Source organism: Triticum urartu, chromosome 2A (assembly GCF_056163025.1).
Source record: "Triticum urartu cultivar PI428250 chromosome 2A, HENAU_Tu73, whole genome shotgun sequence".
Classification (NCBI taxonomy): Eukaryota; Viridiplantae; Streptophyta; class Magnoliopsida; order Poales; family Poaceae; genus Triticum; species Triticum urartu.
The window spans coordinates 142,120,627-142,192,302 of record NC_141874.1 but is presented as its reverse complement, the minus strand read 5'-3'; the positions used below and the strand labels follow the sequence as shown (position 1 = coordinate 142,192,302).

The following is a 71,676-nucleotide window of genomic DNA, read 5'->3' as shown; positions in this document are numbered from 1 at the left end:
TGGAGGGGCTTTGGGTGGGCCAGGCTGGTCAGGAGCGGGCGTGGCAGTTGTCCGCATGTCCCTACCGGACACGCCCGGAAACGAGAGGATGCACCGACTCTCACGGCTAAAATCATACACTACACAACATCTCTCTGTAGGAGTAGGTCGATCTGTCGCTCTCTCTAACACACATGTTGTTAAACACACACACACACACACACACACACACACCTTGGTCCCGTTGCACCTTCTAACGTGACTTATTACACCTAGACGGAGGGAGTAGTAAGTATACGAGATACGGTGGCACACTGACTTAAGTCGAATACAAGTGCCCAAAATTTGTGTGCATGTTATAATAAGGATTCACTTAAAATAGTACGTGAGCGAACAGAGGGATCAATTGGACAGTGTTCCCGAGCAGTAGCGAGATGTGTGAGGTAAGAAACACCGCTGGCGCTTTTAATTTTTCTTATTAATTTGTTTGTTTCACCCTCTGGCTGGTGGGACCCAACGTACTACGTGAAGAGAGGTAAGGTGACTAAGGCTGCATTATTTCTGCACCACTATGGATAGTCTTACCACCAAAGCCACATGACAAGATTATGATTGAAATCCCAATGACTCCCACACACACACAAAAAAAAACACGGCATGCTTGTCACACGAATGCAGGAATGTATAAAAGGTTATTTCCCTCTCGTTGAACATAACGGGAGGGTTGTGTAGCTGGTTAGCCTGTTCGCTCATCAAACTTGAGGTCTCGGGTTCGATAACTACACTTGAGCATAATTTGTGCCAGGAGGATTCTTTGACTGGTCAAAATGTTTTCTAGGGTTTGCACGCTTCACACTCTCTCTCCAGTATATATATACACGATGGAGCCTCAGCGCTTGTAGTTGCTCTCTTCACACTCTCTCGCCCTCTCCTGCTGGAGCCTCAGTGCTTGTAGTTGCTCTCTTCACACTCTCTCGCCCTCTCCAGATCTAAACAAGACGTCGTTGGCCTCTCTCTCCCCTCACTGCTGCTCAAAGAGCCGGCAGGATCCGTCCGCCGGGAAGGGAAGGAGGCTTAACGCTGTCGCCGTCGGCGAGGGACTACCGGCACAGCTATTCACTTTCCACCTAGCGGCGGCGCGGGAGGGCCTCCAACCCCTTCTTCTTCGCCGCCGTCCCGTCGCCCACCGAACCACGCCCCAAGAACCTTAAGGTATAATTTACTTACTCCACATGCATTGCTCTAGCTGCATGTATACCATGAATCTAGGACATGGTTCAGAGAGGAACGGAGTGGGGGAAAGTTGTGGGAAAATTTGTATATAGCATGAATCTAGGACGTGGTTCAAAGAGGAAATGAAGGGGGAAAGTTGTATAGCATGAATCTAGGACGTGGTTCAAAGAGGAAAGGAATGGGGGAAAGTAGTGGGGAAAGTTGTATCACATAAATCTAGGATGTGGTTCAAAGAGGAAAGGAAGGGGCGAAAGTACTAGTTCAAAAAGGAAAGGAAGGGACAAGGCTGTAGAGTTTGAGCAGGACTAGATTTGTTGCGCTCACATAGGGAAAGGTGTCTAAAGATAACAAAACTGGGACCAACACAAATATGCTCCTTGGTTGTTTGTTCTTTGTTGCAACAGACTGTGCATGACCACAGTACATCGGTAGATGCACATGGTGTTGCTGCGTCCACTGTCCCGTGCAACTCATTAGCTGTTGTTAATCTAAGGCCCTGTTTGGTTAAAAACTCCCTAGTCCCTACCTGCTTGGTTCCAGGGACTAAACATGGACTAGAGGTTATTAAATGACATGCTAAAAGACCATGTTACCCCTAGTAATGAACTAATAGAGACAAGGTGTGATGCATGGCAGGGGAAACTGTTGGAAAAAGTCCCAAAAAGACTCCCTCGGGGTCTTCTTTCTTTAGTCCCAAATGCCCACTTTTAGTCCCTAAAAGTCCCTCTTGTTTGGTTTAGATGGGACTAACACGGAGTTTTTTAGTCCCTACACCAAAATGTCCCTGTAAACAAACACCCTCTAATAATGCCGCCGGAAAATTGATGCAATGCCACAGTTAAAAGCAAATTACATGTTTAACGAATTTTATTGTTAATATAATCTCTATGTTAATATTAATCAATGCCACAGTTTGAGAAATGCTACTGTCTTGCTTTCTTTCCCATTTAGATAAGGTAGATGCTTCTTTTTGTTGGCTTCTGTGTCATCCACCGTTATTGACCACTAATTGTTTCCTTTGCACCTCTGTGTAAACAGGGTTATCTACTTCACCTCGTTGCCATTGTGACCTTTTGTTGCACTGCACAAAACACTTTTGTTTTAAGAGTGTTTTGTGCAGTTCAACCAAAATGTCACACCGACAACGTTGCTTGATTGCTTGATCTTAGTGGAACTGCACAAGAGGAGATCTTACTTCCTATCCGTTTAAGGCGAATTTGGTTCAGTCTTCTTCTTGTGAGTTGTTTGAATTCCGCATCATGAGAGGTTAGTACTAGCCTTCTTTCACATGATTCTGCAGTGTGCTTTCATATGTTGTGCTACTTGTACGATAATGTTGCTTGATTTTAGTGAACTGCACAAAAGAAGACAAGACTTCCAATCTGTATGTGCACCGTAATATCCCATTGAGGTAAGATAAGGATATTTCACAACTTCTGGCCTGTATTTTTCCACATTCATCAGAAAATTAAGTTTAGTACTATACTTGTGCTCCCTAATTGACATGCCAAATCTTACATTGAAGGCGAAACTTGTCTGTTATTGAACCAAGTGATGAAGGGGAAGAACAAGCGGAAGAAAAACAAAAATCAACTCTAGGTGCTGTAATGAAGCACTGGAACTATGATGACACAAGTAATGATATAGTTTTGCATCTTAATTTATTGCTATGGCTGGAACGAGTAATTGTTTTGCCACTGATTTGATGCCACTCTTAATGTAATATGTAATTATCTCTACTTGTGCAAACATGGATCTTCTTTGAAGATACCATATATTTTAGTCGAACTGCACAAGAAGATGTTGGAAACATTAAACTAATCGAGGAGTATATAGTAAGCATGGCCACCACCGTAGATAGCAACAGATGGTTCCGGAGAAGTGCTTCATCTGTATGCTCTACACAATAAGCCTCCTGACAAAGGTTGGTACTCGCCCACTGATTTCGTCCATATGATTGAGCTTTGTCATCTCTATTGGTGTTGTGCTACTGTTTAGATACTGTCATGAAAAAGTGGTATTGTCCTTGAGAAGTGCTTCATCTGTGCTATTTTAAATATTTCCTTTCCTTTTTTTCGAGCAAACAGGGATGCTAGAATTTAGTAGTCCTCTTGTCTTTGCACAACAGGATCATCTTCCTCTGAAGAAGAATATGGAGTACGTGAAGTGACTAGTTCCGATTATGCCAGGATGAAGAAGCCCTGTCTATCTTCTCATCAGAAGGAGCAGTTGAAGGATGGTTATATTACTCCCCACAAGACCAAACTAACTTCAGCTCAGAAGGACTGACAAATCTCCATTTTTTGTTGTGATGCGCGAGTACAATGTTGTTCTAGGATTCATTCTAGTGAGTTCCATTTTTCTAAAAGTGTGCTCTACATGGACCATGTATGTGCCTGTTGAAACTATCAATTCATAGTACAGTTTTCTTTATACTAATCACTTTTTTGTATTTGTGCAAACATGGGTGCTCAGCTTGATTTCAATGGGAACTGCACAAAATGTTCATGAATACATCAAATCATTCATTTCCACCACAAGAAAGGAGGTGACGATAAGTTCAAGGCATTGCAACATATAAGGGCGAAATCATACAAGCTACGCACGAATTTGGTTAATTTTGGTGGAACTGCACAAAAAGAACAGCTGGTTTATTTAGCACGAGGTGCCATGTCAATGTCCGAACTGATGGCAAACCCTGCCCATTCCACAATCGTAGGCATTTGATATTTTGGAATGGGACAACCATGTCAAATTTTGCTCATTGATTTTAGCAATACATGCGTTTGATATTTTCGAATGGGACGCCCTTTGCTGTCAGCAGCGTCGATCAATTTTTTCTTTATTCTTTAGTTGTGAAGTAAATATTGCCTCTGACATGTGAGTCGCTGAGATGCATAATCATCGATTGTTTTGAATGTTCTCTATGAATTGCTAGGCCTGTGTGTTTGATTGCAATGTACAGAAACGCTAAAAAGCTGCTCAAACTCTTTGTACTCCTTCTGTTCCTTTTTACTTTGCACATTGTGAAAGTGCATACTTTTTTGTATAAGATTGGTCAAAGTAGAGATACTTTGACTGCAGACAAAACTTGTATGCAGACTAGAAAGGACCGAAGGGAGTACATGTGAAACTGCTGCAAACGAGGTGATCACCCAGGGAATAATGCTAGTACGTATTGTTTTGCATGTTCGTCCAATGCTAGTGATACAGGAATTCGAACTAATCGAAATAAATTCATTCATACACGGTCGGATTTCATATAAACATGTTGGATTTCATTACATTTCATACATTCTTCAACTAAAAAGGGGTGCACTGGAGGTATAATTCATTAACCGAAGCTACCCACCTGTGTCCCGCTGAGCCGAACAGAAGCTTCAGTGACTTAACTGCAGGTGCAGTTGCGTAACTGACATGTGGCCTGTTGGGCCCATGTGTCAGTCAGCTAACTGCACCAGCAGTTAAGTAGAAGTAGCGTTCTTCTCCAGCGCAGCTCTCTGACTCCATGTCGCCGCCAAGAAGCTAACCGGCCGTCAATGGTCAACCCGCCTAGCTTAGCTTCAACCAGAGGTTAGCAGCGGTGGCCTTACTTGGACCCGAGCGGCGGCGACCTACCATGTTCTACTCTTCCTCGTTTTCTGTGTGGCACGACCTCGTTGGCAGCAGGGATGTCCTCTGTCTCGTTGCCGGCGGGCGGTGCCTCAGCGGAGTGGTGGAAATCCTCCCCCACATTGCCGGAAGGGTGGGGCCTCGGCTGAGCCGGCGATGTCCTCTGCCTCGTTGTTGGCGGGGCGGGGCCTCGGCGGAGCCGGCGGTGTCCTTTGCCTCGTTGTTGGCGCCGCGGGGCCTCAGCGGAGCAGGGCCTCGTCGACGCCAGCGGAGCGGGGACTCGTCGGAGCCGGCGGTGTCCTCTGCCTTGTTGTTGGCACCGCGGGGCCTCGGCGGAGCAGGGCCTCATCAACGCCAGCGAAGCGGGGACTCGTCGGAGCCGGCATTGTCCTCTGCCTCATCCTCGGTCTTGCCAAACAGCGCCTCGCCTGCTTCATCGCCCTCTTTGCTAGCCTCTTTGTAGGCGGCCACAGCCTCCGCCACCTGCATGCGGTACCGCCAGCGCTCGAGGCGGCCCTTGCGGGCGAAGCGGTACGAGTCGAGCAGCGCCTCCTGCTCCGCCCACTCCGCGGCGATCTGCTCCTCCGCCTGCAGGTGCTCCTGGAGGAGATTGCGGTTGTAGGCGGCGTCGGCCTGCGCCTCCTGGAACTGCTCCTCATGCATCTGCCTCACCCTATCCATATATTGGGCATGGGCCTCGCCAATGGTCAAGGTGCAATGCACCGGCGAGGATGGCGCGGAGGGGGGGGTTGGCGCCGGATCGTCGACTACCGTGTTCTCCATTGGGACGTCGTCGTCCTCCGGCTTCCTGCCGGCCAGCCGGTCGGCAGCAATGGATGCCATCTCCTTGTGGTCCGTCGTCCGCCCATCCCGAAGAGCGCTGGAGCGTGAGGAAGCCATGGTGGGCAGTAGTGGTGTGGACAGGAGAAAGGGAACAGATGCGGATGATTGCAGCTATGGCCGACGCAGCAGTTTATATAGCAATGATGGGCGGGCGGAGGGACGGACGTGTGGCGCCAGAGTAGCCGCCTCGGCAACCGCGTATCATTAATGTGGGCGGCAGATGGACGGACGGACGACACTTGTGTCGTTTGAAGGCGGAGCAATCGCCTGCACCGGGAAGCGGGGCGGGCGGCACTAACTGTTTCGGGCGGAAAGTGCGCGCGGGCAAGGAGATGACTTTACTTGGAGAGGATGACAATGGGGACCCACCAGGTCCATAGCCTCACGTACGCAAGTGCCTCCTTATTATATATATATATAACTATAATTTATTTTGCTTCCTCCTGGTTTCCTGACATCATGGTCCCACACCATTGTCAACCTATGTAGTACTCCCTCCTTTCCGGTTTATAGGGCTTATCTCAAAATTTTAGTTTTTCCATTTTATAAGGCTCAATTTGGTTGTTCCCCATCACATGTTCAGACTTCAAGGTGCATTAAATCATTGCATGCAAGTATTAAGAGAAAACTGACCAATGCATGCACTTTATGCATGCATGCATTGCAATTAATGCATTCATAAACATAATTTTTTGAGGAAAACAAGAGCATTAGTTGGGTGCTTTTGCAAAGTACAAAAAATATTCCACCACTCATCATCTACCTTGGTTGGTGAGATTTTTGAATTGAGCCTTATAAACCGGAAAGGAGGGAGTAGTCAATAAACGAGAGAATTGCACAAGAAGCGGCCGACAGTTGGGACCAAGCAGCTCGAGCAGTATTTGTGTTTTTGAGGTGTGAGCACTACAGAGTTTTTCGATGTTTAGCCCAGATATTAGTTTTTCTCCTCTGAACAACAACGAAAACATCGCTGCAGGTATTAACTGGGCGGGTTGTGGCCCGTCTAGCCCAGGCCAGATATCCAGCCCAGATATTAATTTTTTTCAAGCTGAAAATGGCTAGCCCAGCTATACTTTTTTAGGAATACCCAGGCAAGGTCAAGTTGTTATTCTCCGCCCCGCTGGGCTGCAAATCTTTCCTAGGAGGGATGCATTAGGCTTAACAAGAAAATGGGCTTTAAGAAATAATAAATGGGATGTAATTATAAAAACTGGGCAGTAACTATAAAAAATGCACCAAACACGTGATTACTTTATAAAATATTATTTTTGGATATTGAAAATTTTAATTCATTAATTGTTGCGAGCGCAATGTTTCGTTGGATTTTTACGTAATATAAATTTATATTGAAATTGTATTTAATCTGACTAGAAATATCGGGATAAAAATATTTCGGATCCCATCAAAATGTGGGAAATTTTATTGAATTCTGTTTTGAACGGTTGGTTGAAATGGGATGTACTTTTAACAAACTGTAAATAGGCTATAGTAAATTCCATTAGAATTCAAAAATGGGCTACACATTCTTACAAATCTTAAATGGGCTATAAGTTCTCTGCCACACACTTCTGGCCTTACTAAGTTGACGCGTCCCCTAAAAAAACAGAGTTGACACATATGCAAGGCTTTGTCAACTTATAGTCAACACACGGTTCTAGCAGCAGTGGCCGTTGGATGTCCATCCAACGGATGCCGTGCTTCTTCTTCAATCTCGGATATTCTAGCTTCACCCGCCCAAAAAATGATTCCTCCCCTGACATCTGGGGCGCACCGTTTCGGAAGCTGACCTATGGGCCTACTAAGTTGACGTACCAAGGGCTTTGTCAACTTAGTAAATATAAACGATTCTAGCTGCAGTGACCGTACGATGTCCATCCAACGGCCTTCGTGCTTCTTCAACCTCTGGTCTTCTTGCTCCGGCCGCCCAAAGTAGCCGGCTGTGCTGCCGCGGAGGCCTCACCGCCCCCTACTACTCCCACCGCTGGCCATGCCATCCCTCCACTCATCCACACCTCATGTTATTCTGTGGCGACAGCAGCGCAGCCAAACCAGTGAACCCTCGTACTCCTCTCCGCGTGTGCATCCACTGCCGCGTCTTCCCTGGCTCCGCGTCATCCCCTTCCTAGGCCTCGCCGTCGTCCACCGCCCTGGTGCTCTCGGCGCGGCGTGGTCACATGGTCAAGGAACGACTTCCATCGAACGTGGACTGTACGTGGAGAGGCTGACAGCTGGATCCACGGCAGCTGCAAGGAAGTGCCTCCCTATTACGCGCAAAATAATTATTCCTCCACCTGACAGCGGGGACCCACCGGTCGGGCCACCGTATTTCGCGAAAAAAATGATTCGCCCCCTGACTGCTGGGACCCACGAGCTACATCTTCGCACGCAAGGAAGAGCATCCGGAAAAAAACAATTCGCCCCCCTGACTGCTGGGACCCACCAGCTACATCTTCGCACGCAAGGAAGTGCGTCCGAAAAAATGATTCGCCCCTCGACTGTTGGGACCCATCAGCTACACCTTCGCACGCAAGGAAGTGCGTCTGGGCAAAAAAACGATTCGCCCCCCTGACTGCTGGGACCCAGCAGCTACACCTTCGCACGCAATGAAGTGCGTCCGGGCAAAAAACAAAAAACAAAATGATTCACCCCCCTGACTGTTGGGACCCACCAGCTACATCTTCGCAGGCAAGGAAGTGCATGACAGTCGGGACCCACCTAGTCGAAGCATACGTAGCGTTGTCATTCTGGTTGCAAACGTGTACGTACATACTGGTCGATGTAGAGGCGCGCACGTGTCGTAGTAGAGGCGCGCACATAGCATGTACACGTACGTACAACGGCCAGGGTGCAAGAAAGAAAATACGGCCACGTATGTGTACATACGGGCAGGGTCTCGAACGCCTACTCGCGCATATGTACGGCCAGGGCTCGTTTACATGGCTGGGTCGGAACGGAGAAACATCATCGTCGTCGTGTTCATGGGGAGGCAACGGAATGCGTTGTGCTCATGGGGAGGCAGCGGAATGCGTCATGTTCATGGGGAGGCAACGTAATGCGCGTGTTCATCGGGAGGCAACGGAATGCATCGTGTTCATCGGGAGGCAACGGAACGCATGGGAGCCAACCGGCTGGGTCGGAACGGAATGCGTGCTCGTGTTCATCGGGAGGGCTTGGATGAAACATGCGATGGAAACGAGGCCTGGTGTACCGCAGAACGGAGGAAACAGACCTCGTACGGTCGAAACGGGGGTCCTGTTGATCAGGAGGGGTGTGGCGTACCGCAAAACGGAGGAAACGGACCTCCTACGGTCGAAACGGGGGTCCTGTTGATCGGGAGGGGTGTGGCGTACCACAAAACGGACAAAACAGACCTCCTACGGTCAAAACGGGGGTCATGTTCATCGGGAGGGGTGTGGCGTACCGCAAAACGAGACTCCACGGGATACTGTTCATCTCCACCGTTGACCTCCTCCAGCCTCCACGGGCTCCTGTTCATCCAGCCTCCACCGCACGCTACTCCACCGGCTACTGTTCAACCACCCCTCCACCGTCTACTGTTCATCCAGCCCTCCACACCACGGGGTCCTGTTCAACCACCCCTCCACCGTCTACTATTCATCCAGCCCTCCACACCACGGGGTCCTGTTCATCCAGAGGCAACACCACCGCTCACTGGTCATCCAACCCCCCCCCCCCCCCCCCGCAATGCTCACTGTTCATCCAATCGACCGGCTTCAGTTAGCAGCAGTAGCGAAGGAATCGCTCGATCGGGTTCAGTTAACAGCCATCGATCGATCGCTCGGGTTCAGTAACGCATAGCCTGCAGTGCAAACGCTCAGGTTCAGTTAGAGCCCAACGCCTCACTCGGGTTCAGTTAGAGCCAACGCCTCGCACACACGCGCGTACGTGTACGAGAGAAACGCGCATCGCTCGGCCCCCGACCTCCCACCGTAACCGGGAACTCCCCAAAATTTTCCTCGCCCTCGCTTCTACCACGGTTTTTTCCATCATGGACGGCCCAAAGAATGTCATGCAACTGCGTCTCCGGCCCGCCCAGGACGAAAAGCCCATTTTTGTCATGATTTTTTGTCATAGAAGTAGGAGCCCACCACATCTATGATGATACTGGGTTTTGTCACAATTATCGTCATAGAAGTGTCATATGTATGACATAATTTTTTTTCATTCGGCCCAAAATGTCACGGATGTGTCTTTTTTTGTAGTGCTAGTTCCTTTGTGAGGAGGTTTGAATTTTCATCTTCACGTAATTCTTAAACTGTCCTGTTTGATCTTTATGAAAATTCTTACACTATGGACTTAGAGTACTTTACCACTGCTTGCAAACTTCCACAATGGGGTAGTACTAGTGAACCTCGCAAATCTGAATTTAGAGATTTTCTTGGTAGTATAACTGTGGGGGAATCTAGAGATATAGCACAAGCCACCATAGGGAGCATTTACTTCCCTGATGTACATTATTTTGCTCTCTTCATAGGTAGATGCATTAACGGTAAAGATGAAGCATGTCACATGTGTATCCCTGACCTCAGTATTCTTAGGAGTGCTGTGTTAGGAGATAAATCTTATAATTTGGGAGCCATTGTTGCACGTAGTTTGCATCTTAATAGATTTAATAGAGATTTCTTTGGTGGAATTTATGCAACCCGCATAGCTAATTTTCTTGGTATAACCATACGTGAGGATGATATTGAGTTGCCTCCTGCTTATTTAGATTATGAGGCTATGGTTCGTCATCAGTTTGTTGGGAGGAACAATCAGTTCCTCCAGTATCGACTAATCTTTGACAGACGATGCACCTATCACGTCACTCTCCCTGCTTCTATTTTCTTTGACTTTCAGGCAGAAGGGAGATATTTTATAACCAGAGAGGAGGCGGAAGAGTATAAGAGGAGAGCTGAGATAGCTCGCCTCCAAGCTGCAGCCCACGATGCAATGACTGCTGCATCTCAGTACAACCCCAACTACAACTTTGGATATCCGCCAGGCCATCCGTGGCATTAGACCAACTTAGGCCAAAAGCCTAAGCTTGGGGGAGTACGTATTTCTCACCGACATTACATTCATGTTCACACACTCATTGCTAGATGTCGATGCTCATACTTTTTCATTGTATCATCCATGCTAGTTTATTTTCTCTTTTTATGCTTTCTTCTTGTGTGTTTGATAAACCTTAAGAAAAACCAAAAAAAATAGTTGTAGCTTTTAGCTAGTTTTAATTTCTATGCTTGTAGTAGTAATTAAAAAGAAAACCCCAAAAGATTTCCTTTTCTTCTTTTGCTTGTTGGGAGCTTTCCCGTGTAAATAGTTTTATTTCTTTTCTTTTCTTTGGGGGTCGATAGGAGAAGACCATAATTAAATTGCTGAAGTGGCTCTTATATGCATTATTGTTGATCTGACAAAAGAGCCCATACTTCCTTGTCTTCTCCTCTTTATTGAATACTTGCAGATTCCAGCTTAGTCCAATGCACGTGCACTATTATTATTATCTACATCGTTCGGTCATGCAAGTGAAAGGCAATAATGATGATTATATGATGAACTTATTGAGATGGGAGAAGCTGGTATGAACTCGACCTCTCTCGTTTTTGTAAATATGATTAGTTCATCGTTCCTGATTAGCCTATTATGAATAAACATGTTTGCAATGACAACTAGAGATCATAGTTTCTTATGCCATGCTTAATTAGCTAGGAGCTTATAATGGTTTACCTTGCATGCCAACATGCTATCAAAATGGTTGTGATGTGGTATGATAGGGTGGTATCCTCTTTTGAACGATTCGAGTGGCTTAACTTGGCACATGTTCACGCATGTAGTTGAAACAAAATCAACATAGCCTCTACGATATTTATGTTCATGGTGCATTATATCCTACTCATGCTTGCATTCGGTGTTGATTAATTTTAATGCATGTTCATGACTGTTGTCGCTCTCTAGCTGGTCGCTTCCCAGTCTTTTGCTAGCCTTCACCTGTACTAAGCAGGAATACTGCTTGTGCATCCAACTCCATAAACCCCAAAGTTATTCCATATGAGTCCACCATACCTACCTATATACGGTATCTACCTACCGTTCCAAGTAAATTTGTATGTGCCAAACTCTAAATCTTCAAATAAACATTCTGTTTTGTATGCTCAATAGCTCATGTATCAACTAGGGCTGTCCGTATCTTCCATGTTAGGCGGGTTATTCTCAAGAGGAGTGGACTCCGCTCCTCATTCACGAGAAAATGGTTGGTTACCGGGATGCCCAGTCCCATGCTTTATGCAAATCAAATCAAAATAATTACAAACAAAACTCCCCCTGGGACTCTTGTTAGTTGGAGGCACTCGTTGTTTCGAGCAAACCATGTATTGATGCTTGTTGGTGGAGGGGGAGTATAAACTTTACCATTCTGTTTGGGAACCGCCTATAATGTGTGTATTATGGAAGATATCACCATTTCTTGGTTGTTATGTTGACAATGAAAGTATACCGCTCAAAATATTATTCATCTCTATTTTAAAACCAAGCTCTGGCACCTCTATAAATCCCTACTTCCCTCTGCGAAGGGCCTATCTATTTACTTTCATGTTGAGTCATCATCCTCTTATTAAAAAGCACCAGTTGGAGAGCACCGCTGTCATTTGCATTCATTACTGTTAGTTTACATTGAGTATGACTTGACTGGATCTCTTTTGCCATGAATTACAATGTCTAGTCAGTCCTTGATATTTAAAGGTGCTCTGCATTTATGTTTTGCGGTCTCAGAAAGGGCTAGCGAGATACCATCTTATTATATCATATTATGATTGTTTTGAGAAAGCGTTGTCATCCAAGATTTATTATTATTGCTTGCTAGTTGATTATGTCATTGATATGAGTGAACATGAGACCTAAGCGTTATTGTGAATATGGTTAGTTTATAATCTTTGTTGAAAACTTGAATCCTGGCTTTACATATTTACAACAACAAGAACAAACAGAGTTTGTAAAAGTTTTTCTTTATCACTTTCAGTTTGTCAACTGAATTGCTTGAGGACAAGCAAAGGTTTAAGTTTGGGGGAGTTGATACATCTCCGCCGTATCTACTTTTCCAAACACTTTTGCCCTTGGTTTGGACTCTAACTTGCATGATTTGAATGGAACTAACCCGAACTGACGCTGTTTTCAGCAGAATTGCCATGGTGTTATTTATGTGCAGAATCAAAAGTTCTCGGAATGACCTGAAACTCCACGGAGCGTCTTTTTGGAAATAATAAAAAATGCTGGCAAAAGATCAAGGACAGGGGGGCACACCCTAGCCACGATGGTGGGGGCGCGCCTGCCCCCCTAGGCGCACCCCCTACCTCGTGGGCCCCCTGGAGCTCCTCCGACCTCGACTCCAACTCTATATATTCACTTTCGGGGAGAGAAAAAATAAGGGAGAAGGATTCATCGCGTTTTACGATATGGAGCCGCCGCCAAGCCCTAAAACCTCTCGGGAGGGCTGATCTGGAGTCCGTTCGGGGCTCCGGAGAGGGCAATCCATCGCCATCGTCATCATCAACCATCCTCCATCGCCAATTTCATGATGCTCACTGCCGTGCGTGAGTAATTCCATCGTAGGCTTGCTGGACGGTGATGGGTTTGATGAGATTTATCATGTAATCGAGTTAGTTTTGTTAGGGTTTGATCCCTAGTATCCACTATGTTCTGAGATTGATGTTGCTATGACTTTGCTATGCTTAATGCTTGTCATTAGGGCCCAGGTGCCATGATTTCAGATATGAACCTATTATGTTTTCATCCATATATGAGTGTTCTTGATCCTATCTTGCAAGTCTATAGTCACCTACTATGTGTTATGATCCGGAAACCCCGAAGTGAAAATAATCGGGACCACTCCCGACGATGACCGTAGTTTGAGGAGTTCATGTATTCACTGTGTGTTAATGCTTTGGTCCGGTACTCTATTAAAAGGAGGCCTTAATATCCCTTAGTTTCCATTAGGACCCCGCTGCCACGGGAGGGTAGGACAAAAGATGTCATGCAAGTTCTTTTCCATAAGCACGTATGACTATATTCGGAATACATGCCTACATTACATTGATGAATTGGAGCTAGTTCTATGTCACCCTAGGTTCTGACTGTTACATGATGAACCGCATCCGGCATAATTCTCTATCACCGATCCATTGCCTACGAGCTTTCCATATATTGTTCTTCGCTTATTTACTTTTCTGTTGCTATTTCTATCATCACTACAAAATACCAAAAACATTACTTTTGCTATCGTTACCTTTGCTACCGTTACCACTACTATCATATTACTTTGCTACTAAATACTTTGCTGCAGATATTAAGTTTGCAGGTGTGGTTGAATTGACAACTCAGCTGCTAATACTTGAGAATATTCTTTGGCTCCCCTTGTGTCGAATCAATAAATTTGGGTTGAATACTCTACCCTCGAAAACTGTTGCGATCCCCTATACTTGTGGGTTATCAGTACACATAGTTATGAACTTGGTTACACCGGTAAAATTCTCAGTTACGTTCAATGGTAAGAAACTGGAGGAGTTCAATCCATCACGTGGGATAAGACAGGGAGACCCAATACCCCCATACTTGTTCTTGTTAGCAGCTGAGGGCCTGTCGTGCCTTTTAAAATCGAGAAGTGAGTCATCCAATTTGGAGGGGCTGCAGGTGGCACCAACGTTACCACCAGTCAACCACCTCTTATTCGCTGATGACAACCTGCTGTTTTTCAAGGCAAATGGTATGGGGGCTAATGAGGTGAGCCAAGTCTTAAATATCTACTGCAACGCTACAGGTCAGAGAATCAATTATGCCAAATCCTCAATATATTTCAGCAAAGGGGTTCCGGAAAGTATGAGGAATGATATCAAGGCCATTCTAAATGTGCCCAATGAAACCCTAAATGAGAAATACCTTGGTATGCCATCGGACATTGGGAATAGTAAAAACGGAGCTTTCAAATACTTGAAAGACCGGTTATGGAGCAAAGTTCAAGGATTTATTGAGAAAACGATGTCATCAGCTGGGAAGGAGGTACTTGTTAAATTGGTGGCTCAAAAAGTACCGGTTTTTTCTTTATCACTTGCAGTTTATCAACTGAATTGCTTGAGGACAAGCAAAGGTTTAAGCTTGGGGGAGTTGATACGTCTCCGTCGTATCTACTTTTCCAAACACGTTTGCCCTTGTTTTGGACTCTAACTTGCATGATTTGAATGGAACTAACCTGGACTGACGCTGTTTTCAGCAGAATTGCCATGGTGTTATTTTTGTGTAGAAATAAAAGTTCTCGGAATGACCTAAAAATCAACGGAGATTATTTTTGGAATATATAAAAAATACTAGAAGAATAGTCCACGCCAGGGGGCCCACACCCTGTCCACGAGGGTGGGGGCGCGCCTACCCCCTCAGCGCGCCCCCTTGCCTTGTGGGCCCCCTGAGGCTCCACCGACCTCAACTCTAACTCCATATATTCGTGTTCGGAGAGAAAAAAATCATAGAGAAGGATTCATCGCGTTTTACGATACGGAACCGCCACCAAGCCCTAAACTCTCTCGGGAGGGCTGATCTGGAGTCCGTGCGGGGCTCCGGAGAGGGGAATCCGTCGCCATCATCATCATCAACCTTCCTCCATCACCAATTTCATGATGCTCACTACCGTGCGTGAGTAATTCCATTGTAGGCTTGCTGGACGGTGATGGGTTGGATGAGATTTATCATGTAACCGAGTTAGTTTGTTAGGGTTTGATCCCTAGTATCCACTATGTTTTGAGATTGATGTTGCTATGACTTTGCTATGCTTAATGCTTGTCACTAGGGCCCGAGTGCCATGATTTCAGATCTGAACCTATTATGTTTTCATGAATATATGTGAGTTCGTGATCCTATCTTGCAAGTCTATAGTCACCTATTATGTGTTATGATCCATTAACCCCGAAGTGACAATAATCGGGATACTTACCGGTGATGACCGTAGTTTGAGGAGTTAATGTATTCACTATGTGTTAATGCTTTGGTTCGGTACTCTATTTAAAGGAGGCCTTAATATCCCTTAGTTTCCAATAGGACCCCGCTGCCACGGGAGGGTAGGACAAAAGATGTCATGCAAGTTCTTTTCCATAAGCACATATGACTATATTCGGAATACATGCCTACATTACATTGATGAACTGGAGCTAGTTCTGTGTCACCCTATGTTATAATTGTTGCATGATCGATCGCATCCGACATAATTATCCATCACTGATCCATTGCCTATGAGCTTTTCCTATATTGTTCTTCGCTTATTTACTTTTCCGTTGCTACTGTTACAATCACCATAAAACCAAAAATATTACTTTTGCTACCGTTACCACTACTATCATATTACTTTGCTACTAAATACCTTGCTGCAGATATTAAGTTTCCAGGTGTGGTTGAATTGACAACTCAGCTGCTAATACTTGAGAATATTATTTGGCTCTCCTTGTGTCGAATCAATAAATTTGGGTTGAATACTCTACCCTCGAAAACTGTTGCGATCCCCTATACTTGTGGGTTATCAAGACTATTTTCTGGCGCCGTTGCCGGTGAGCATAGCTCTATTCTTTGAGTCACTTGGGATTTATATCTACTGATCACTATGAAGAACTTGAAAGATCAAAGAACCAAGATTTTTCCCTCAACTACGAGGGGAGGTAAGGAACTGCCATCTAGCTCTGCACTTGATTCACCTTTTGTTTTGAGTAAACTTGCGACACCTACTCCTGCTATTCATTCTGATATGTCGCATGTTATTGATGATGTCACTTCAGCTTTGCATGATACTTATGATGAAACTACTTCTACGCTTGATACTACTGTGCCACTAGGTGAATTTCTTGATGAACAACTTGCTTGGGCTAGAGATAATGAAATTATTGAAACTGATAATATTGATGAAAGTGATGATGAAGATTCTCCCCCTAGATATGAATTGCCTATTGTGCATGAGTGTTATGTTATGGATGAAGAAACTGCTAGAGACTTCTTAGCTTGCAATGATATATCTGATCTTAAGAAATTATTAGCTAAGCTTAAAGAAAATTCTTTGAATGCTAGAATGAAATATGACCCTGCTTTTGCTACTTCACCTATCTTTATTACTGATAAGGATTATGATTTCTCTGTCGATCCTGAGTTAATTACTTTGGTTGAATCTGTTCCTTTTTATGGCTATGAATCTGAAACTGTTGTGGCACATCTTACTAAATTAAATGATATAGCCACCCTGTTTACTCATGATGAGAAAACTCATCATTACTTTATCCTTAAGTTGTTTCCGTTCTCATTAAAGGGTGATGCTAAAACATGGTTTAATTCTCTTGATCCTGGTTGTGTGCGTAGTCCCCGGGATATGATTTATTACTTCTCTGCTAAATATTTCCCCACTCATAAGAAACAAGCTGCCTTAAGGGAAATATATAATTTTGTGCAAATTGAAGAAGAGAGCCTCCCACAAGCTTGGGGGAGGCTTCTCCGATTACTTAATGCTTTGTGTGATCATCCTCTTAAGAAAAATGAAATACTTGATATATTTTATAATGGATTAACCGATGCTTCCAAAGATCACCTGGATAGTTGTGCTGGTTGTGTTTTCAGGGAAAGAACTGTTGATCAAGCTGAATTACTATTGAATAATATGTTGACTAATGAAAATAATTGGACACTTCCTGAACCAACTCCTAAGCCAACTCCAAAGAAAAGGGGTATTCTATTTCTCAATCCTGAAGATATGCAAGAGGCAAAGAAATCTATGAAAGAAAAAGGTATTAAAGCTGAAGATGTTAAGAATTTACCACCTATTGAAGAAATACATGGTCTTGATAACCCGACACAGGTAGTAAAGGTAAATTCTCTCTATAGATTTGATAAATGTGAAATCCCATTTACTAAGTTTGCTAGCCAATGCTGGGATGAGTATGATGACTTTATGGTTAAACAAGAAAACTTCAATGCTTATGTTGGTACACAATTTAAATGCAATGCTGATATGTTTGAACACTTGAGTGATTATATGTCTAGAGTTAAAGGTGAACTTAAACTTATTAGTAAACATGCTTCTATGGTTACCACTCAAGTAGAACAAGTACTTAAAGCTCAGAATGATTTGCTCAATGAATTAAATAATAAGAAAAATGATAATGATGTTAGAGTTATGACTAGAAGGGGTAAAATGACTCAGGAACCTTTGTATCCTGAGGGCCATCCTAAGAGAATTGAGCAAGATTCTCAGAGAATTAATATTGATGCACCTAGTCATTCTAAGAGGAAGAAAAAGAAAAATGGTAGAACTTCGCATGCTTCTAGTGAACCTGTTGTTGGCACACCTGAGAACCCCAACTATATCTCTATTTCTGATGCCGAAACACAATCTGGTAATGAACATGAAACTAGTGATAATGTTAATGATGATGTTCATGTTGATGCTCAACCTAGCAATGACAATGATGTAGAGATTGAACCTGTTGTTGATCTTGATAACCCACAATCAAGGAATCAACGTTATGATAAGAGAGACTTTGTTGCTAGGAAGCATGGCAAAGAAAGAGAACCATGGGTTCAGAAACCCATGCCTTTTCCTCCTAAACCATCCAAGAAAAAGGATGACAAGGATTTTGAGCGCTTTGCTGAAATGATTAGACCTATCTTTTTGCGTATGCGTTTGACTGATATGCTTAAAATGAATCCTTATGCTAAGTATATGAAGGAAGTTGTTACTAATAAGAGAAAGATACCGGAAGCTGAAATTTCCACCATGCTGTGCTAATTATACTTTTAAGGGTGGAATACCAAAGAAACTTGGAGATCCAGGAGTACCAACTATACCATGCTCCATTAAAAGAAACTATGTTAAAACTACTTTATGTGATCTTGGAGCCGGTGTTAGTGTTATGCCTCTCTCTTTATATCGTAGACTTGATTTGAATAAGTTGACACCTACTTAAATATCTTTGCAAATGGCTGACAAATCAACTGCTATACCTGTCGGTTTTTGTGAGGATGTGCCTGTTATGGTTGCAAACGTTACTATTTTAACGGACTTTGTTATTCTTGATATTCCCGAGGACGATAGTATGTCTATTATTCTTGAAAGACCCTTTTTGAATACTATAGGGGCTGTTATTGATTGCAACAAAGGCAATGTCACTTTTAATGTTAATGGTAATGAGCATACCGTACGCTTTTCGAGGAAACAACCTCAAGTCCACAGTATCAATTCTATTGGAAAATTTTCAACAATCACTATTGAAGGTTTTGAATTTCCTCTTCCTACTGTCAAGAAGAAATATGATATTCTTTTTGTTGGGGATGTGCATATCCCCGTAGAGGTAACCTAGTGTTAGTCAAAATTTCTCTGGTTTCATGTTATTCGAAATGAGTTTGTTAACAAGACCTGATCAACCTTATTAGTGGATTCCTTTTGACGAGCATGAGATGGATGAAGTTAGAAATTACAACTCTCTGTACCCTCTTTTTACTTTCTGTTATTTATGTCAAATAATGCAAAAATAGTATTTATGTCCGTTTTTCTGAATTATCCATGCAATAAAAAATACCCCAAAAATAAAAGTTCTCCAAATGCTCTGAAAATTAAATATGATTTTTTCTAGAATATTTGAGAATATCTGGCACTGAGAACACATCAGGTGAAGCAGCCACGTGCCCACGAGGGTGGAGGGCATGCCCACCCCCTGGGCGCGCCCCCTGCCTCGTGGACCCCACATGGGTCCCCTCCACTTATCCTTGCACCCACACACTTCGTCTTGCTCCAGAAAAAATCACTAGCTAGCTCAAACTCGAGTTCTTGCTCATCTTGCTGTCATTTTCGATCTCCTTGCTCAAAGCTCCTCTCACAAAACTATTTTGGGGGATTGTTCTTTGGTATGTGACTCCTCCAATGGTCCAATTAGCTTTTATTATAGTGTTTTATTCATTGCAAATTTTTGCTGCTTAGGTGCCCTTGTTCTTGAGCTTGCATGTCAAATTTATGTGGTCAAAAGTAATTTTAATGCATGATATGGCCTCTAGACACTTGTAGGAGTAGTTGCTACTCCCTCCTTCCATGTATATAGGGCCTAATGCTTTTTTCAAGGCCGCCTTTGACTATTGACAAGATTAATAGTACATAACATGCATAATGTGAAAATTATATCATTGAAATCTTCTTTTACATACGAATTTGATGGTATGCTTTGTGTAAGTTGCATGTCATATATTATTGCTCTAACATTTGGTCAAAGTTAACCTCGAAAAACACATTAGGCCCTATATAGATGGAAGGAGGGAGTATCAATGTTGTTGAGTTTGGTTCACTTTTATTTTAAGTTATTAAAAATTTCAGAAATTTTTTTAGAGCAAGAAATATGTTTAGGAAAACTAGTAAGCGTGCACGTGCAACGCACATATCAAACATGAATTTTTTTAACAAAATATAAATAGATTTCTTGATTATTTTTTTTGAATTTCATACAAAGTGCATGATACCTAATTCTTGACTTATAAAAATAATTTGATTATCATTCTTCATTATGAACATTCTTGTTGAAACAAATATCGCACATCTTTGTGTTATTTATATAATCTCTTACCTAAATGCGTAGCGCCCAAATGAATATAATCTCCTGTAAATGAATTTCAGTATTTGAACAAAATTTCCAGGCGGGCTTTGGCCCATTGCAGTATGTGTCAAATGTACAACCATTTGAAATTTTGCTAATCATATTGTTATAGTATAATCTAATCAGAAATTAGAATCCCCTTGTTGGACAATGGATTATTTTAAAGGTTCGTCACCATTCTCCATACGCACATACAATTACTGTTCAGTAAAGAACCATTTATGTATCAACAAAAATAAAGAACTATTACTATGAGAAAATCAAATCTCGTTCACAGAAGTGAAGATGTTGGGCGAGAAAATCAAGTATCAACATTTTTATATTTGCCATCAATAACAATTATCCCCGCTATCTCCAGCCCATTGAGGATAATGTCATGCAAACCATGCCTTCGCTCTTTCCAACAAGAATTCCTGCTAAGCAAAGCAGAGAAGTGCAGAATAAGGAATTTTGTTTATAGAGCAATCCTCCAAATCCTAAAACACATAAAAGGCATGCATGCCACAATTTACATTTTCAGTGTAGGCACTGCAAAAAAATCATATCATGATTTCCCTACATACTTTCTTGGCGCATATATATGGAACCCCTAACCCAAACTTACCAAAGGAACTGTAGGTTCTTATCAATAAAATTCCATCATACTATCAGAACGGACAAATGAGGAATTTTTACTTAAGAGAACCTCACATCGACCATCCAACGTGTCCCACTTTTTTGAAAAATAGCAGATCTCCTTTGGTTCATAGGGTAGGAAAATTTTAGGAATAGGAAAGTCATAGGAAATGAGATGACATGTATCTCAAATCCTATGAGTAGGAATAGGAAAGGAGATGCCCTTTGATTCACATCATAGGATTTTTGTCATTGAGTCTAGGCTAATGTTTAACTCCGCCTATGTTGTCTCAACATAGCCGGTCCCAAGCCCGGGTAAAGGAGGAGGGTTGTGATAGGCTTGGCGAGCCAACGTAAAAACTCAGCCGCTCTTATGGAGATGTTTTATACGAGATAGAGTTGGGGTAGCACCAATTGAAGAGAAGCTTGTCCAACATCGTCTGAGATGGTTTGGGCATATTCAGCGCAGGCCTCCAGAAGCTTCAGTGCATAGAGGACAACTAAAGCATGCAGAGAATGTCAAGAGAGGGCGGGTAGACCGAATTTGACATGGGAGTGGAAGCTTGCTATCCATGTGCCCGAGCCATGAGTTGGTTGCGAGATCTTATGGTTTCACCTCTAGCCTACCCCAACTTGTTTGGGACTAAAGGCTTTGTTGTTGTTGTAGTCTAGGCTAATGTTTATTTTCCTATGAAATGTGGGGGATAGGAAGAATTCCTCCATAGGAATAGGATTCCTACAAACCAAAGGGCTCTAAAGGAATTTTTCCTATAGAAATCCTATCCTATGAAATTCCTACAAGATTCCTCTAAACCAAAGGAGGCCTAAACTCTGGATGCGAGGGGAGCACACAATACATGTTTCCCCCGCTGATTTTCCAACTGGCCAGTCAGCTGATGATACCAAACCAACTGCAATAGATCATAAACCTTGTTGGTTGATGCAACCAAACCAACTACAATACAACCTAAGCCAAGTCGGTTGATACACCATAAATCGACTGCAACTCCAAATAAGAAAATGTTCAGATGGAAAAAGACAACAATTAGCTTGAGATCAGCGGTCTTGCCTGCACCTTGTCAATCTCCTCCGGGACTTATTGATGCCTTTGAGAATTCTAAGCACTCCACGCGGAGGAAAGCAACATTCAGGCAAGTCTTCGTCACTACAACAGTGCATCCACCAAGTTAAAAAAACAGGTTCCCAACTCACCTCCACGGCAAACTCAAAGGAAATAATGGTTTTACACAGCTTTAAAGTAGGCTTTTATGAAAAGAAAAACGATGAACTACAACACAATTTACCAAATTAAGGTAACTGGGAGAAAGATATGACAAAATTCTTGAAATTCTCATAATATTTGTACTCTGAATGACAACAGAAAAAAGAAAAGAAGATCTGAATAACAGTAATTAGAAGGATAGAACAACATTTTCTTTAAATAGAATTAGCTAGTTGAGGCTGCAAGAACAACATATGAAGCTAGCATGGCTCTAGCAACTACCAAAGTACATTTTAGGCAAGCACGCCTGACCAGCTACAGACCATTTAATCGCTAGTGCTAAAAGAGATAACTCGGAAATGCAGACTTGCACATCCCCTTGCGTAATTGGCTATTTGTGTACGGCGTACCTCCCCATTGTCTGAATGGTCTTCTTCATGTTGCACGGGCCACCGCACTCGGGGCTCGCTGGTGCATTTGCCGTTAGCTGTTGATCCTCCTACACCACATCTCCAACCATTATAAAAAAGCAAATGATTCAAGTTCGACGAAAATATGAATTGGTTTGTTACAAATTATCTGAAAGCCACATGCACCAAATCATGAAGAAAATGCAAAGCGATTGAAAATGCAAAGACCCAATATCACACATCAGTTCAACATGAGAAGAAGTACACATGTAGAGTTCATATGGTGGACATGAGAATAACTATACACATAATTCAGTTTCTAAATTTTGAACTAAAACAGTAAATTGCAACGTATGAACGGAACGGGAATTCCAACCGGAGCCTTCAGAATTTAGAATGTGGCGCATGGGTGTAAGAAAAGCTACAACAATTGATATATCCAGCAGAAAGTATTGATTGACATCTTTCATGCTTTCTATTTTTTTCTTGTCCTATCCATGGGTGTAGGAAGAGCAGATTGGGCAAATCATAACATACAAGAATCCAATACCAATTGGCAGGCCAACATTCAGAGAAGCATGTACTAATTCTTTTTTTTTTTGCGAATAGAAGCATGTACCAATTTAGCTTGTAGAAATTCAGAGAAGCATGCATTGAAGAAGCTAGCTCACGAGAAAGCATACTGCTTGCTGGTGAGGGCCTCAACGTGGCGGCGATGGTGGCTGAGCAGAGGAGTGGCAGGCGGGGCCGCAGACCGCACTCACGTCCGTGGGTATTTCTTGTGCTTTAAGGCCATGTTTGCCTACATCAAGTTTACACACTCAGGGCAAAGAAGCATCAACCATTTATATCTTGAACCCGCACAAGAAAGATTAACATGCAAATTTCTGCCATATTTCTTTGTTGGGTTCTAAATCTGACAATGACAGACAACATAAGGTTAATAGGCTCACATATCCTTGATAGGGAAAAAGTGGTACCATACATGAATAGGCAATAAGTTAGAGAACACTAATAGCTTAAGAGTACAATCAAGGAACATGACTGACTTTCGTAGATATCCGTCCCAAGAAATCTTTTGTACCGTCAGATGGATATGGCTTGAAGCGCTCATTAAAGTTGGATGCAAGTGACTTGTGGAAAGAACAGAAACTATTATGGTGATTGCTGAGCTAAACTTAGCTAACTTAATTGACCACTATCTAAACTGCAAAATATAACAATGAAACTGACTACAATGCTAGTATAGTAAATCATGTTACATATTTCAGTAGAGAGGGAATAAATGGATCTTCAATAATCATGCTAGTTGGTAAGTATTCGAACTGATCAGAATTGCAAGTAACATTGAATTTGAAATCGCCGGGTCGTGGGCGGCGCGGCCACCAGAGCAAAGGAAAAAATAGAGGACATAATATCTATGTCTACGTATGGTTGATGGATATTGTACCATTGAGGGTCATCTGGCGTAGGCTCGACTTGTGTACAGAGAGCCTTGAGCAGATATGTGTCACACCAGGAAGTCGCAGATTTGGCCTCGGCTTTAGCAATGACATCCTACAGCTCCTCCTTATGCTGGATTAGAGATGCACGGTATCCTTGGACGAAATGCTGGAAACAGAGAAGCAAGAAGGATTGAGAACTATTGACCAAATAATCTTGACAAGAGATGTGGTCTACTGTGCAACATATAACAATCTAATTCTAAGAAAAAAGGAATTCGGTTTTACTGTCCATTTCATAGTAAAAGCACACAAACACTATCATGCTAGAAAATGCATCCAACAACATATCAAGAAGCACAACAAAATGTCAATCTTGTTGGGAATAATCAAAAAGAAGATGTCCTGTGAGGAAGAGCATCCACAGGTTCCTGTGTATAAGAATTTGTGGATAGAAGCGGAGAGTATTGATTGACGTCTTTTATATAGTAATCATGCACGTGCAACACACGTATCAACCAATGCACAAAAATACTAAAATATATATTTCATACTTAGGTTTCAAGCTAATATTAATATATACAATTAACTTTTCGAAGTAACTTATAAATATCTCATGTGCGAATATGTTGCTTGACACCAGGAATTACAAACCCAAAAGCCTAAAATATTTTCACTAATCATGTACTCCCTCCGTTCGAAAATAACTGACGCAGTTCAAATTTGAACTAAAACCAAATTTGAACTAAAACCATGTCAGTTATTTCCGAGTGGAGGTAATATGTGTGAGCCGTGCTACCTGACACAAATAGCACAGAACATACTACAGAAAAAAATATCAACCATATTGCGCTATTACTACATGTGAATAGTATAGTACATACTGATAAGTGGATCAGTGAAATAAAATGCATCGTCGCTAGTATTCTATCATGTAATTGTTGAGCATCGTTACTACTGACATTAGAAGAAAAGAAGGGGTAACATAGCAAAAACAGCTTTAAAGAAAAAGAACATGATACATGCCTTTCAAAGTTGTTGCATTAGCTTAAACTGCACATCTGGATCAAAAATAAGCTATGTATGGTATAGCTACCCAAGTAACACTTACAAGAATGAATCTCTTCTTTAGATCAATCATCAAAAGTTTCTAATTGCTAATACATTAGACAAACTGCTATTTCATAGAACTGAAAAGAACATGTGTCCACTGTTCACTAAAAGTTTCTTTGGCAAAGATCAGTTGACATGTCTAAAGTTCCAAGTGAGATATGAAAGGAATGCACATGAACAGATTTGGACAAGCACAAATTGCATACACCATTACTCAGATAATCTGGAAGCAAGAACTGACATCTGAAGTCCTGAATGATGTCCCATATCCGATGAAGTGTCTTCATGAAGACAATCTGCTTTGATTCCTCTTTTATGTACACATTGGATTACAACTGTAGCAACAAAAAGCATACTAATTTATCAGGTAATAGAATTAATGCTACTTCTTTGGCTGCAATCACAAAGACAAAATAAATCACCAAAAGACAGATTTTGGCTGATAAACAAATTCCCACCTAAATTAAAATGAGCCAGGAAGCGAACCTTCAAATATTTCAGTGCTTCCCTTCTCATCAGCGTTGTCCAACAGAAAATCATACAAATATTGTCATGACTCAAATTTTCAAAAGAGAAGGGTATATGCACGAACATTTTACCATGTCTAATCTCAAGGAAGTGGCTGCATCATTGTAGGCGATCAATGATAACTCACTGTGATGTTAATGTATGTTCTGCACATGGGCGGAGAACGGGCATCTGAACTGTTCGCAACATTTCTTGCATCATGAGCACAGTGAATAGCCGTCATTAGTCTAGCTGCATCATCTGGGTTACAGAGCTCATGTCATAGAAATGAATTGATCCACATAAGATAAGCAAGCTCTTGGACCTTAGTTATCCGACTCATTTGCATGCCCTTGGCATGCTTTGGCTCAAAATCACATATGAGTGTTGCAATAATGACGCCTCAGGTTGAACACCTGTACATCTATGCCCTCCGGTGGAAACAGGAAGGATGCAAAAAAGATTAGTTGAAATGAAGCTAGTAATTTCTTCTCCTTACAAATAGTCAACTTCATACAATGGTACCTCTGCATTCTTTTCAAGGACCAGCCTATTTGTGAACTTCAAATGAAGAGAGCTTGATTGCAAGACTGTTTCTGAAATTGAAACTGAAAGTGAATTTGATTCCAAGTAAATAGAGTTCAGGAAAAGTAATCGACTGTACTTGGTAAAGTGAAAGTTTGGCTATGGTAAATCCACCAAGGCAAGAAAATCAAATCAAGTTCGCCCTTTGAAAAATGTTGTACTGACATACATTATGACTATCTAAATATTGTACAGTGAGTCATGCATGAACAAAATCCCCTGAGCAGAACTGTAATGTAGCACTATAGAGCCCAAATGCATGAACAAAATCCAGTGTAAAGTTCAGCAATAGGAAATTATAGAAACTGAATCATGTAGGAAAGTTGCATATTCTTTGAATATCATGCTTAGCTTGGTCTGATGCTTGCAGTTTCAGGTATTCGAGATGGATAATTTTGTGGCCAAATCTGTCAAGATATGGGTGGGAAGAAAGATTTACTACTCGCAAGATATGGGCGGGTCCTCATTCCTCAATCCGTGTGTGCAATGTTTTCCTCGCCAGAGAAGAGGTGAAGAACGTGGTGTCAACCAGAGCCGCCAGAGCGCCCATGGTGGCTCTCCAGCAAATTCGTACAGGCACACAAAGTCCGCGATTCCCTATAGGCTGTATAGACAGGTTTATGCCAACAGTAGCTTTCACATAATTTTGCTGATGAAACTAATCAAACTAATCAGTCTGTCCAAAGAAACTTACTTGCATTAAGGCCGCCGGGAAGCAGAGAAGGACAGCTCCGGCGGCAGCGACACGCGGCGAAGGGAGGCGGCGAAGGGCCGGCAGGGCGGGCTCCCGGGGCGACGGGCGCCGCGGCGACCGGCGGCGGCTCCCGGGGCGATGGTCGCGGTGACCCGTGCCAAAGCCGGCGGGGCAGCTCCCGGGTGCGACGGGCGTGGCGACCGGCGGCGGCTGCGGGAGGCGGGAGGCGGCTCCGGGCGCGACGGGGCAGCTCGTGCGGCTAATGGCGGCCCGAGGTTGTGGGAGGCAGCGAAGGGCGCAGGAGGAGGAGGAGGGGCGAGAGAGGTCGTGCGATCGTGTGCGGGCAGCGGTTTTTTTTAATGGCGGGGCAGATTAGCAATCGATGGATTGTGGTGGCTTAAAGCGTGGTTGGTAGCGTTAAACATTTAAGGATTAAGGGCCATTAGATGTTGATGATGGATGGATGTGATTGTTTGGATCTACCCCTCTCTTTCTTTTATAGTGGTAGTAGATGTATCAAGGTGGTTCCTCAAGGAAGCAAGGGTCAAGGCCCGTAATACGCGAGCCGGACAATGAACTACTAAGAGATGCTCAAGTGCGGCCTTGTGAATGACCGTCAGAGGACTTCATGGTTCGGGCAGGGATTAAGGAGGAATTTGAAGCATATGTGCGTAATGCCGATCTTGAGAGCTTCGTGGCAGATAAGTGCCGTCAGTACCTCTATTTAACTGATTCATTTGTGAGAAGGTTTAAATTTACATCAGCACGCAATTCTCAAACTGTCCTATTTGATCTTTATGATAAATCTTATGCCATGGATTTAGAAGATTTTAATACTGCTTGTAAACTCCCACAGTGGGGTAATGTTTGTGAACCTCGCAAATCTGAATATAAAGACTTTGTTGCTAGTATAACTGTGGGGGAATCTAGGGAAATCACGCAAGCTACTATAGGGAGCATTCATTTTCCTGCAATACATTATTCTCCTCTCTTCATAGGTAGATGCATAAATGGTAAGGATGAGGCATGTCACATGTGTGTTCCTGATCTTAGTGTTCTCAAGGGAGCTGTATTAGGAGATAGACAATATAACTTGGGGGTCATTGTTGCACGTAGGTTGCACAATAATAGTATTGAGGGAAATTTCTTTGGTGGAATTTATGCAACCCGTTTAGCTGATTTTCTTGAGATACCCATACGTGGAGATGATATTGAGTTGCCTCCTACTTATTTAGATTATAATTCCATGGTTCGTCATCAGTTTGTTGAGAGGAACAATCAGTTCCTTCAGTACCGACTAATTGCTATCTCTTGAGCACTGCGTTGGTTTTCCTTTAAAGAGGAAAGGGTGATGCAGCAAAGTAGTGTAAGTATTTCCCTCAGTTTTTGAGAACCAATGTATCAATCCAGTAGGAGGCCACGCATGAGTCCCTCGCACCTACACAAACAAATAAAATCCTCGCAACCAATGCAATAAAGGGGTTGTCAATCCCTTCACGGTCACTTACGGAAGTGAGATCTGATAGATATGATAAGATAATATTTTTGGTATTTTATTGTTCCATGCTATTATATTATCAACCCGGAGTGACAATAGTCGGGACCACTCCCGGTGATGACCGTAGTTTGAGGAGTTCATGTATTTACTGTGTGTTAATGCTTTGTTCCGGTTCTCTATTAAAAGGAGGCCTTAATATCCCTTAGTTTCCAATAGGACCCCGCTACCACGGGAGGATAGGACAAAAGATGTCATGCAAGTTCTTTCCATAAGCACGTATGACTATTTACGGAATACATGCCTACATTACATTGATGAACTGGACCTAGTGTCGTATTGCCCTAGGTTATAACTGTCTCATGATGAATATCATCCAACAAGTCACTGATCCAATGCCTACAAATTTATCCTATATTGTTCTTGCTAAGTTACTACTGTTATCATCACTATTACACTTGCTACGAAATTACTGCTATCACTATTATCGTTACCGTTGCTGCTGCTACTATTATCAAGACTATCATACTACTTTACTAATGATCACTTTGCTGTAGATAATTAATCTCCAAGTGTGGTTGAATTGACAACTCAGTTGCTAATACCTTCAAATATTCTTTGACTCCCCTTGTGTCGAATCTATAAATTTGTGTTGAATACTCTACCCTCGAAAACTGTTGTGATCCCCTATACTTGTAGGTTATCAAGCTCTATGAGGCGGAGGAGGCGGATTACTGCCTCCGCACTGGGAAGACGTCGTGCACCAGCAAGCTGCTGGCGAGGGGCCGCCGGAGTACTGGCCCCAGGATGGATTATTAGTTTTAGTATCGTTCATTTTCAATTTTATGCATTGTACCTAGTAGTGTGCTAGGGGCGCCCCCACATATATATATAGGTGGAGGGAGGGAGGAGCAGCAAAGGGGTGCACCCCAAGTAGGTTGAATCCTACTTGGGGTCTTCCCCAATTCGGCCTCCCCCCTGCCATAATTGCCGGAAGGAAAAAGGGAAGTGGGAAGAAGAAAAGGAGGGCGGCAAACCCCCTCTTCTCCTTCTCTAATTTGGCCTCCTTTCATAAGGGGGGCGAGCCACCCCTTGTGGGCTGGTGTGCTCCCCTCCCATGGTCCATGTGGCCCATATGTTCTCCCCGGAGGTTTCGGTAACCCCTCCGGTACTCCGATAAATACCCGATACACTACGGAACACTTCCGGTGTCCGAATACTATCGTCCTATATATCAATCTTTACCTCTCGACCATTTAGGGACTCCTCGTCATGTCTGTGATCTCATCCGGGACTCCCAACAATATTCGGTCACCAAATCACTTAACTCATATAATATAATATCGTCATCAAACGTTAAGTGTGCGGTCCCTACGGGTTCGAGAACTATGTAGACATGACCGAGACACCTCTCGGTCAATAACCAATAGCGGAACCCTGATGCTCATATTGGCTCCTACATATTCTACGAAGATATTTATCGATTGAACTGTTATGACAACATATGTAATTCCCTTTGTCCATCGGTATGTTACTTTCCCGAGATTCGATCGTCGGTATCTTCATACCTAGTTTAATCTCGTTACCGGCAAGTCTCTTTACTCGTTCCATAATACATCACCTCATGACTAACTCATTAGTTGTTTGCTTGCAAGCTTATGATGTGTATTACCGAGAGGGCCGAGAGATACCTCTCCGATACTCGGAGTGACAAATCTTAATCTCGATCTATGCCAACTCAACAAACACCTTCGGAGATACCTGTAGAGCATATTTATAATCATCCAGTTACGTTGTGAAGTTTGATTAAGGCATTCCTTCGGTATCCGGGAGTTGCATAATCTCATAGTCGAAGGAATATATATTTGACATGAAGGAAGCAATAGCAATAAAAGTGAACGATCATTGTGCTAAGCTAACGGATGGGTCTTGTCCATCACATCGTTCTCCTAATGATGTGAGCCCGTTATCAAATGACAACTCGTGTCCACGGTCAGGAAACCTTAACCATATTTGATCAACGAGTTAGTCAAGTAGGGGCTCACTAGGGACACATTGTTTGTCTATGTATTCACACATGTATTTAGGTTTCCGATCAATACAATTCTAGCATGAATAATAAACATTTATCATGAATAAGGAAATATAAAATAACAACTTTATTATCTCTAGGGCATATTTCCTTCAGTCTCCCACTTGGACTAGAGTCAATAATCTAGATTAGATTGTAATGATTCTAACACCCATGGAGTCTTAGTGCTGATCTTGTTTTGCTCATGGAAGAGGCTTAGTCAATGGTCTGCTACATTCAGATCCATATGTATTTTGCAAATCTCTATGTCTCCCTGCTACCTCTTGAGCACTGCGTTGGATTTCCTTGAAGAGGAAAGGATGATGCAGCAAAGTAGTATAAGTATTTCCCTCAGTTTTTGAGAACCAAGGTATCAATCTAGTAGGAGGTCACGCGCGAAGTCCCTAGTACCTGCACAAAACAAATAACTCCTCGCAACCAATGCGATAAGGGGTTGTCAATCCCTTCACGTCACTTACGAGAGTGAGATCTGATAGATATGATAAGATAATATTTTTGGTATTTTTGTGATAAAGATGTAAAGTAAAATAAAAGCAAAGTAAAAAGCAAAGGAAATAACTAAGTGTTGGAAGATTAATATGATGAATATAGACCCGGGGGCCATAGGTTTCACTAGTGGCTTCTCTCAAGAGCATAAGTATTTTACGGTGGGTGAACGAATTACTGTTGAGCAATTGACAGAATTGAGCATAGTTATGAGAGTATCTAGGTATGATCATGTATATAGGCATCACGTCCAAGACAAGTAGACCGACTCCTGCCTGCATCTACTACTATTACTCCACTCATCGACCGCTATCCAGCATGCATCTAGAGTATTAAGTTCAAGAAAATAGAGTAACGCCTTAAGCAAGATGACATGATGTAGAGGGATAAATTCATGCAATATGATAAAAAAAACCATCTTGTTATCCGCGATGGCAACAATACAATACAATACATGCCTTGCTGCCCCTACTGTCACTGGGAAAGGACACCGCAAGATTGAACCCAAAGCTAAGCACTTCTCCCATTGCAAGAAAGATCAATCTAGTAGGCCAAACCAAACTGATAATTCGAAGAGACTTGCAAAGATAACCAATCATACATAAAAGAATTTAGAGAAGATTCAAATATTGTTCATAGATAATCTTGATCATAAACCCACAATTCATCGGTCTCAACAAACACACCGCAAAAAGAAGATTACATCGAATAGATCCCCACAAGAGAGGGGGAGAACTTTGTATTGAGATCTAAAAAGAGAGAGGAAGCCATCTAGCTAATAACTATGGACCCGAAGGTCTGAAGTAACTACTAACACTTCATCGGAGAGGCTATGGTGTTGATGTAGAAGCCCTCCGTGATCGATGCCCCCTCCGGCGGAGCTCCGGAAAAGGCCCCAAGATGGGATCTCACGGGTACAGAAGGTTGCGGCGGTGGAATTAGGGTTTTGGCTCCATATCTGGTAGTTTGGGGGTACGTAGGTATATATAGGACGAAGAAGTATGTCGGTGGAGCAACGTGGACCCCACGAGGGTGGAGGGAGCGCCTGGGGGGGAGTAGGCGCGCCACCTACCTCGTGCCCTCCTGGTTGCTTTCTTGACGTAGGGTCCAAGTCCTCTGGATCATGTTCGTTCCGAAAATCATGTTCCCGAAGGTTTCATTCCGTGATATTCTTTTTCTGCAGAACTCTGAAATAGGCAAAAAAACAGCAATTCGGGGCTGGGCCTCCGGTTAATAGGTTAGTCCCAAAAATAATATAAAAGTGTATAATAAAGCCCAATAATGTCCAAAACAGGATATAATATAGCACAGAACAATAAAAAATTATAGATACGTTGGAGACGTATCACTAATCTTCGACAGACGACGCACCTACCATGTCGCTCTCCCTGCTCCTGCTTTCTTTGACTTTCAGGCAAAAGGGAGATATGTTATAACGAGGGAGGAGGCGACCGAGTAAGAGAGGAGGGCGGAGGCAGCTCGCCTCCAAGCTGCAGCTCATCAGGCAATTGCTGTTGCATCTCAGTACGACCCCAGCTACAACTTTGATCCATGGGCATAGACCAACTTAGGTCAAAAGCCTAAGCTTGGGGGAGTACGTATCTCTCACCGACATTACATTCATGTTCACACACTCATGCCAGTTGTCGGTGCTCATACTTTTTCATTGTATCATCCATGCTAGTTTGTTTTCATTTTCTCGCTTTCTTCTTGTGTGTTTGAAAAACCTTAAGAAAAATCAAAAAAATAGTTGTAGCTTTTAGTTAGTTTACTTTCCATGCTTGTAGTAGTAATTAAGAGAAAACCCAAAAAGATTTCTCGTTCTTCTTTTGCTTGTTGGGAGCTTTCCCGTGTAAATAGTTTTGTTTTATTTCTTTCCTTTGGGGGTCGAGAGGATAAGACCATAATGAAAATGTTGAGTGGCTATTATATGCATTATTGTTGATCTAACAAAGAGCCCATATTACCTTGTCTTCTCTCTTGAATTGAATGCTTGTAGATTCCATCTTAGTCCAATGCATGTGCACTATTATTATTATCCAAACTATTTGGTCGTGTAACTGAAAGGCAATAATGATGATATATGATGAACTGATTGAGATGAGAAAAGCTGGTATGAACTCGACCGCTCTTGTTTTTGTAAATATGATTAGTTCATCGTTCCTGATTCAGCCTATTATAAAAGAAACATGTTTACAATGACAATTAGAGATCGTAGTTGCTTATGCCATGCTTAATTATCTAGGAGTTTATAATGGTTTACCTTGTGTGCCAACATGCTATTGAAATGGTTATGATGTGGTATGATAGGGGCTTATCCTCCTTTGAACGATTCGAGTGGCTTGACTTGGCACATGTTCACGCATGTAGTTGAAACAAAATCAACATAGCCTCTACAATATTTATGTTCATAGTGCATTGATACGTCTCCAGCATATCTATAATTTTTTATTGTTCCATGCTATTATATTATCAACCTTGGATGTTAATGCATTTATATGCTATTTTATATGATTTTTGGGACTAACCTATTAACCTAGAGCCTAGTGCCAGTTTCTGTTTTTCCTTGTTTTAGAGTATCGCAGAAAAGGAAAATCAAACGGAGTCCAATTGACCTGAAACTTCACGGAACTTATTTTTCGAACGGAAGCAATCCAGGAGACTTGGAGTTGAAGTCAAGGAAGCTTCGAGGTGGCCACGAGGCAGGGAGGCGCGCCTGCCCCCCTGGGCGCGCCCCCACCCTCGTGGGCCCCTCGTGGCTCCCCTGACCGACTTCTTTCGCCTATATATATCCATATACCCTAAAAACATCGGGGAACAGAATAGATCGGGAGTTCCACCGCCAGAAGCCTCTGTAGCCACCGAAAACCAATCTAGACCCATTCTGGCACCCTACCGGAGGGGGGAATCCCTCTCCGGTGGCCATCTTCATCATCCTGGTGCTCTCCATGACGAGGAGGGACTAGTTCTCCCTCGGGGTTGAAGGTATGTACCAGTAGCTATGTGTTTGATCTCTCTCTCTCTCTCGTGTTCTTGAGGTGGTACGATCTTGATGTATCACGAGCTTTGCTATTATAGTTGGATCTTATGATGTTTCTCCCCCTTTACTCTCTTGTGATGAATTGAGTTTTTCCTTTGAAGTTATCTTATCGGATTGAGTCTTTAAGGATTTGAGAACACTTGATGTATGTCTTGCACGTTCTTATCTGTGGTGACAATGGGATATCATGTGATCCACTTGATGTATGTTTTGGTGATCAACTTGCGAGTTCCGTGAACTTATGCATAGGGGTTGGCACATGTTTTTGTCTTGACTCTCCGGTAGAAACTTTGGGGCACTCTTTGAAGTTCTTTGTGTTAGTTGAATAGATGAATCTGAGATTGTGTGATGCATATCGTATAACCATACCCAGGGATACTTGAGGTGACATTGGAGTATCTAGGTGACATTAGGGTTTTGGTTTATTTGTGTCTTAAGGTGTTATTCTAGTACGAACTCTAGGATAGATTGAACGGAAATAATAGCTTCTTGTTATTTTACTACAAACTCTTGAATAGATCGATCAGAAAGAATAACTTTGAGGTGGTTTCGTACCCTACCATAATCTCTTCGTTTGTTCTCCGCTATTAGTGACTTTGGAGTGACTCTTTGTTGCATGTTGAGGGATAGTTATATGACCCAATTATGTTATTATTGTTGAGAGAACTTGCACTAGTGAAAGTATGAACCCTAGGCCTTGTTTCCTAGCATTGCAATACCGTTTACGCTCACTTTTATCATTAGTTACCTTGCTGTTTTTATAATTTCATATTACAAATACTGATATCTATCATTCATATTGCACTTGTATCACCATCTCTTCGCCGAACTAGTGTACCTATACAATTTACCATTGTATTGTGTGTGTTGGGGACACAAGAGACTCTTTGTTATTTGGTTGCAAGGTTGTTCGAGAGAGACTATCTTCATCTTACGCCTCCCACGGATTGATAAACCTTAGGTCATCCACTTGAGGGAAATTTGCTAATGTCCTACAAACCTCTGCACTTGGAGGCCCAACAACGTCTACAAGAAGAAGGTTGTGTAGTAGACATCAAGCTCTTTTCTGGCTCCGTTGCCGGGGAGGTTAGCACTGGAAGGTATTTTGGAACGGAGGGAGTAGTTGACATGTCGATGAGAAAACATTGTCATTTGAGGGGTGAACTCAATATCATCGATGCCTCTAATGAGCAATGAACTCTTCCACACATGCATGCACATAGGACTTATGCTTTTATGTAATCCATGGACTATATAATCTTGTGATGTAACTCTATGTCCTCTGGATATCTCTGTCCTTGTGCTACTAACCATGCAAGCATTGAAAGTGCATTTCCCGACGAAAAATCTATCTTCCAGGTGCTAATCCAAAGACAAAATACATTCGAACATTTCGTGACTCAAATCTCTACTACAACAATGACAAGGTAAAATATCAAATTTAGGGGAGTATGGTTCAATTGATGGACTGATGCGATCCAAAGTGCACACACTATAATAAGAGCTTAAATGATGAACTTGACTCACATAGGATCCAATGTCGTTACTTGACCAAGCGATCTTAGCACATTCATATATGGTGACTTGTTCACCATCAAACTGTTATGGTTTGGTTGTTTTGTGTTGTTATGGTCCGATTTTTGCTTGTTTTTTTCCTCGATATTCACAGCAGGGTTTGGCTCCGTCTTTTCTCTTTTCGAGTTCTTTCGTGTATTTCTTTGGATCTTTGATTAATGATGTTGGTAACTGGCAACTATTTCCCCCTCCATCCTGGAGATATACCCCACAAGATACAAGCCACCAATGATGCTTTGTTTTGTGCTGACGCATTTGAAATACTGGCTGTCCTAACAATTCAGGCTGTTATTGATTGAATAGTGATGTTTACAGGAACCGAGATTGGATCATAAGGTATACCCAGCAACACATGACAGCGAACGTAAGTGAAAGAGCAAATTTTTAGCTGTCGTAACACTTTAGAAGAAACTAATGTGCTTGCAAGGGGCATGAGCTCAGAAACGCCAACCAAAGATAACAAACTGAAAGAGAGAAACAAACAACTCAACATAACACACATCCTCGAGCGAGTTCCAGCCTGCCATAAAAGAGTTGTGCTAAAGCCCCCAGAAACTAACACCAAACGGCGTCAATGATTTAGAATTCGCACAAATACCAAACCACATCTATATAAAATCTCCGCATGATGTTTACAGGTCAGAGCATTTGAAAATGCGGGCAGCAACCAGCCACAAAAGAGGCACCAGCCGATACAAGGTATCATCAGGTTGAACATGCGAGAGAATGCAGATGATTTCAGAGATTCCTAAAGGAGTATGAGGTGCGAAACAGTATCAATGGGCGAACAGTCTAGTTTCCTACTTTGCTGGATTGCACACACTATGCGGTAACGGCTATTTGCTTGGGACCATTGAAGCGGCCAGGCCTCCCATTCGCATTCCCGTTCCCGTTATGGACGGGGCGTGGCTGATGGTGTCCGTTCCCATTCTGGCGGTAGTCATCTCCGTTCTGGCGGTAGCCGTCCCTGTTCTGGCGGAAGCCATCTCCGTTCTGGCGGTAGCCGTCCCTGTTCTGGCGGAAGCCATCTCCGATCTGACGGTAGCCGTCCCTGTTCTGGCGGTAGTCATCTCCATTCTGGCGGTAGCCGTTCCCGTCCTGACGGTAGTCATTCCTGTTCTGACGGGAGTCATTCTGGCGGTAGTCATTCCCCTGCGGTCCTCGACCATGGCCTGAGTACTCGTTCTGATTTCTGTTATCATTCCTCATGTTATTGCCATCACGGTAGTTGTTACCATTGTTAACAAAGCCCGCTCCCCGCCCTCTGAAGTTTTCACCATCACGGTAGTTATTGTTGTTCCCAAAGCTCGGCCCCTGACCCCTGAAGTTGTCGCCATCACGGTAGTTGCCATTGTTCACAAAGCCTGCTCCCTGTCCCCTGAAGTTGTCGCAATGGTAACCACCTCTGTCTGGCAGGACCCGACTGCCCCGAGCATTGCCATTGTACTCACTATGGGTGACTCCATTAACAACTGAAAGTTTTTTTGGGGGGAATTAAGAACTGAAAGTTATAATACAAGCATGCGCCTAGAAAGCAGCAAAAATGTGACTTGCAACGATGGAATTAAACTAAAACAAATATGCAAAGGACGCAGCATTTACAGTACACATGGATCAGTTATCAGCAGCATAACTTAATCGGAGATGGGGAGGAAAACAAATTGCAATTTAATTGGTTTCTAACCATCCAGCACTATCTTATACTCCCTCTGTTCGAAATTAAGTGTTGCTGATTTAGTACAAAGTTGTGCATTTTAATTTTTTGAGAGTAAGGACTTCTTTTTAGATGGAAAGCAAGGACACGCCAACGGTTGCATATGACATGTCCACCTGTGAAAGGTGGACTAAAACTATGGAAGAAATCATTCTATTTTAGTTGCATATATGATGAGCAGATATCATAATGCCGCTCACCTCGTTTTGGAGTTCGTTTCTCCTCGACGTAAGACACATACGAGCCAAAACGAACTTTAAATACCTAATAAAAGTCAGAACGAGTATTAGTTATAGAGCTCTTGCAACATCGTGCAGATACTTAAAATGCTGAAACGACGATGGACAAGTAGTAGGCCAAGTTACAATTAGCCCTCCACTATTTTAGAGAATGTAGCTAAATGTGCTCCAGCTAATTTAAAGTTGCATAAACTGAAACAGAATGCAGCAGCGTAGCTAAATTTAACTTGTGAAGTAATAACGTGAGCTGAGAAAATCAACTGGGAGAACAAACCTCGATTGCTGCATTCATTGATTTTTCAGACTCAAATTCAACAAAGCCAAAGCAGAACCGATCAATCTGCAATGCAAAACTAATGTTAGCAAGCATATGTTTCATGGAAACCAAACCTACATTCATACAATATTAACTAACCTGACGGTGTACAACTTGTATACCACGAGGCTTGATTGAACCAAACTTACTGAACTCAGCCTCAACCATTTCAATAGTTGCATTCCAAGGCAAGTTCTTCACAAAGATTGAATACCCTTGGTCTGCAGAACAAGATAGTGTTATAGTTCAGTCCAACAAAGCTATGTGCTTCAATTTTCTACAAAACAGATGGAGAAAGCACCAAGCACCAACCATCAGAAATATTTTGGTCATTTGGAGGCACAGTAACTGCTGCATGCGTAGTTTTTGCAGGAACAGACGAAGATTTCTCCACATTTTCAGCTCTCTTTGCTGTTGGATTTGGTCTAGGTTTGGGTTTGGGTTTGGGTTTGGTAATGGGTGCTGGCGGTATACTCTCATTTGTGGCCTTAACCTATAATGCAAGTCACAGAAGCCAGTAAGCGAGCATAGAACATCGAGTTAATTATTATTCCACATTCAAAACTCACTCAATTCTGGCAGTACAATTAGTGGGGGAAAGTGCAGGAAAACAAGAGGAAACTTACAATCGATGCATAAGTCTTCTTAATAACATCCTTCTGAGCTGAAGCAGGAGTAGGTGCTACCTCAGGTATCTTAATAGCATCATTCTTAATTTGAGAATTTTCATTTCCAAATGAATTTATGACTTTCTCCTTGCTAGAAATACTCTCTACAGATGGCTCCACGACTTCATCACTGATGGAAATATTCTCTGCCGATGGATTTATGACTTCAGCATCCACAGGAATCGTCTCTGCAGATGGATTTATGACTTCACCATTGGTGGAAATATTCCCTGCAGATGGAAGCTCTGGGTCCATGCTCTCGTTGACAGATGTTTCTGGTCAAATATTGAAATGTCAGCAAGCTATGAAACGATCAGTTCAAAGATGAAATTCCATTACCTGGTTCAGCTGGAAATGGAGCAATCTGAGTGTTTCCATCAACATGGTCAACTAAAGCTTCATTTGTCTCAGCCAATGGCATCTCCGGCACAGCTCGAAGCACATCATTCAAAACAAAATAGCCTCCATTTTCTTGTGGAGCAAGGAAGAATGACTGAACAAATCTATGCTTCACAGTATCAAGCATGGTAAGAGATCCAATAACCAAAATGAGCACACCACCACCGTGGGATGGCTGAGTATCTACATTATCCAACTGTATCAAACAGCCCTTCATATCTGTAGATAAGAAGTGTTGATTGATAGCCTGGTCAAGCACATGAAACAAGTCAGTTATAACAAATCAGGTCACTAGACATGGATAAACAAGTAACATGTATAAAGTGATATGACCATGTAGCTGATTATACAATACATATTAGACAAATTAAATAAGAGATGCTGGAAAAACTATACTTACTGCAGGCAAATGATATTACATGGATTATCCTTAATAATAGTAGTGGAGAAACATTACCTACAGAACATATTGGCATGCACGCCCTTTAGCTAATCAACCAACTTTCATCAATACGTGTGGCCTATAGATTTGATTAACTGCACAAATACCACCACTACCGCTACTACTACCTGCCGAATTTACAGTAAAAAAAGCACTCTGCGTAGGAGACCACATGAGAACATGGAAGTAGTATCCCGTTGTGAATTACCACGCCAAAGCACCCTGATGATCACAACATGCTAGCAAAATCTACCCTTAAACAAACTAGCTGTTATTTGTCCTCAAGCTATTCTTATTCTAAGTGGCAAATCGTAGAAGTGAAGTCCATCAATAGCATCGGCGAAAACAAGCTCTGGCATAAAATAAGTGAACGTGTGCCCTGAATTATAGTTTCCACCTAATCACGTTTAATCTATACACCTTATACATAATAGTAAGATCATAGAATACTACTGCTGTACTGCAGAGAACTTACGTATGTAGTGGTTATAGATGTCAATGGACCATCAGAATCTGGTCGACCAAGGATACTTTCATCATGATAGAACTTATGGACATGCTCTGGTGACGAACTCAAAACTCTGTAGTATTGTTGAGCAAACGCATTCCCAATCTGTCAGCAAGACCAATCATGTTTAGCAATACTGCTATTATTCTAGATTAATAATAAATAAGATGGAGAAAAACAGTACCACATCCGGATGAAAAGGACGTACGAAATTCCCGGTTGGTGTAGACATTGCTGCACAATATATGACACTGCTTAGTATCTAATGTTTTGAGACGAATGAATATTGTGTGACAATCGAGCAGCATAAAAAGTTTGTAGCTATTCAAAAACTATAGTTAATCAGAAAGGTTCACAGTAAATTGTAAACATTGTTGCAGTAAAACAAACTGTTGCCTCAAAAGAAAATACAGTGATTGGCTGAGCAACCATCTATAAGGTCCTACAGTTTCCAAACACCTAAACCATTGGCAAATAACTATCAACTCTGTATCACAGTGGTCTTTGTCCATCATGAATTAATGGCACAATTTACATAGCATGTATCACATATATCACTGTAGCCACAGACAATTGGTACAAATATAGCACAATGACAATAACTATCAGATTGAGAAATTTCGGATACAACAATTGGCATTTGAACTCATAATTGTCCCCCAAATTTCTCCCAATCATCACATAAAACAATAAAAATTTATTCAGCAGACTCGACCTAAGCTTATCAACATTAGAAAACCATCACAAAAGCTAGCTTTAATTGCTTTCTGCAAAGGAAAATTGACGTTCATATACAAAACCAACTCACAATAAGAAAATGATTGAAATTTCAGAATTGAAATGGTAAACTAGCTAACAAAATGAACAAACTATACATCAAACCACCCACTATACCAGCTGCACATAAGCCTATTGCATTGCAAAAATCATGTTCCACGAGGCAAAAGCAATACCAAATGTCTGCAGCACAGTGCCATGAAACACCCCCACCAAAATCTGAGAACTTACAAGACTCATAAGTTACCTATCTAATGACCACAGCAAAAATTGCATTCCATTAGCAGTGCTAGGCTGTTAATTCTCCAAACCAGTCAACAGACAACATTAGTTTAATAGTGACTGAGAATCTAGTCTGTCTAGATAAATGAAGGTGACAATTTCACACAACAAACACCATTACGTAAACCCCAGCCGGCAACCCATACAATACATCAAATTTTTTGTCAAAAGGAGGTCCTTTCCTTCACCAAAGCAAGTAAACAACATGAAAGCCTGTCCAAACTGCTACGAGACCAATTTATTAAAGAACCCACCCAGAATAATCCGTTGTTAATTCACAGAAACACAGTTTTAAACCCACCAAACCCGACCCCCGCATCGACCGACAAAACCCACAAAAGCCACGCCACGACGCCACGACAAGGACAAGCGTGCACCGAGCAAGCCAAGTTGATTGCAGGGAAAGCGTAAAATAAGAACTTGGAACAATGCCAATAACTATCAGATCCCAGATATAGCCAATGACAATAACTATCAGATTGAGAAAAATTGGATACAGCGTTTGGAACTTGAGCTCATGATTGTTTTCCCAATTTCTCCCAATCATCACACAAAACAATAACCATTTATTCAGCAGACTCAACCTGAGCATATCAACATTGGAAATAAATCAAATCATCAGAAAAGCCAGCTACAACCTCTTTAAGCAAAGAAAATCGACTACCGTTCAGAGTAGCATCCATATAGGAAAAAACAACTCACAACAGGAAAATGATTGAACTTTCAGAACTGAAACAGTAAACTAGATAACAAAATGAACAAACTACACGTCGAACCATCCACCAGACCTGATGCACGTAAGCCAATTGCAATGCAAACAAAGAATGTTCCACGAGGCAAAAGCAATACTAAATGTCTCTGCAGCTCGGTGCCATGATGGAGCACTCCCACCAAAATTCTGAAACCACAAAAGACACATAAGCTATCTATATCTAATGACCACAGCAAGAAAATACATTAGATGACATTTTCGCACACCGTGTCCTGATACTCCAAACCAGTCAACGGACAACATCAGTTTAATAGCGATTGAGAGTATGGACAAAAAAAGATGGCATTTTCACACAAAACATCATTACGTGAACCCCAGCCAGCCAGCAACCCACACAATACGTCAATTCTGTCGTCAAAGGGAGTCCCTTTCCTTCACCCAAGCGCACAAGCCACAAGAAAGCTTGTCCGTAGCCGCTCCGACACCAATTTACATCCAACAAACAACCCAGAACAGCCCGGTGCTAATCCCCATACGACGCGGTTTAAACCCGGAACCCGCCCAGACCGGCAGCATTACACCGCGCCAAACCCTACCCCCCGCGCAGACCGACGAGGCCCACGGGATCCCTCGAGCCGCGGCACGACGAGGAGGGAGGACGAGCGCGCACCGGGCGAGCCGAGAGCCGGCGGAACGGAACGGAAAAGCGTAAAACGGGAGAGATCGAGACGCGCGCGCGGGGAGAGGGAGAGGGGCGCTACCTTCCGGACGGAGCACGGGCCGCCGCCGCCGCGGACGGCCACGGGAGGGCGGGCGAACCCTAGCGGAGCGGCTGGGCGGCGCGGGTGGCGGGCGGGCGGGGCAGTTGGACTGGACTCGATCGAGGAGGCGGAGCGAGAGAGAGAGGAAAGGAAGGAGCAGGAGTCGGAGGGGGTTTATAACGGGAAGGGTTTTGGGGGGTGGGGGACGGGTCGCGAATGTTCCCGCTGCGTCTCACTGGCTTCTGGGCCCTCACTCGGCAGCTTGCGGTCGGACTCGGACCGGACCCGATCGCAGCACGCTCGGGCTGCGGCTGGGCTCCGTCGGTCCGACCCACGAGTCCGACCGACCTTTTGTTGCTCCGACCCCGATGTTGCTAGTCTTTGTTTTTTTCTTTTTCTTCTAGAAGAACCCTCCTATCCTGGCGGCGCGGCGGCGGCGGCGCTCCCCTCCCTCACTCTTGACGGCGGCGCGGCAGCCCTCCACCTGACCCTCCGCGTGCTCCGCAGTCGCTTCTCCACCACCAAGCCCGTACGTCCTCTTCTTCTCTCCTGGGTGGCCTACCTCGTGCTCTGGCCTGCATCCAAGCTCCTCCAATCCGCCGCCGCAGCCGTTAGCTTAGCGCCGCCGCCGACGCCTCACACCTCTCGCGCGCGTCGCTTACATCGCCGCCAACCCTGTTCTATCTCGTCGCGGCGTCGCGTCCCTGCTGACCTGCTGTCGCCACCCCGTCCGCAGCAGTGGACAACTGGACATCGGTGTTCGAGGTATGAGCTTTTATTAGTCATACAGCGATTCGTTCCAAAAATTAGTCACACACTGATATGAATGATTAAGCCCAAACTGATGAGCCTCCAAATTGTGTGCCGGTGGTCACCATTTTGGCTGGGGTCATAGGCCTCACTACCCTAACTTGCAAAATTAGTAGAAGCTTTGTACATTTGTGGATTAGCATGGTCTCATTTATTGATGTTATTTAGCAGGCTGTTCCTTGGGTCAGGATGAGCTTGCTATCCCAGAATGCGCCCTGGAAGCGCCGAATGGAGACAAGTGGAGTCGATGATGATGGCGATGAGGCACCCGTTGCTTTTGATGCAGAGGCTGGTAAGGAAACCCAAGACAGAGAGACACAGTAAGGATAGGAAGCAAAAGAGGGCTAAGGAGGATCACAATAAGGGTTTGAAGAAAAGGAAGGCCAAGGCGTTGGAAGCCAAGCAGAATCAAGAGGCGGAGGAGATGAGGCAGCTGGAGAGTTCACTGTTTGGGCCGATCTATGCGCCACTGGAGTTTGGCACTGAGCTTGGGGCTGCGGTGTCGGATCATGACAGGGATGGTCCTTTGTTCTTCATGGATTAGTCTGCCGGTAACGATGAGGATGACTTGCCTGTTTATGAGGAGGATTTCGGCAGTGAAGTTGATGAAGTTGAGAAAGGAGGCTGATGAGCGTGTGATCTCGGGCAGAGAGTATGAAGCTAGGTTGCGTGGTCACCATGCCAAGTTGAACCCCTTTACCGGCTGGGCAGATATGGACCGTAAAGCTCTTCGTCCTGGGATGTACGACGGTGAATCCGATGAGGACAGCGGAGTCGACAATATTCTTCGAAACGACGATGAGCTTGTTGTCAAGGGTACTGCTAAGCTTCTTCCTGGCATGTTGGACTTCTCAAGGCTTGTTGATGCTAATGCGCAGGAGCCATCCAGTGGTCCTATCAATTCCGTGCAGTTTCATAGGAATGGACAGCTGATGCTTGCTGCTGACCTGGATAAACATCTGAGATTTTTCCAGATTGACGGGAAAAGAAACCCCAAGATCCAGAGCATATATATGAATATATCGAGGATTGTCTGGTTCACAAGGCATCCTTTCTACCTGATGGCTCTGAAGTGATCATTTCAGGCAGGAGGAAATTCGTCTACTTATTTGATTTGGTGAAAGCTGCTGTTAGTAAGATTGGACCCTTGACCGGACGTGATTAGAAAAGCCTGGAAAACTTTGAGATATCAGTATATCACCTGATTCAGAAACCATTGCATTTACGAGGGGTACATTCTTTTGATATCTTCCAAAACAAAGCAGCTCATTGGGACCTTGAAGATGAACGGAAATGTGCATTCATTGGCTTTTGCGGATGGTGGGAATCAGTTACTAAGCAGTGGCGGGGATGGCCATGTTTACCACTGGAATCTTAGAACGAGGAAATGTATGCACTAGGCTACCGACTAGGGCTCCCTGACAGGCCTTTCTCTCTGCACCTCGCAGGACAGCTCCTATTTCGCCACGGGCTCCAGCAGCGGCATCGTGAACGTGTACAGCAGGGACGAGTTCCTCGGCGGGAAGGGGAAGCCGCTGAAGACAATCCAGAACCTCACGACCGAGATCGGTCAAATGAAGTTCAACCACGACGCCCAGGTCCTGGTGATAAGCTCAGGGAAGGAGCGGAACGGGATGAGGCTCGTGCACGTCCCGTCTCTCACCGTGTTCCAGAACTGGCTAGGGCCTCGGTTCGGCCTCCAGTACCCCCGGTGCCTGGACTTCAGCCCGGGCAGCGGGTTCCTCTCTGTCGGACACGCCGGTGGAAAAGTGTTGCTGTACAAGCTGCGCCACTATCAGAACGCCTAGGACGACTCGCCTGGAGAGTTCAGTTTTGACACTGTATTTTTCTGCTTCCTGAAAACCGACTGTCATCTGCTGCGTGACTCCTCTTAGCCCCTTTCCCTTTGATTTGAGTGGTGTTGTCACTGATGTTTAATGTTTAATGCAACGCCTTGTCTGTTCTTTTTGCACGCAAGTTGTGAACTGCTACCTGTTCAGTGTTTGTATATATGCGGCTGCCTGTTGAGTCCAGAATTTCTGCACACCGTTTTGAAAGTGGGTACTTGGGTGTGGCTGCCTGGAGGAAAGATGGAGGAGCAGTGCATATGGGTCTATGTTTTCTAGCTGATGACTGATGTCCGTGTGCTCCGAGTAGATGCTCTCACCGTGTTCAACGGGTCTGTGATTCTTAGGTTGGATAGCTCGCGTGCCTTGGACGCCAGCGTTCTGCTCCAGAGATCTACGGGGCTATCTAGCTCGCCGCGGCGCGGAGCGACGGGCTCGCCGGCGCGGACGCCCACCACGTGCTCGACGCAATGCCTACGCGAGGTGTGCATATCGCCCAGGGCAGCGGGACGGCGTGCTCCACATCAATCGACCACCACCAGTGCCGGTTTCCTGTTCCAGACGACCGAGCGAGTGGCATTCCATGTGCGGTTCCAAGCCCGGAAGGCATCGACCTCCACCAGGGCAGGCCCCGGTACGGCCGCCGCGATGACGCGGTTCCACGTGCGTCGCCATGATCAGCCTCTTGACCTCTCCAACAGTGGCGTTGAAATCTTTACAGTGCCAAATTCCCCTTGCCTGCCCAGAATGATCACCGCGGCCCCGGAGCTCCGCCCGCCGCGGCCGGCCCCCCCAAGGTACGCCTTCGCCTTGTCCTCTCCAAGAAATGCCTGCCCCCTCCCGTGCATTCCCCTAGCTGTTGCCGATGAAACCGCGCCATGTGTCCGGTGCCCTCTCCTGTTCATTCCTCCCTAGCCGGTAGTACAAATCAATTAACATCCTGCATCATGTGTGATGAGTCCGGTGTCCTGGATGATCGGGCACTGACCGTGGTACAGTTCTCTTGTTGAGAGCTCAACGACGTGTCGTTGCGCCGAGGTGGGGGCCTGATTTTCGCCTGTACATGGCATAAATTCCAACCTATGGATGTTCATTTATATCCATATAAAATGCATCAATTATTTTACTGTGAGACGATGATCGGTTCAAGGGACACCGTCTCGTGCGAGTGTCGGGGTAGGGCTGCCGTAGAATTTCCTTTGTGATGTGCAAACAGTTTTGGGAGCTAACTGCAGGCCTGAAACTTCTAGTGGGCGTTATCACACCCATCTGGCAGGAAACATCTTGTTATCTAGTAGTATAACAGTGTGCGATCTTCCTGGCATACAGGAGCCAAAATGGTTGCTTCGTGTGATCGCGTATTATGGAACAAACAGTAGTTGTGCAATCAAGAAATGGAACATGATCTGATTCTGATCAAAGTAAGTACTGTAACATCTACTAAAAATTAAGACTTTCTGTAACTGCATAACTGATATTCAACTGCTTGCTTCCACTAGCGTCAATGTCAGTGAGACCAGTGTTCCAGGAATAATTATATTTCTTCTATATAATTCAGTTTTCAGAAAAATACAAAGGGTTACATTTATACTAGTGGCTAAGCCTCCTAATGGAAACAACGACTATCGCCAGTCGTATTCAGTTTATACTACTGAAAGACAGCTGCCTACGCAGTTTCCATTGTCCAGCTTGCATCCTCTCTGTAGCCTCGCAACCTATGACCTCGTCAATGAGGTCCCGGAAGATGGATCTTTCAATGTCCAAAACCATGCCTTGTAGCTCACCTTCAGGGCTACCCCAATCTTTCATCTCATACAATGCATCCTCAGATAATGGTATGTTTTCATCCTCATCCTCTTCGGAGCATTTCGCTGCCGAGCTCTCGGATAAGAGCCTGTCGACCTCTGTGCACAATTCCTTGAAAAGACGCCACCCGCTTAACTTCCTTGACCGAAGAAGTTTCGCCGTTCCACTTGCAGAGCTATAGATGTTCATCTTCTGAGCTATAATTTCATTTACCAGATCGAACACAATTCTGCGATGAAGCTTCTCCATGTTAGGGTCAGAACTCTTCTTAGCTCCGGTAACAGCCTGAATCGCTGAAATGAAGTGCGGCTTTGTTTGCTCTAGAATGAGGAAGAGCTCTGGATTGATCGGGCAGCTGGATGGCGAAAGTTGTGCAGGCATCGCTGCGAAGCTAAGTTCCTTGTGCAGAAGACCAGATGCTAAGAGTATCTCGTAGATATACTGGTGATCTTTGGAGTTTGCAGCTTCATCGTTCATCGATTGCAATTGTTCAAGTTTCTGAATGAGCGCCTCCAGGTTTTCTGGTTTGATCTGGCTGACTTCACTGCTCGTCTTCGACTGCGGCGTGTCCGGCAGGCTGTTTGAATTCCAGCATTCGTCTGAGGTATGCGTCTCGCCGTCTGAACAATCAGAAAAAGGATGTACACATATTAAGGAACCAATGCTTGACACAACCACAGAAAAAAATAATGTACCAGACAGAAATACTGAATCTGCTACAGACAGTTAAACTGAAACAGACATGTACATGGATCAGACTGGAGATATGAATTCACTGTACTGCTCTGTCTACATGATTCACTGAACCACACACACTAGGTGCATCTATAAAGGGGACACTGGTGGGCACATCTACACTAGCAATGCATAGACACCAGAGGACATGCATCATGCTGCTGCATGAGCGAGTGCAACATGTGGGGCTTGCGAAAATAGCACTGTTCAGCACCAGCACATCAGATGCAACTATCAATATGATGTGGTTCCTCCCCCTCCCACTCCCACTCGCAGGACCACGAGCTGCCTCTGGTAGCCTTAAATGCAGGTTATCTGTCACTAGCGGCATTGGTATGCTTACAGCTAACTATGTTTGTCCTTTGCATAGCACTGTGTGCTTCTGAATTGAATGGGACCAAATAGTAGGACCTATTATGCCATTGATCTTACAGCTGGTGGCTATCGATTATTACTAACAAATTGGTGGTTTATCTATTATATGTCATTGCAAATGAATATGCAGGAAAAATGCTAGATCAACATCTCACCTTTGAATGAATCTGAGATACTTTTATGGTAGAAGGATGTGTCGAGGACCGACACGGGGCTCAGGGCGTTCTCCAGTGAATGGATCTTGTGATCTGAACCCAGGATTGAAGAAGGGCTCTGAAGAAAATGAGAAGTTCCGTTAGTTAGTGTTAACAATGAGCATATGAAGAAAAAAATACTTAGAGCTGGCTGGTTTCTTTCATACTATATGATTATATATCTATTTATCTGTACCTTTTGGCTCGGTGTTTTTGGGTCGACGAATGATGATCTGGCAACCAGAGGACTTTGACAATCCATTATACTGACGTCAATCTGCTTCGCCAAGCTGATCCTTCTTCCTGGACTCTGCGAGGCCTCATTGTCACGGTTGCTCCTCACTTGAGAAGGCTTTGATCTTGTTCTTCCTCTTGGGGATGCTGCTTCATTTGACTTCTTGCTTGGAGACTTTGGTGAGACCGGGGGACGAGACCGCCTCTCCGACTCTGCCTTCCTCTGCACTAACCTGGGGCTTGATGACCCTGTAGGCCTTGGCGAGCTCGCTCTGCTGGCAGGTTCGTCAGACTTGGATTGAGCCCTTGCAACGCGAGGATGGATCTTCTCATTTGTGCTGGCTTCGCTCTTGTCAGTGAAGGATGAATCTCTGGGCTGCAGCTTCCTGAGGCCTCTCAGCCCTGCAAGGGGAGCAACTGAGACCCCAGGCTTCTCGGTGGTTCTTGATGACTTCATGACTACAATGGGAGACTGGAAGCTTCTGGAACTGGTGGTGGCTGAATCCTCTTCTTGGCTCTGAGAAGCCACTGATGCGGCATCACCATCGTTGTTCTGGTGCTTAGCATCCTTTGCATGGAACACACCCAGAATTCTGAGAGCTCTGAAGTCTTTGTTGCACTCCGAGAACTCGAGCCCACCAAGCCTTCTCTCTATATCGGCATAGAGAGATGGGGTTCTTGGCCTCACCTCAGCGTCTCGGCATTGTGAAGCCTTGCTGTTGGTGACGCTGACGCCTCTCTCCTGCTGCCTCCAGGGAGCAGCTTCAGTGAGAATTCTTGGAGGAGGTCTTGTTTTAAGTGCTGAAGGCTCGTTTTTCGGCAGGGAACCACACGCATCCTGGCAATCTCTCCTGGGCGAACGCGATGGACGCTCGCTCCGTGTGGCTTGTGCTGCTGTTCTTGGTGATCTTGCAGGCTCGTAGCTATCAGCGACCAGCATCCCCATAGCATCTGGTGCTTCTTCCAACCCCATGAGCTTGGCGATGACACTGTTGGAACGCCTGTGGCCCGGGGAGTCTTGAGGCTTCAGAGTGTCCAGGAGAGAGTCATCGGTTCTCCTGTAACTGCAGCTCTTCAGACGTGAACTTGGGCTCAGAGACTCTTTCCTGCTGTCCAAGGACAGCCTAGGAAGCTCTTTGGCCCTTGTGGAAGAAGGCTTCTTGGCTTCTTGGGTTTCAGCCGGCCGCAGGAGCCGCCGGTCGTCGCATGAGAAGCGCGACTGCTCCGGGAAACGCCTGCTGGACTCGACGACGTTTGCGGGGACGGCCTTGGTGGTCCTGTCGATGCTGATGACGTAGGTTCCGTCCATCGATTTGGAGAGCAGCAATGGCCTTGGCGAGTCCTTGTACTGCGCGTTCCTTCTTGCTCCATTCGCTGTGGTCATGACAGTTAACCCTCCCGAGTCCCGGTTGATGGAGTCCTTGACGATGTCTCTGAAACCGACGTTCGGCTGTGCGGTCTTGGTGTCCATGTCAGCGCCCTGCAGACTTGGTGAGCTCTTCGGTGGCCTCTGCGGAAAGAGTTCTTCGTTGATGTACGGTAGCTCCTGTTGAGCTGATTTGCTGCCGTCGATCGACGAGAAAGAGGAGCATGAAGAGGAAGAACAAGAAGCTCTTGATGACTCTATTGAGAGGCTACTGTTCTCGGTCATGCTTTTGCTGAGTGTTTTCTCCTGCAAAATAAACCGAAAGGTCAGGTCCTCTCCTTGGTTTTCCTGCCAATAAAATTAAGTTGATTTACTCCAGATTGGGGAATCACCAGAATGATTTTGGGGGTACTTGAGCTCTGCACTGGAACATTGCTGCTGCTTTCTGGTGGAGTACGGCCTGGACAAAAATGAAAGGACATTAGAATAGTGGTCTAAATTTTAAAACAGAGAAAACAGAGCACTTTATGATCCTATCATGGTAATAATAATAAAATGGATGGATTTGTGATGAGATAAAAGGTGATGCCTTTTTGTTTCTATTCACCATTATTGTAACATGAGAAGAAAAAATATACTCAGCTGTTAACCTGTCATCTTTGATTAATCTACCATCTCAAGAATGTTTTCTTAAATCAAAAGTTCAGCTGTCCTCTTCAGTTCCATTAGAAAAGAAATTCAGTAATCAACTGTTGGGCTGTCCTCTTCACTGAAAATAGTAATGCTACTTCTGGATACAATAACACACATAATCGCCTGTCACCATGTCAATGCCCGGCTCATATAGTGCTAAAAGTGGTTAGGCGCTGTCACTGAACATTCTTATTTCTAATGAAACGCTTTTGAGATCAGACCCATTAGATTCTTCTTTGCTGTTTATGTACTGCTGCAGCTCTAGATGTTCTCCTTGCAGTTCTAGCAGCAAACTTTTGAGCTTTGGCCTTTTGTCTCTTGTCAGCAAAAATGCTTGAAATAAAATCAGGATTTTAGAAACTTGTTTTCCGACCTAAACTTTGGGAATCTACCGTGCTTTTTGCAAGAAAGAAAGTTTCTACCATTGTCGTACCGTTTTATTTACTAACCATTTTGGTTGTTGTTTTTTTCTGAACCTATCAACAACTGTCCATGTTACCCAACTCTGGATGGCAGTCTGAAAGGACTTGTGTTCAGCGAACACAGCAAGCAATCTCTCTGACAAAGGAAAAACCACTTGATGGCTTTCTGGCATCTGGTCAACGATGGCAGAACGAGTTGCAGCGCGCGATTCAGAGAGCGATTAAAAAGCCGGAGACTATCCGCTAATTAAACCGAAGATGATGAAACCGTAAGCAAGAAGAAGATTACGCCAGAGCTCGATGGCAGTGTGAATGTGAATGGAATGGACACAAGGTGGCAGGAAAGCCAACGATGGAGATGGTGAGGTAGGTGCCGGGGTTACCTGCGGGCAGTCTCTTCTGCTGCGGCTGCCGCCCGCCGGAGCCGGCACCGGCGCCGGCGCCGGCGCGACGCGCGGTGAGCATCCGCTGGCGGTCGAAGATCTGGAATATGCCGGCCATGCAGCCCATCTGGCGGCGGTCGAACTCCGGCATGTCGTCGGCCAAGGCGTTGAGCACCCTCCTCGCCGCCGGCATCCCCCGACGCTTCCAAACCGATCAAACGCCGGCCCAAACGAGACGGCCGCCGCACATTCACCGCTCACAGCAGGCCACACGCACGCTCACCGTGCGGCAGCGGCACCCTGCCGGAGATAGCAAAAGCAGGAGAAGGTTCTGAAACCAGCAGGAGAAGAAGAGGCAGCGGTGTGTGGATGGATGCAGGTGCAGATATAGAAGTGTTGCAGGCTCTTGGGATGGGCGTTGTGAGTTCGGCGGAGGAATGTTACTACTTATGATGATGATTGCGGCGTCACTCGCTCATAGATAGAACATGCAGAGGCTGGCTCGGTTCTCGTGACCTGGTGAGGGGAGAGGACGGGTTGGATGGATGGAGGGAAGAGGGAGCGAGGGGGGGCTCGGGGATTTTAAGAGGGAGGCGCGTGAAATAAGAGAGGGAAGGGCCGAGGAGGGAGGGGGTGGGGGGCATGGGGTGCTGGGGTGGGTCAAGCCGTGTCTCTGGTCCTGCGCGCGCGCGCGCGTCCATCACAAGCCCATGTGCGCGCTGATCATTGCGGGTGCCCGGGCGCGCGCACCGGTGCGCGCGAGCCGGTTCCGCCGGCATGTGATCTGTGTCAGTCCGCACAGGAGTTTTCGTCGAGCCGGAGACGGAGCCGGAGCACGACGCCGGCCGGCCAGCCGCGGCCGGCGGGGCGGTGTTAAATGCCCGTGACGACGCGGGGGCCGGGCCAGAGCGTACGTGCAACCACCGGCACGCGCGCGCCGACCGTGTACCGTGCCTGGCTCCGGGCGCTGGACACGCAACGTACGTGGCGTACTCCCCATTGGGTGATGTCGTTAGGTTCCTGCTGGCTGGCTGGCCTCGATGGATAGGATAGAACGGGTGGATCGACAGCTCACCAGTGGGGCGTGGCCGGTCGGCCGTGGCTGCGCTGCCAAACCACGGCGAGGGATGACGGGAGAACGACGGGCCGGCCCCCCGCGGGCACGACCTCTGCCTGGCGCCTGCTCCCATACGTATACGTACGTCAGTGCGACTGGGATACGTACACGCATACGTACGTACGGCCGCCATACGATATACCCCAGGTCTGGCCGGATCCGCAAGTGCGTGCGTACGTGACAGTGACCCCGTGTATTTACCCCAAGAGGTAAATCCTCTCCGCGCTTTTGGCGTGACGATGCATGACGGGGAGGGAGGCAGGAGGAACCTGTGCGGTGCACCAGCGTACTTACTTCTCCGTGCACGCACGCACGCACGCACGCTCTGTGGACGTGGATCCATCGGCAGATGTATGTCACGGTGAATCGGTGATCGCTTTTACTGCCGCCTGCGCCTGGGGCCCCTGGGCCTGGACTCCTGCATGGCTGGGTTAAAAGCTCTGCCTTTGGCGAAACTCTCGGTTCCCGCCATCCAACAGAGAGGAGGAGATCTGAAGATGGATGGATGGATGGATGTATTCGAAAGCGTGTTTGGACAGGGCAGTTATTACGAGGCGGCATGTACGTACGGCCAGCTAATGGAGTTTAATGCGCTTTCAACGAAAAGGCTCGCTCCAAATTCGAGTGACACGGTGTTAGTAGTGATGCAGTGTCGCTAGCTGATCGTTTGCTGGAGCGTGGGGAACGGCTTCGAGCCTACTAGCTAACACGAGGTAGGTTCATTAACCTCGCATCGGTGCCGAGATACTCTCACAGTGATAAGGTGTTTTTTTAGGTTTTGTTAGGGTTTGTATCGTGCTCAGAGACGAGGCGGTGATGACTCTATGTAGATGGATTAAGGTTCTTCCCGGCTAGCCCTTATTCCGGCGGTGCTTCTTGCATTGTTGGAGGGCGTGTGAAGGTTTGTCTCCGGCGGATCTTGTGGTATTCGTTCAGCGCTTGTCTTCGATGGATCCATATGGATCCGGTCTTCATTCGTCAATGGTCATGTGTCTATTTGTTGGATCCTTTCGACTTACGCTTCTTTTCATCAACGGCGATTGCGGTTTTGGTGTGCTGATCCCGTAGCGCATTAGCACGGCGACTTCCCGATTGTCTACTGCAATAAGGTTTGTCCCACTTCAGTGCGAGAGGCGCACTGCAGTGCTTGTGGTCGTTGTTAAGTGGTCTACGGACCTGAATGTAATTTTTTACTTCTGTTGTTCTTTGTACTACCTTGACAGTTGATGAAAACTAGATCGAAAGATTTTTGAAAAAAAAAAGAAAGGTGTTACACAGGCGTTACTGCTCAATCGAGCTTGTGTAATCGACCAGTAATATAGCACGCCACCCGTCGTCCACCGATTTTTTTTTCTTTTTTTTCGAAAAGGGAAATAAACCCGTCGTCCACCGATAGGTGACTGGTTTTAGGCCAATCAAGAAGAAGCATGGCTGCAACAGCGAGCACTCTCATGCATGGCGCTGCGGACTGCGGTGGTCCTCCGTGTGTCGCCGCCACACACACACACACACAATGCAAGTCCCAACGCCAAGATCCACCAATCCAGACGCGCGCAGGTGCCCGCGCGCGGGAGCCGGGTAGACGACGACGCGAGGGATTCAGCCGGGACGCGCGCAAGCGGCACCACACCGTCCCGGTCTGCTAGCTTGCTGCTGTCGCCATGGGCCATGGCGTATACCAGTAACTTTCAGCGGCAGCAAACTACAACAGTACAGTAACTACCTCTGCCAGTAGTGGAGCGTTCGTTGATTTCTTCCCTGCAAACTCAAGCAAGCAAGCTAGTTTGTACTCCCTCCGTTCGGAATTATTTGTCTCGGAAATAGATGTATTTAGAACTAAAATGCGTCTAGATACATCCATTTCTACGATAAGTAATTCTGAACGAGGAAGTATGTGTGTGTGCCGCGGTAGTTGTCTCTGCATGCACCGCCGGCGCCCAGCTCAGAGGAGGGAGGGAGGAGCAGCAAACAAAAACGCAAGCTAGAGAACATGCGCATTGAGGCGCCGGTCGGTGGGGCCCCGGGACCAGTGTAGGTGGATCTGGGAGCACCATGGGCTGCGGCTCTGCTGCTTGCTAGTACTAGTAGTTGTGTGCTCCGGGAGTTGGACCAGCCAGTAGCTAGCCTAGCTTTGCTCTGCTCGCCGCTCCATGATCGGTAATCTTCTCTATTCTCTTATCCTCATGGTAAACTAGTGCCAAGGAAAAGCTGTGCTCAAGCCAGGTGGGTCGCCAAAATGATTAGCTTGCATAACTATGAAACATGGGTTAGTAAAACAAGCCAGTCCTAGGTTTGCACTATGAGCAACCATTTGGCAGGTAAAAAGCAAAAAAAATGCGTGGGAAGAGTTAAAACGTACTAAAACTGAACAAAAAATGCATGTTAGATGACCAAGAAGAAAGTCCCGGTTGCCGAATTTGAAAAGATTCCCATCCAGGAGGCACTGGGATTTCAAAACTGTGGAATTCAATGGTGGTGTGGCCTTGTTTAATGAGGTGGAGGAATCTCGCCGTATTAAAGACGTTCGTTTGTTCGTTAGATTTCCCGCCAGCTATGCTTTCGGGTCCTACTACGTGTGAAGGAAAGTGGGCAACGTCTCTCTTCCTTCCCGCCAATTCTATTATAATTTCTACGCCAAATTTTATATGCTTAGAAAGGAAGAGAAAATAGAGGGTATTTATGAACATAGGTATGATTGTACTCAAGGGCACCTGTTATATTTTTTTCTGAACTTACTCAAGGACACCTGATATAATCCTAGAAAAAGTGAAGGATAAGTTCGTGCTGAACTAACAATGTGCTGGTCGGTCAGCGGCGAATAATCAACATGCATGCATCTGGCGGCACCTCGTCCGTCCAACTGGATCCCAAGCTCCTCCCAACAGCTAGCTGAAGGCGACGAGCGAGCCCGCTCCGAAAACCTGCTTGGAAACCGGTCAGAGAAACACGCGCGAGCACAGGGTGTGGACTCTGCAACTGCAACGATACCCGGCCGGCCGGCGACGCATGGAGCCGTTGCAAAAGTTTCTTCTCCTCTTGGTGCGAAGCGACCGTGTATGGTGGGCTGCAGGCAGGCGCCCAACATGGAGAGCGACGCCGACGATGGTGCTGCTCCGCCCTTACTCCGGGACGAGTAATGGAAGCCTCCTCCTCCTGCCGTGTCACGTCCCCGGCTTGCGGGTTGCTTTCCGGGCTGGGCAGCGTCGCTAGCGCCGCAGCTGGCCGGATTCCTTCTCCCTTGCATGAACCTGTAGCGATCATGATCCATCCGTCCTTGCATGCATGTTACTGGTACGTACCGTTGTCGATCACCGCGAGTGCTCTCGGGAGAGTCGCGGTCACTTTCCGCGGCACTGTCGGGAGTGTGAGGATGCATGCGTGCTTGCTTGCTCCAACGCAGTAAATCTTTCCCTTTCTTTCATTTCATCTACACACGAAATGCATATGCTCTGCGTAGCACCGGAATAGTAGCGCCTAGCTAACGTACTACGTGTGGCTGCTTTTGTGTGCTTGTAGGATGTAGGTTCTACCACCCCGCAAAAAAAAAAGGATGTAGGTTCTACCTTCTACGTCAGCGGCATGGGGAGAAGAAAAGCCAGTAGAGGTGTAGGGGTTTCTTGGTTTTGGTTTTGGAAGGACGTGCGGAGTGGAGTGAAAGCGTGCACGCGTGCAGCAAAGTATGTGCGCGCGCGCGGCGGTACAATTTTGACAGGTACACGATCATGCATGCGTTTGGTGAGCTTTCAATTGCTACCATCGCTGGTTGATGGGTCTCGTGTAATATTTACATGTACTTTTTTTTTAAATATGCATGAGTCCATTCGGTGTATACAAGACACAGTGTATTCATTCATCTGTATGGTCAAAGTGATACTTTGAAAGGAGTGTATCCACACGCACACAAAAACCCTATGGAGTATATTCACCCATAGAACCCTACAGATTATATATAGACCCCATCATGGAAAGGAAGAAGTCAATCAAGTGATGCAAGAACCAGGAATTGAAGGGGCGTGCCAAATGACCATGACTGTTAACCTAACAATAGCAAAGCGACCCATGCAATGCATGTGACCGTCGATATTCCTACGTTGAGTTTTGGAAGTGTTTATGTCTCGGTCGACTAATTCATGGGTTGTTTTCTGAATTTGTACAATGTTAATCTAAAATAATGTTTACAAAAGTTTTTGAATTTTGTTCATCTCATAAAAAAATATAATGGTATCTCAGTTGACCGAGAATTAACTGATTCTAGGTTGATTTCCAAATATGTTCATGGCAATCTGGAAGATGCTCCACCATATTGTAATTATGTATTCATCTAGCGCAAAAGTTGCGGCGTTTGTTCCGAAAGTGGAAAAAACAGAAATCTTGCACATATCTCAATGCAAGATCAACGGTCCTCTGTGTTGATTGTAATAAGTTGTGCATTTCATCATATAAGTAATTGTCGCAAGCATTATATATGTGATTAAATTAGTAATAGGATCCTTGCACCCCAAAACACTACCAGTATCTAAACTTATGTGTCGATCATATCGTGTACTCCCTCCGTTTCAAATTACTCGCCGTGGTTTTGAAACGGATGGAGTACATGTGAACGGGTAGCAACTTGTTCTTTTCTGCAAATATGTTTCCCGATCAACCGTAACTACTGTCATTGAGTTCTAATCATTACTGGCAGCAGTCAAGTGTAATCCTCTATGTTCCTTCAACAGAAAACAAAGGCAACGAAAAGATTGCCATGACGCACTGACGCATCTCCTCCAACCAAATAAACCGACCATTTTCTGCATACTCCAAGAAGAACACCAACCGTCTCTAGAAAAGCACGACCCCCTTCTTGTTTAACACGAGATTCGCAGCTGTGATTTTGATTTCTGACAGCGATTAGTTAGGGCTTAATAATTATCTCGTCGGTATTTGGTGTGCCGACACGAACAACGCAAGCTGCTGAAGTAAGCAACCTGCCCCCCTGCAATTGCAAACAAACTAACCTAACATAAAAAACACAAGTTGCAAGATCTTGCAGGTGAACATTTTCTAGAGAATCTACCAGGTGGCAGGTGCTGCATCGACATCATAGCCGTATATTTGAACTGACACGGTCACGCCTGAAAAATATTTTTGAGAAAAAAATAACTGTGTCGATCGGAAAAGTGTTCAAACAAATGTGCATTTATCCACTAGACAAAACAAATTGTGGTGTTTTCAATGAAAAATGTGTACATTTGTGTGCAGTTAAAACGAATGCACATATCCTTACTACAAAAATATATTTCTGCGGCGCAGAGTATGTGGCGGACATCCATCTACCTACGCCTCTCTTGTAGTGCCATTTTCTTCACGAGTAATTCTAGCATGTCGCCCAGGGGTTCGTGGCCACATGACCTCATCCATATTCCAAGCCACTTTGTAAATCACACTCTAATTGTTTATTATCGAAAGGAAGGACATTTAGCTGGTTTATTAAAAAAATGCCTGTCACATTCGACCCCCTTTTATGGCACAAATAAGATATATTTCAGAAAAAAAATGTACGTGCTTAAATCATCTCACTATATTACAGAATGTGTAGAATTTAATTTATAAGAACTTGGAAATGCAACTGTTAGATTTTATTTTTTTTAGTTCCCTTTGCGCAAATGCTAACACAGCTAGTTATGTGGTCGAGGTATCTGTCCGTCGTCCATTGCATGGGCTGTATGTGCCTGTACATTTTGGATCAATGATAGTGCATCATGTTCCTCATCGCTCTTATATGCACTCCAATACTCAACCACCAAGAGATTATGCATTATTATCGCAAGTTACATCACAGTCACATGCCAGGGCATGTGGCTCTTAGAAGTTAGGACCATAATTTTTGGGGAAGCTAGCTAGGTTTGCAGAAACGTTCCTGTAATAATTGAGCAGCACATGTACTTTGCACGTACCATCAAGAAGATATTCCCTGAAAAAGGCGGCTTTTTATCTGGTTAATTTATGTGCTAGGAATCTAATCAGTTAAAATTTGTGGTTTGATTTTAATTTTGCAGCTCATTCCATGTTAGTATATAATTGCGACGTTCTTTGTATAGGCACAATCGTACAATTCTTGTACGTGTATTGTTGTATTATTGCTAGGGCAGAAACAGCCTGAGATGATCCAAGCAAATTATCCAGCCTGGGCGCCAGCCGTGTATGCTTGCGAAGATTCACTCAGCCATATATACCGGCTTTTCTTTCAATATTGCTATATATGCTGGTGTGATTAAACCAGAGAATCAAAGCACACCGTACAGCTCAGGAATGTGCAAACAAACGACTATATACGCCACTTTCTCGTTGTACATTGACATGATTAAATGGGACAAAAAGTACAGCCTGCACCTCTCAGGAATGTGCTATAAATATGAAAGTTCATTGTCATACGCTGATATGATTAAATGGGACAAGAAGTACACCGTACACCTCAGGAATGTACATACGAGGAGTATAATTGAAGAACCAGATAAGGCACACGATGTATGATAGATTGAGCAAGTCCTTGCACATACGTGCGCCCATGTGATTTCCCAATTCAAGTCGAGGCGTTCATACAATATTATGCTGAAATATTTCTGTTCATCTTCTCACATCAGTTTCGTCGTTCAAGTGAGCTAATTTGATGCATGAAACTCGATACATGGTTAAATTGTGGTCTATGCCAATTATGCTAAAGATAGCCAAAACAGTGGCCCACATCATTTTCCAGTGCAGATAAAGGGGCCAGGTTCGGGTTCTTTAATTCCACGAGAGTAGACTAGCTGCTCCTGGCCCGAACGTGTCCTCAGCTCAGCTCAAGCTCATATGACCTCGGAACAAACAGTTAAATCTGAAACAAATTAAAATAATTATGAACTTTTTGTGTTAAAATTTGATAATTATTTTGAATGCTTGCAAAGTTTCATCATGAAATGACATTCATGGAAGTCGCCGTAAAGAAAAATCAACACCCAAAATGCTTTTGAAAATAATTTTTTGGAGTATAGTTTTTTTTCACGTCTTTCACAAATGTCATTTCATGATGAAATTTTACAAGCAATCACAACATTCGTCAATGTTGCTAAAAAAATCAGATATATTGTAAAGAAAACTTTTTTGTCAGACTTACCGTTCACCCGAGCTCAGATAATCCACGTCTGTCTTTTGTTAGTCTTTGTTGTATATCTGAACCTTTCTTACCTAATAATGCGACGAAGCAAAGCTTTTGCCTCCGTTTCGAAGATCAATCTAACCGTTATAACCAGATAATACTCTGTAGATAACCTCTTCTCCCTGCCAATGGTGTGCTCATTGACCCCTCCCTGCATGGGCATGTGCCCGTACAGACGATGCACGTATCTCCATCCAGCAATGGGCTGCCCCGGTTGGTGCGCCAGAGATAAGGCTTGGGAAATTGCGAGGGAGCAGTTCCACGTGCTCGCCACATCCCACGTGGTTCCTGCCTGTGCGCCAGCATGGATCGGAGGGCCGCAGCCACGCAGAATCTCCCCGGAACCTGGCCCGGCAACAATCAGGAAAGCCGCCTCTGCTTCCCCGTGGACTCCTCGGTCGCGCTGGCCGGCGTCTCTCCGGGGGCAACTTCTGCATGGCTTTCCGTCAAGTTCCTTGGCTCTGCGCTGCGCAGCCCGGCGACCGGCCGGCCTCGTCTCTTCGCACGACAGCGCCTGCATCTTCCACGTAAATTAGGGGGTAGATTCGTAGACCAATACGGCTGCTAAGAACCTAGTATGCATGTACGTGCGATTCGTAGACGATAAGGCGGAATAAAACCACAAGAGGCTGCGCACATGGCATGTTCCGGAGTGCATCACCGGCCGGCCGGCCGGCGTCGTGGCTACATCGGCCCATCGGCATGGGACGGCATGTGCATGCACTTCGCCGCCCGGCCCCCGCCACTAACAACCATGGGTGGCTAGCGCCAGCTTTGCTGGCTGCTGGCCCTGCGGGGGGCTCGTAAACTTGCCGTTGTGATCACGACGGCTCAGTGCATGCATGATACGAGCGCATTAATATGGCTAAACGAGCCCGAACAAACGGGCCGCGCTCCGGCCATGTGGGATGTGGTGCCCCGTGGGCCCATGGCGCGGTGCATGCATGCATGCAGCCATGCAGGGTTCGGCTTTGAGATATCGACCGGTGAAATGGGGGCAGTGGGGTGGCCGGTCGGTTGTACGTGTAGTGTAGTGCGTGGGAGCTTTCGTACGTTCGCGTTTGCTGTGCATATATGCATGTCAAGTGGTGTTGTCATTGTTAGTGATGTTGTCATGCCATGCACTACTGGTGGTTGCGAGGCTGCGATGGAGGTCGTGCATATGCACTCGGTCTGTCGGGGTTGATGTGCATCCTCACCTCACGTACTCCTGCCAATGGTGTACCGAGAGTTGCTGATAGGTGGATGAGTTGGACTAGACTGCTTTTGGTAGAGCAATGAGGGATTGCTAATTACGGGGCGGTGGAGAAGGCCATGGTGGCCAAAATCGGAGAATCGGTTAGATGGATGGAGCCTTAGAGCCGATGGAGTCAGTCAGGTGTAGATAACTCGCAGGAACAACAGTAATAAGTGGGGGCGGCAACACTGGAAGATTTCATTTTTGGTGGTACTCTTAAGGTGTCGAGTCGTGACTTTCATGGTGAAAACCTAAGGTCTGACCTTCATTGGTTGTGCTTGGCGATTTCCTTGCCGAAGGACTTATTTTAAGAGTGCGGACTTTCTCCAGGGTGAAAACTTAAAATCTTGTGTCGGGTAACGACAACGCTTGTGCACTATTTCTTTCTTGGAGGCGTTGCTTTTGGAGGCCTTTTATGTTTTCCGGATGTTGTATTAGGTGGTGGTAGGTGTGTTGCTGTTGTGAGGAGTCGATCGCTATAGCGGGACCTTTCTTTTTTATTTCTTTTATTTTCTTTTTTGACTGTGTGTATTCTAGATGTTTTTATGACATCTTATAGGTGCAGAGGCTGGGTATAATTGGTATTTTTGCGATATTAATATATTCCATTTTTTTTTAAAAAGGTCTGGTCAGCAATCTGAAACCAAATAGTGGTGGATCAACATGTTTAAAGCACGGCGGTTTATGTCATCACAGGAAAAAAGAGCTTTGTTTGAGCTACCAACCAATTTTATATACTGCAATCTACAGACTGGATGTCGGGACGTGGCACTTGGAGCCCTCAACCAAAGAGTGGTGGATCAACATGTACGGAGCTAATGTCCCAAATAGAAGTGGCATGGCATCCACTAGTAGAAAAAGGATCTTTAGTCCCGGTTCATAAGAGCATTTAGTCCTGGATTTGGAACCGGGACTAAAGGATCGGTACTAAAGCCTTCCCCTTTAGTCCCGGTTCTTACTGGAATCGGGACTAAAGGCCCTCCACGTGACCGCTGCCTGGAGGTCCACCTTTAATCCCGGTTGGTAACACCAACCGATACTAAAGGAAATTTTATGATTTTTTTTAAAAAAATTTTAAAAAAAATTTAGAATTTCTTTCTTGGAGGCGTTGCTTTTGGAGGCCTTTTATGTTTTCCGGATGTTGTATTAGGTGGTGGTAGGTGTGTTGCTGTTGTGAGGAGTCGATCGCTATAGCGGGACCTTTCTTTTTTATTTCTTTTATTTTCTTTTTTGACTGTGTGTATTCTAGATGTTTTTATGACATCTTATAGGTGCAGAGGCTGGGTATAATTGGTATTTTTGCGATATTAATATATTCTATTTTTTTTTTAAAAAGGTCTGGTCAGCAATCTGAAACCAAATAGTGGTGGATCAACATGTTTAAAGCACGGCGGTTTATGTCATCACAGGAAAAAAGAGCTTTGTTTGAGCTACCAACCAATTTTATATACTGCAATCTACAGACTGGATGTCGGGACGTGGCACTTGGAGCCCTCAACCAAAGAGTGGTGGATCAACATGTACGGAGCTAATGTCCCAAATAGAAGTGGCATGGCATCCACTAGTAGAAAAAGGATCTTTAGTCCCGGTTCATAAGAGCATTTAGTCCTGGATTTGGAACCGGGACTAAAGGATCGGTACTAAAGCCTTCCCCTTTAGTCCCGGTTCTTACTGGAATCGGGACTAAAGGCCCTCCACGTGACCGCTGCCTGGAGGTCCACCTTTAATCCCGGTTGGTAACACCAACCGATACTAAAGGAAATTTTATGATTTTTTTTTAAAAAAATTTAAAAAAAATTTAGAATTTTTTTTTAATTTCAAATTTCTGAATTATTTTAACCTCTAATCTCTAATCACCCCTCATCACTGCTCAATTTAACCTTTAATCCCTCATCATTCCAAATCATCTAACTTCCTGAACGGTCACTCATCCTCTCACTACTCCAGCCTGAGCACGCTTAACTTCCGGATTCTATTCTCCCTCGTTTTCAAGTCTGCACTTGTTGTTTTCCTGACAATAGTAAGATGTCAATCCTATTAACCCTCAGGAATTTAGCTTGAGCATTAAGTCACATATTTCACTGTTTGAGTTTGAAACTATTGTTCTAGAAATCAATAATTATTTAGTAACACTAATATTTCTTGAATAAGTAGTTTGACCACAGTTTGACCCTAGTTTGACCATAGTTTGACCAGATTTGACCAAAATTCAAAAAACTGAAATAATTATTTAGTAACACTAATATTTCTTGAATAAGTAGTTTGACCACAGTTTGACCATAGTTGACCAAAATTCAAAAAAACTGAAATAATTATTTAGTAACACTAATATTCTTGAATAATTATTTAGTAACACTAATACTTCTTGAATAAGTAGTTTGACCATAGTTTGACCAGATTTAACAAAAATTCAAAAAAAACTGAAATTTGAGCATAACTTTTTTTCCTTTTAGAATTTGAGAATTCTAAAAAATTGCAAACAGGCTGTAGGCGGTCTCCATCGGATGCGGATTTTCGTTCTGAACATTTTGATATATTATACGTTTTTTCCGACATCGTATGCAAAAGTTATAGCCGTTTTACATTTTCCCTACATTTTTTGCAAAACATGTCCAAATTTAAGTTCTTAAATTTTCCTAACTAGTAGATGTAGTAATATAACTACCTCTCGAAGGATTTTATTTGGACCTTTAGTCCCGGTTTGAGACACAAACCGGGACTAAAGGGCATCGCACCCTTTAGTCCCGGTTCGTGTCTCAAACCGGGACTAAAGGTCTAATCTTTAGTCCTGGTTTGAGACACAAATCGGGACTAAAGAGCATCGCACCCTTTAGTCTCGGTTCGTGTCTCAAACCGGGACTAAAGGGCTCAGGTGAACCGAGACTAATGCTTTAGCCGCACGAACCGGGACCAGTGCTCACATTAGTCCCGGTTCGTGACTGAACCGGGACTAATGTGAATATTGCCCCGTGACCAAAGCCCTGTTTTCTACTAGTGATCTATAACCATGCTTGTTTGTTCGACCATTTGAAATGAAAAAAAATGCAAGGGTTTTCCGCCACAAGTCCCCGTCACTAACAATTCTTATCGAGAACATCAAGAAGGAAGCAAGACTTTGGGTCATCAAGGGTTCAAAATGTTTGGGTCAAATAATGCCGGGAGAGTAATGACCTTTTGTATTTATTTCCGATGCGTGTCGTTGTTCATGTGAAAAAAACCCATATATTTCTCCATTAATTAATGGATGACACAAACTTTATGCCCCTTCTTTCGAAATAAATAAATATGGGGCCACTACCGTGTGTGTTGGGGGGAGGGGGGGGGGGTGGATTAGTGGGGAGAGACATGTCCCTGTGTTACAGTCCGTGAGTATGTTTTTTTTTCGTGGAGAGTCTGTGAGTATGTTTTTTTTTGTGGAGAGTCCATGAGTATGGTTTAAGATTTCTGAAAGGAAAAACAGTTACTCCCTCCGTCCCAAAATAGGGACGGAGGGAGTATTTATGTATTTTACAGTGTTTTTTGTTGTCACTTTAGCCTAGAAACAAAAAATTGTACTCGTACCACTAGCCTAGTACCAGTAGCACGTACTGATGTCCGCATGCAGGTGCAAACATAGCTTGTTTGGTTGGGAAAGGGGAAAAACATGTGATTGTAACATGTATCCTGTCAAGACGAGACATGAAAGCTGAGGCCAGAACATGCTAGTACAACATGTAGCTACGTAGCAAAGCCTTTTGTAGCCAGGGGGTTCGCTATCCTTGCTCCTTGGTGTGGGGCGCAGACAGGAGATCGATGGAGATGAAGTGTGTGGCTCGGCTCGGCCGGCCCCACATGTACGTCCCCCGTAGTCCGTAGATGGCAATCAGTGGCCTAAACCAGCAAGATCGACTAGCTTAGCTTACCTAGCACAGCTGGAGAATCATTGAGCTGCCTGCTTTCCTCATGCCCAACAGCAGCCGAGGGAGAGAGCAGTAATCATGCCTTCATAATGATGCCGTCCTTTGGTAATAACACGCCGATTTGACAGTCGTGGACTAATTTAAATGCTCCCTTTGATTAGTAGTAGTAGCGTTTTGGCTGCTGGTTGTCAGATTAGACCATGGCTACCTCAATACAGTACTACGTAGTTACCAAATCATAAGCATTCAGATTAGAATGACGGGGAATAGTCAAAGTCAAGCATGTTAGTAAGCTGGTTACTCCATTTCATACAGGTTATGAGTAGTGCCAAACTGCCAATTGGGTAGGGATGTATACATACTACATGTGTGTCAGAGTGTGTACGTTGTACGTACGACACGTTAGGGATAAGCAACCGGCCTGCTTCAAAGTCAAGATCCACATGATTCTTCAGATCTACGGGTACGTACGTCGGAAAGGTTCCAAGGGTTTTAATACAGAGCTACTACTAGTAGCGAACATGCACGGCCTACAACTTGTTAAATTCCACGTGCCGCTCACATGCGAGCGAGCCATGCAACTTTCAGCAGCCCAACCAACCTGCCCTCACCCTCACCCTCCTTCCCAATCCGCCATGGCCAACCAAGTGCTGACCTTGTGGCTTGCGCGGTTAAACCAAAACCAAAAGGCCAATAATGCACCCTCAACATGCCATTTCCGTCAAAAAAGAACGTGTCATTTCTCTCCGTAGGCCGTAGGCGCGTCGAAATTCAAGATCACGAAGATCGCACGGATCGCAGACGATACTCCCGCGTCGCGCACGGGGCCTCTGGGCCAACGAAACCGTTGAAAGCGCGGTTAGAGTATGGAGGAGTGGATCTCACTAGATTGACGCCGAAAATATATATACTACGCGAGCGAGTCGTTAACCGACTAACTAACTAACCAATCAATCCCCATTATTTGCGCCCACTGTTCGTATTGACTGGCTAGAGTACCTACCACTACCAGCATGCTACTTGGCAGCCCGGGGGAGCACATGCCAGTCATGTGGTACAGGCGCTCTCCAGAAGCCAGGCCAGCCCTGCGTTGCATTATTCAGATTTCGGACTAGTACACGGCCCCGAAGTGAGGAAGCTTGCTTGCTAAGCTGGGCATGTTGCTTGTGGAAGACGGGGCATGTGGGTGGTTAGTTTGGCTTTGGTTTAGGCAGAGCGAAGCAAGCTGTACGGGAGCAAGTCGGTCTGGTTAAGGAACCGGATCTGACCTTGCAGTGGGACGCAAAACATGGAACCAAAAATCGCTAAGCCATTTGTGCATGCTCCTCGCAAAAAGAAAGAAAAAGAAGAGAGAAGACATTTGTGCATGCTTTCTGTTTTTTATGTTTAAGGTTGTTTATTTGGATTTTGGGAGTATGGCGTTTTGAAAGAAAAATGAGTTTTATTCCATATTGAGAGAGTTACGGTCGAGAGGCAAAAGTTTCTCAATACATGGTGGTCCTACGTGTATCCACACAGCCATGGTACACTCTATACGACTATAATTTGCCAAACGATCGGCAACCCTATTTTGATCTCTATTCAACTTCTGAGGAATAAACTCCACGTGTCTCATAAACTCCTTAATTTCAGCCACGAGCTCATTTCAATGTATTTCGTACTAAAAATGTACACACTTGTGCATTATGTCTTCATCTATCTATGTGTTTTTTTTTCAGAATTTCTTAAAATGTTAAAAATATGAATTTCATGAATTGAATTTTGCATTTGGAGCCCTCCATGGAGATCAGCCTCCGAAAGCAATTTCTCGGATTTTGGCTTATGGAAAATGAGATGGAAACGTTTTCATCTCATTTATTGTCCAAAAACTCGCGTTTCCCCCTCTCAGCTGAGCTCAGTCTGACATTAGGAACATCATTTTTCTCAAGAAAACACTATGAGATCGAAACGAAATAGAATATCCCATCCCCATGAGCAGCCCAAGATCACAGCCCATTGACGTGCTATTTATATTAGGAAAATTTTCGTTGCTGGGCGTTCTGTTCGGTTTGTGCCGAGCGACTTCGGGTGGATCCTATATGACGCCCCGGTGCGTCCAATAGTCAAAGCTTCGCTAGAATGACAAGAGCGAGCGTTGTAACAAATGTCGAACCATCATTCCCGACCAGGTTTTTTCCCGTTTTTTTTCTTTTACTGGATTTTTGGGTTTTCTTCATTTTTTATTTTTCGTTTTCGTTTTCTTTTTTTCGGCTTATATTTTCCTTTTCCTACATTCCTATTTACTCTGTTTTACTTTTTATCAATTCAGAATTTTAAATTTTGATAAAATTTTCACAAAAACATAAATCCAATTTTTTTCATGTTTTCAAAAAAACTTCAGTGTAACAAAATAACGTCCACCGTACATTGAAAAAGTGTTCACTGTGTATACAAAAATGTTTATCGTGCATAGAGAAATTGTTCAGCGTGTATTTGAGAAAACATTCACCCTATTTTTTCAGAAATCTTCAGTGTTTATTTGAATAATGTTCACTGTATACTAATAAAATGTTCAGTATGAATATAAGTTCACTTTTTACAAAATTGTTCATAATTCAAAAAATTCAAATATCCAAATTTTGTTCTTATTTTAAAAAATAGTACATGTTTTAAAAAAAATCACCGGATCAAGAAAAATGTCCACCATACATTGAAAAAGTCCACGGTGTATAATTTTTTCATCATATATAGAAAAATTGCTCAGCAAGCATTTGAAAAAACTTTCACCATATATTTCCAAAAATCTTCAGTGTGTATTTGAATAATGTTCTCCATATATTAATAAACTGTTTAGCATGAAATATAAATTGACTTCTCAATAAATTGTTCATAGTTCATAAAAATCATAAATTCAAATATCATTCATGTTTTCGAATTTTTTTGCGTTTCCCAATTTTTGGTCATTTTTCAAAAAAAACTTCACCGTATCAAAATAATTCCCCTGTACAATGAATTTTGTTTCATTGTGTATTAAAAAAATTATTCATCGTGTATAGAAATATTGTTCAGCGTGCATTTGAAAAAAAGCTCAATTATAATTTTAAAAAACTTACTGTGCATTGAATAATGTTCACCGTTTTAAAAAAAACTGTTCATAGTTAAAAGAAATGTTTGGAATTCAAGATTTCTTCACATTTTCTCCAAATTTTCTAATTTTGCTCACATTTTAAAATGTGTTCGATATTCAAATTTTTCTCAGTCCAAATATTAATTGTATTTTTATAAAAAAAAATGTTCACAATTTCCCAAGAAATCATCGAGATTTTTTGTATCTGTCATTGCATTTAGATCTTAAATGTCACGCTGCCTATTCATCACTAACACTGAGAAAAAACACTCAACAACTAAGGTGAAAAGGAACACCTCAAGCGTGGGGTCATGAGTTTAATTCGTCTATAGAGCGTAGTTTTTATTGGGGATTTTAGTTGTCGCCCAACACGCTCGCCATGGCGCCATGAATGGGTCAGCCCATTCAGATCAATCCCTGCGAGAAAGACCTGGTGTTTGACGCTTGCGAGCATAGGCCAGTGGCCGGGGACCTCCTATATGGCGCCGTACCCGCCCGCAGCCACGGGAGCGCGCCAAATCCTATTTGACGTCTTAAGGGCCGAATATAGGTCATTTGGTACAGGGCGCACACACCCCGTGTACACTAAGGTTTATAACTGGCCGGCCCACTTCCTTCTCCTATTCTGCCTTTCCTGTTTCTATAAAGAGGAAAAAAGTGCGAAAGCCATGACTCGATCACAGTTCGTTCGTTCAAGGAGCGAACAAACCCACCAGTTGGATGAACTTTTTTTTCAAGGTTAATGAACTTTTTTCCAAATCGATGAACTTTTTTTCCAAAGTTCATGAACTTTTTAAAACCTCGATGAACTTTTTGAAACCTCGATGAACTTTTTTTCAAACTCGATAAACTTTTTATCAAATTTGATGAACTTTTTTTGAAATTCCATGAACTCTTTTAAAATCAATGAACTTTTTTTTAAACCGATGAACTTTTTTCAAAATCTACAAGTTTCTTTTCAAAATCGATGAACTTTTTGTCAAATCAATGATCTTTTTCTTTCAAAAATCAATGAACTTTTTTCAAATTCGTGATTTTTCTTCAAATTTGATATAATTTTTTGAGGGAGTTTCACAAAAAAAAAACTGTTTGAGGGAGCTCGATCGAGAGCGACGGTACTGTGCGTGATCGACAGCCATTTTTTCTATTCGAGCTTGTGTGAATCAAGGCGATCGATGCTGTGTTTTTTTAATGGGCCGGTCCAATTATTCCTGCGGCGCCAGGAAGCCGAGAACGCTGCCGAGGAAGTCAACGGGAGCGCCCTCATGGGTCGGCCCAAGGGAGCCCTGTGTATTTTTTTGTTTTTCTTTCTGTTTTCAGCCTTTTTATTTTTTAAAAAAATCGAGATTTCAGAAAAAGTTGCTAAATTGTTCAACTATTCGTGAGTTCAAAGATTGTTCGCGATTTGAAAAATGTTCAGGAAATGATAAAACTCTCGGATTCAAAGAATGTTCACAATTTCAAAAATAATGTTTGGCTATTATGTTATTTTACAATTTAAAAAATGTTCACAATTTTTTAGGAAAATGTTCGCAATATTTAAAAATGTTCCCAAATATTCAAAAATGTTCACCAAATTCAGAAAATTTCGAAAAAATTTCACGTTTTCCAGAAAATTTACATAATTTATAGGAATGTTCATGAATATGAAAAAAGTGTACGAATTTATCAAATGTCTATGATTATTAAAAAATGTTCTGGATTTCAAGAAATGTTCATGATTTTGAAAAGATGTTCACTTTTTCAAAAAATGTTCACGGACTTCTAATAACTGTTCATCAATTCAAAAAAATGTTCACAGATTTGTAGAAAATGTTCAGCAATTTGAAAATTGTTCCACTTTTAAAAATGTTCACAGTTCGAGAAAAATTGTTCGAAATTTTGAAACATGGCCGAAAAAGAAGAACAGAAAAGGAGATAAATAGAAAGACATAACATTAAAATATTTTTCGCAAATTAAAAAAGAATAAAAAAGAAAGTGAAAAGAAAAGAAGGAAAAGGAAAAGAAAGAAAGAAACAAAAAAGCCAGAGAAACCCGGTTCAGGGAAGGTCCTAGAACCTTCTCAAAACCTGTTGGGGGTGAAACCCCGGAATGGCAGCGCTATTTTCGCAGCGACCTCGTTCGTCCCTCTTAGTGCGAATCGGCCCAATAGCGTTTGTTTGTTACTTTGCTTTATTTTCTATTTAGAGCACACAAAGTGAATCGGCCCAATAGCGTTTGTTTGTTACGTTCCTTTATTTTGTATTTAAAAATATTCTAAATATATATTCTAGGAATTAATTGTTTACTCTTTAAAAGTGTTCATCGCACCTTTAAAAAAACTGCATACACTGTAAAAGAAATATACACGCAATCTTTATAAAAGTTCAATAGAATTAAAAACGAACCATGACGTTTAAAAAATGTTCTTGCGTATCAAACAGTATGTAGACTCAATAATAATAATAATATGTCCGTGGCATTTGTAGAAATTGGCAATACAGTGTAAAAAATGTTTATGTAGTTTCAAAAATGTCCATACAACTCAAAACAATTATTTAAAACATTGAAAAATGTTCATGGGTTTCAAAAAATCTTTGGTTCATTTATTGAAAATGTTTATTATGTAAAAGTATATTTACGTAAACTAAAAATTGTTTAGTAGGCTTTGACAAAATGTCATCGCATCGAAAAAAAATATTCTTGTGTTTCAAAAATATAAAAAATAGATTTTAGAGTAATTATTGATGCATTTCAATACCAAATTTCTGGTAATTTAAAAAAAATCTTGCTATTCAAGTAATGTTAAACTTGTATTTGAACAAATTTAAGTTGTGTTCGAAAAATGATCAAAACATGTATTTTAAAAGTGTTGAACATGTAGCCACAAATATTCCACGTGCATTTGAGAATGGTATAATACGTATTAAAAAAATGGGCATGTTTTGAAAAATGAAAATTTAGAAAATAGAAAAAACTGAACAAAACTAATTAAAACCGCTAAAGAAAATACAAAACAGAAAAACCAAAGAAACAAGGAAGAAAATGAACATATATTTTAAAACTTAAGATACAAACAAAAAACTAAAGATATAGCATCCATTACTGGACGGTCCATTCACTGGATGTTTTAGGCGAGGGGCACATATATCTCATAATAAGCGAGATATAGCCCTCAGGATATGATGCTCGTGGCGAGCGGAAACGTGGGTTCGCCCACATCCGTGTGGAGTGGAACGAATCATAGGTTTGCAAGTTTTTCTTTTGTTTTACTATTTAAATTTTATTTGTTTTGATTAATTTTCGTAGATATATTTCTACTTCTGGTTTTGATTTCATCTTAAGTTATGTTCTACATGTACTTATAATTTTTTAATAATTTAATGAAATATATTTAAAATGTATTTGAAGTGTTTAAAATGTACACACATGATTGTATTTTCCTTGAAAAAGGTTGACGGTATATCGAAACATGTTCAATGTATATTTCATAAAATGTTCATCTTTTATTTAAAAAGTAAACATTTATTTATTTATTTATTTTATCATGTACTTCAAAAAATGTTTCAACTAGTATTTTAGAAATAAATTTTCATGTATATAGAAATTCCAACATGTACTTAGAAATGTCCATTGTGTATTTCAAAATGGTCGCCGTGTATGTTTAGAAAGGGTCAACTTGTATTTGAACAATGTGCATCTCATATTTGAGAAAAACAAGTGTCCAGATAACACTCGAAAAAGTCTTTCTATGTTTAGAATATTTGATTTTCGAAAATTGTTCATCTAGCACATGAATTATATTCTTATTTTCATGAAAAAAAGGGGAAAATAAAGTAAAACAAAATAGCACGTGAATATTTTATTTTTCACCTATTTA

At 43.6% G+C, this 71,676-nt stretch overlaps 2 protein-coding genes, 1 long non-coding RNA gene and 1 pseudogene across 22 annotated transcripts; 1 reads left to right on the top strand and 3 right to left on the bottom strand.

The window, feature by feature from the left end:
• Positions 1-20,382: 20,382 nt before the first annotated feature.
• On the bottom strand, positions 20,383-27,284 carry LOC125536262 (uncharacterized). 18 transcript variants are annotated; one of them, XR_015615920.1, is made up of 11 exons: positions 26,910-27,284; positions 26,658-26,819; positions 26,156-26,226; positions 25,723-26,054; positions 25,582-25,631; positions 25,365-25,458; positions 24,019-24,179; positions 23,188-23,370; positions 22,569-22,657; positions 22,006-22,101; positions 20,383-20,734 (listed from the first exon to the last, which is right to left on the bottom strand). It is a non-coding gene; the product is annotated as an uncharacterized LOC125536262 (long non-coding RNA). The 18 variants fall into 18 exon arrangements; XR_015615921.1 differs by having other exon boundaries at positions 25,610-25,631; XR_015615927.1 differs by having other exon boundaries at positions 25,779-26,054.
• An 8,906-nt stretch (positions 27,285-36,190) lies between these two features.
• Positions 36,191-42,554, bottom strand: LOC125536259 (nuclear transport factor 2-like). 2 transcript variants are annotated; one of them, XM_048699476.2, is made up of 11 exons: positions 42,416-42,554; positions 41,731-41,840; positions 40,068-40,117; positions 39,851-39,988; positions 38,874-39,180; positions 38,493-38,809; positions 38,179-38,359; positions 37,966-38,087; positions 37,825-37,890; positions 37,512-37,575; positions 36,191-37,069 (listed from the first exon to the last, which is right to left on the bottom strand). In XM_048699476.2, the coding sequence occupies exons 3-11, from the start codon at positions 40,113-40,115 to the stop codon at positions 36,420-36,422; spliced, it is 1,893 nt and encodes a 630-aa protein (XP_048555433.2). In that variant the 5' UTR covers positions 40,116-40,117; positions 41,731-41,840; positions 42,416-42,554; the 3' UTR covers positions 36,191-36,419. The 2 variants fall into 2 exon arrangements, with proteins under 2 accessions (XP_048555433.2, XP_048555410.2); XM_048699453.2 differs by lacking the exon at positions 41,731-41,840.
• Positions 42,555-42,646: 92 nt separating this feature from the next.
• Positions 42,647-45,261, top strand: LOC125536286 (U3 small nucleolar RNA-associated protein 18 homolog pseudogene; annotated as a pseudogene). Its single transcript, XR_015615911.1, has 2 exons — positions 42,647-43,180; positions 43,394-45,261. The product of XR_015615911.1 is annotated as a U3 small nucleolar RNA-associated protein 18 homolog pseudogene (transcript).
• A 1,333-nt stretch (positions 45,262-46,594) lies between these two features.
• On the bottom strand, positions 46,595-51,867 carry LOC125536284 (protein LONGIFOLIA 1). The gene is made up of 5 exons (XM_048699474.2): positions 51,281-51,867; positions 50,175-50,242; positions 48,379-50,088; positions 48,144-48,261; positions 46,595-47,498 (listed from the first exon to the last, which is right to left on the bottom strand). Exons 1-5 carry the CDS (start codon positions 51,471-51,473, stop codon positions 46,711-46,713), a joined length of 2,877 nt encoding a protein of 958 aa, XP_048555431.2. The 5' UTR covers positions 51,474-51,867; the 3' UTR covers positions 46,595-46,710.
• Between the last annotated feature and the right edge of the window lie 19,809 nt (positions 51,868-71,676).

Excerpts from the sequence above, each read along its gene's own strand:
- LOC125536259 (XM_048699476.2), bottom strand. The coding sequence starts at position 40,115 with ATGTCTACACCAACCGGGAATTTCGTACGTCCTTTTCATCCGGATGTG. Across the intron at positions 37,576-37,824 it reads CAATGAATGCAGCAATCGAG|GTATTTAAAGTTCGTTTTGG; the intron begins GTTTGTTCTCCC and ends GACTTTTATTAG. Across the intron at positions 37,070-37,511 it reads GAAACGAACTCCAAAACGAG|TTGTTAATGGAGTCACCCAT; the intron begins GTGAGCGGCATT and ends AAAAACTTTCAG.
- LOC125536284 (XM_048699474.2), bottom strand. The coding sequence starts at position 51,473 with ATGCCGGCGGCGAGGAGGGTGCTCAACGCCTTGGCCGACGACATGCCG. Across the intron at positions 50,243-51,280 it reads GCAGAAGAGACTGCCCGCAG|GCCGTACTCCACCAGAAAGC; the intron begins GTAACCCCGGCA and ends ATTTTTGTCCAG. Across the intron at positions 48,262-48,378 it reads CAAAAACACCGAGCCAAAAG|AGCCCTTCTTCAATCCTGGG; the intron begins GTACAGATAAAT and ends CATTTTCTTCAG.